Source organism: Schistocerca piceifrons, chromosome 1 (assembly GCF_021461385.2).
Source record: "Schistocerca piceifrons isolate TAMUIC-IGC-003096 chromosome 1, iqSchPice1.1, whole genome shotgun sequence".
NCBI classification, from domain to species: domain Eukaryota; kingdom Metazoa; phylum Arthropoda; class Insecta; order Orthoptera; family Acrididae; genus Schistocerca; species Schistocerca piceifrons.
This window is the reverse complement of record NC_060138.1, coordinates 336922782-336994870: the sequence shown is the minus strand read 5'-3', so window position 1 is coordinate 336994870 and position 72089 is coordinate 336922782. Positions and strand designations below refer to the sequence as shown.

Genomic DNA, 72089 nt, shown 5'->3' with positions numbered 1-72089 from the left:
TGGGAGCTGTATGTTCTGTAAACTTTCACATTAATATTTTGTGACAGGAATGGTTGTGTGTGCCACTGGAGTGACATAGTGCATACCGTTGCTGGCTGGCAAACTTACATAGACACCAGTGCTCTGGACTGAGCTGCAGATTCGTAGCCTCATTACGCCAACAGCACCATTCTCTATTAGACAGAGCTCTATTCGCCAACCATTTGTGGATTATGTTGGGAGGATGTGCCACGTCCTAGTGTCTGATACTGGTGACAGCTTTTTATATTGAAATGCCATAGATAAGAGGGGTACTAGCCATTATCTCATAAGATGTTTCTGTTCTTTTATCATCTATATTTAGTGTGCTATTGGCAGTTACAATTCAAGTTGTAAATAAGTATAAACATGTCTGATTCTCAAATGTGCTCGATATATTGATGTTACATATAACAATGGCGAGTTAATAACAGAAATTGGGTGGTGGACTGTAACCATAGCTTCCATTATAGCTCTCGCCTTCCTACACATAATTTTTTTGTGGTGAGTTTTACAAGTACAGCATATGAACAAATTTTTGCAGCTTCAAAGCCATTTGCACTAGTTCTCTGAGAGGGCAAGTGTGCACCACTTGATTGTTTGAAGTTACTTGTAGTGTGTGTGAGTGTATGTGCAGCATTAGCCCCTTTTAAATTTAGGTGTAACTTTGAATTACACTGGCATCTGTTGCTGCAGCGCTATCGCTAACAGCATTCTTCTGTCAGAAATCAGAACTTTGCCTCCACTTCGCCTAAGACAACATGTTCAGAGGGCTTTTTCCCCTCTGTGTGGTGATAAAGATTCTCAGTGGAAAGATCCAAACGTGGAGGAATTGTAGTTAGGAGAAGCAGTATGCAGGAACCTCTGTATTAACAGTAGCTTTGGAAAACATGTTAAGTTGGTCAGCAGCGTGGCATATTTTGTCTCATAGGCCTGGAGCTGTAAGGGAAACAAACAAACACCATTTGTCCTAGACCTAGGACAGAGTGGAGGGCTCTGACCTTGCCCTTGATCCAGAACCACAGCCTTGGAAGAAACATTCTTTGTCATAGGGGGAGAACACAGCAAATCTGATGTCACAGAGATTGTCCTAGTATTCCAGATCAGCTATCTCAGAAATATTAATATTATTTAATGTAAAGTGATTAAGTTCTGCAATATTTTACAAATAACTCGTTTTTGTACACCTTAAATTTGACTTGAAGTGCATTCAGCCCTACAGGCGCAACAACACACATGGGTATTCTGTCCATATATTCCACTTCTATGGATTTTATTCTAATGGAGTTAACAAGTGCTTTGACATTGGTTGACAACACTATGCTCATGTAAATAGCCTATACAGTCAGAGAATGGTACTCTGACATACAAGTACCAGCGACCCTATTTGTCTGTCACTTTTGCTAAGCCACAGCATAGTTCATACAAATTCATGACACAAATACTTAATGCAAATGCATGTGCCTCCAGAGGTTAATTCCAGCATTCTTTCTCCATACATATCAATTGATACCCTCCATCTAAATATATGGACATTAATAAGAGTACGGGATGGATCACTGTCAGTCATCATTTTTCTCTCAATGTAGCCCATCATAGTGCACAGGAAGTCCCACTCATACCATGTATACTGCATACTAGTACCAAGGCATCTCTACTTCAGTTATTACCTCAGAATCACTATCACGTGCCAGGACTACATTCACACATTTAGATCCACTAGCATTATAGGTATTGGTAAACAGCAGCATACTTCTAACACTTAAATGAGTCTCAGCTGGTTAAGGAAGCCCTGATGGCTGTTACTGTGGCAGTACAGAATATTCCAATGGTGGGTCAAATATATCTGGAAGGCTGACTGGGTTATTGTTGCTGTGGTGGCACATACAACCGAGCTGAATACATGCATATCTTGGTTCAACGTTTCTCTAGTACTGAATCAGGGGGCCATTGCACTAGAGGAAAATAAATAACAAAACGTAAGTATAAATATTGTTGTTGTTGTTGTCGTCTTCAGTCCTGAGACTGGTTTGATGCAGCTATCCATGCTACTCTATCCTGTGCAAGCTTCTTCATCTCCCAGTACCTACTGCAACCTACATCCTTCTGAATCTGCTTAGTGTATTCATCTCTTGGTCTCCCTCTACGATTTTTACCCTCCACGCTGCCCTCCAATACTAAATTGGTGATCCCTTGATGCCTCAGAACATGCCCTACCAACCAATCCCTTCTTTTAGTCAAGTTGTGCCACAAACTTCTCTTCTCCCCAATCCTATTCAATACCTCCTCATTAGTTATGTGATCTACCCATCTAATCTTCAGCATTCTTCTGTAGCACCACATTTCGAAAGCTTCTATTCTCTTCTTGTCCAAACTATTTATCGTCCATGTTTCACTTCCATACAAATACTTTCAGAAACGACTTCCTGACACTTAAATCTATACTCGATCTTAACAAATTTTTCTTCTTCAAAAACGCTTTCCTTGCCATTGCCAGTCTACATTTTATATCCTCTCCACTTCAACCATCATCAGTTATTTTGCTCCCCAAATAGCAAAACTCCTTTACTGCTTTAAGTGTCTCATTTCCTAATCTAATTCCCTCAGCATCACCCAGCTTAATTCGACTACATTCCATTATCCTCGTTTTGCTTTTGTTGATGTTCATCTTATACCCTCCTTTCATGACTCTGTCCATTCCGTTCAACTGCTCTTCCAAGTCCTTTGCTGTCTCTGACAGAATTACAATGTCATCGACGAACCTCAAAGTTTTTATTTCTTCTCCATGGATTTTAATACCTACTCCGAATTTTTCTTTTGTTTCCTTTATTGCTTGCTCAATATACAGATTGAATAGCATCGGGGAGAGGCTGCAACCCTGTCCCACTCCCTTCCCAACCACTGCTTCCCTTTCATGTCCCTCAACTCTTATAACAGCCATCTGGTTTCTGTACAAATTGTAAATAGCCTTTCGCTCCCTGCATTTTACACCTGCCACCTTCAGAATTTGAAAGAGAGTATTCCAGTTAACATTGTCAAAAGCTTTCTCTAAGTCTACAAATGCTAGAAATGTAGGTTTCGCTTTCCTTAATATTTCTTCTAAGATAAATCTTAAGGTCAATATTGCCTCACGTGTTCCAATATTTCTACGGAATCCAAACTGATCTTGCCCGAGGTCGGCTTCTACCAGTTTTTCCATTCGTCTGTAAAGCATTTGCGTTAGTATTTTGCAGCTGTGACTTATTAAACTGATAGTTCGGTAACTTTCACATCTGTCAACACCTGCTTTCTTTGGGATTGGAATTATTATATTCTTTTTGAGGTCTGACGGTATTTCGCCTGTCTCATATATCTTGCTCAGCAGGTGGTCGAGTTTTGTCAGGACTGGCTCTCCCAAGGCTGTCAGTAGTTCCAATGGAATGTTGTCTACTCCCGGGGCCTTGTTTCGACTTAGGTCTTTCAGTGCTCTGTCAAACTCTTCACGCAGTATCATATCTCCCATTTCATCTTCATCTACATCCTCTTCCATTTCCATAATATTGTCCTCAAGTACCTCGGCCTTGTATAGGCCCTCTATATACTCCTTCCACCTTTCTGCTTTCCCTTCTTTGCTTGGAACTGAGTTTCCATCTGAGCTCTTGATATTCACACAACTGGTTCTCTTTTCTCCAAAGGCATCTTTAATTTTCCTGTAGGCAGTATCAGTCTTACCCCTAGTGAGATAAGCCTCTACATCCTTACATTTGTCTTCTAGCCATGTCTGCTTAGCCATTTTTCACTTCCTGTCGATCCCATTTTTGAGACGTTTGTGTTCCTTTTTGCCTGCTTCATTTACTGCATTTTTATATTTTCTCCTTTCATCAATTAAATTCAATATTCCTTCTGTCACCCAAGGGGAACACCACTTAACAAATGGCGATGGCTAAAGACAGTGTCCAATATGCAACATAGTTAAAATGACCATTTTGCGCTAAGAGAACAGAGAGGAGGTCGTCAAAACCACTGAAAGTGGCTTTATAACCCGGAGCTTGTTCCCATGAACAGAGGACCAGTGGTAATGCCAAAGTGACACCACCTGCTCTGTCGGCAACACAGAGAGCACAGGAGGGAATGTACGAACTAGTGGGCTGAGGTACGAGGACTGCAACGTTGGCAGCAGTATCAGTGGCCTTGTTTCCTGTCAGACCAACGTGACCAGGAACTCACATGAACATCAAAGTAGTTCCATCAAGAGTGAGCAAGTGAAAACTTTCCTGGACCCATTGCACTGAGGGATGGATGGTGTACAGCACACTGAGTCTTTCAAGGGCACTGAGAGAGTCTGAGCATGTGATGCAGAAGTCTGTCACCAGATGTACTGCATGGACTGATACAGGGAGAAGAGCTCTGCCATAAATACTGACCAGTGTTCTGGCAGTCGATACTGAAAAACGTCGGCGCCAATGACAAGGCACACTTGATATCACGCTCAGTCCAAGAGCTATCAGTGTACACAAAAATACTATTGTGAAGTTCCATGCGGAGGTCATGTATGTCCATAGGAAGCGAATGAAGGGGCAGCTGAACATGGGGTGCCACATGAAGCTATGCTGGTGAAAAATTTTCACCCACAGGGGAAGTTACAGGTAGTGTGAAGAGCTGAGTGCTGAGAGTCAACACCATGAGGTAACAGAGAAGAGCAACGTGCACCATACTGGTGATCAAAGGAGTCATTGAAGAAGGAGGCATAGGATGGGTGGCCATGGATGGCAGAGAAATGGCATGCATACCTGCTGAAGAGAAAGTCATGGTGGTACGACAGTGGCAGTTCGGCACCTTCTGCAAACAGACTCCCAACCGGGCTAGTGTAAAAGGCACCAGTGGCCAAACGGATGTCACAATGGTGGGTAGTATTGAGATGGTGTACGAGGGATGTGCAGATGCAGTCTAGTTACGAACAGACAAGGGAATGATGCAAACAGAGGAGGGTGGTTCGATCTGCTCCACAGGATGTACCCATGAGGACAAGTAGAACATTGAGGGATTACGTACAGCGGGCTGTCAGTAAGACACATGGGAGAACCAAGAGTGTTTCCTATCGAGAATGAGCCCCAGAAATTTCGTAGTTTCAACGAACGGAAGAGCAACAGGCACGCGATGTGAAGATGGTGGGAGAAATCAATTGTGCCGCCAGAGTTTCATACAAACGTTTCTGTCAGTGGAAAAACGAAAGCCATTGTCGATCCTCCGTCAGTAAAGACGATTGAGACATTGCTGAAGACGTCGCACAATGAGACAGGTCCAGGGAGAGCTGCAATAGATGGCAAAACCGTCAACGAAAAGGGAGCCAGAGATACACACTGGGAGACAGGCCATTATAGGGTTAATAGCAATAGCAAAGAGGACGACGCTCAGGACAGAACCTTGAGGCACACCGTTTTCGTGGATTAAGATATCCGACAAGACACAACCCACACGCGTTTTGAAAACTTGGTCTTTTAAAAATTCCTCAACGAAATGGGCGAGGTAGCCAAGAAAGCCCAATGTGTAGAGAGTACGGAGGATACCAGTTCTACAGCAAGTGGGTAGGCCTTCTTCAGATCGAAAAACAGGGCCACAGATTCCCATAGAAAACCATTCATCACATGGGTATACAAAGTGACGAGACGGTCATCTGCAGAAAGGTGCACTCAAAATTCACACTGTGCAGCGTGAAATTGCGAGACTCGAGCCACTATACCGGCTGGACATGAATCATACGTTCCATCACCTTAGAAACACAGCTAGTGAGAGAAATGGGGCAGTAGCTAGAAGGATGGTGTTTGTCCTTACCAGGCTTAGGTATGGGTATGACAGTGGCTTCACGCCAGCATCTGGGAAACATGTCCTCTGTCCAGAAGCGGTTGTACATATGAAGCAGAAAGTGCTTGCCCACAAGAAAAAGGTGCTGCAACATCTGAATGTGAACATTGTCTGGCCCTGGGGCGGAGGATCTGGACGAAGCGAGAGCGTGATCTGTCTCTCTCAGAGAAAAGGTGACATGATAGTACTCACGATTTTGAGAAGAGAAGGGCGTCATCTGAGCCTCCTCCGCTCGTTTCCAGTGGAGGAAGGCAGGGTGATAGTGGGAGGAGCTCGAAATCTCCGCAAAATGGCGGCCCAATGTGTTGGAGATAGCAATAGTATCCATCATGACATCGTCTACTACTGCCAGGCTCGAAATTGGGGAATGGGTCTTGCTCCGAGAGAGCTGCCGGAGGTTATCCCACACAATAGAGGAATGGTTGGAACTGTTAAAAGAACTAGTGAATGAAATCCAGCTAGATTCTTTACTATCTCAAAGAATCCAACAACACTCAGCACGCATCTGTTTGTTATGAATGCAGTTTGCAGTTTGTTATGAATGCAGTTTGTTATGAATGCAGGATGATGGTTAAAAACGCCGAGAGCACAGCTCCAATTGTGAATTGCATCACAGCATGCCTCAGTCCACCAAGGGACTGTATTTTCACCTGGTCTTCACAACTCCAGAAATCTTGTTCTTCAAAGATCGCCAGGGAGGAGTTAAAAGCTGCCAGTCACCTTTAGTAAGCTGCCATTTGGGTGAGCACACAGGTGGAGTAGAAGTCAGCAAACCATACGACATAAGCAAATGAAAATAAGCAAAGTAGACTAATTTTCGTGTCGAACCATCACTTACTTCAGATACCGTTCAAATAGCAAAAATGGCAGCATTAGTCCTTGAACAAGATCCTGAACGTGGGGTTTCCACGACGTTTTATTATCTATCTGAACACCCAGAGATTTGAACTGATCAGTTTCACTAACCATATGCCCCTTCTGTGAAATTAACGTTAATTTTCTACAGGCCATAAACTTATGTCATGAAATGCACTATTTGAAACTGAGGCAGTGTTGCACACAGCATCCTTTCATCAGCAAACAGAAATATTTTAGAGTTACCTGTAATATTAGACTGCGTATGATTTATATAAATAAGGAACAGGAGTGGCCTCAACACTGATCCTTGGGAAACCACCCATTTGACCGTACCCCACGTCACAGCCATTCTCAACACTGTGAATAATGACCTTTTGCTGTATGTTGTTAAAGTAAGAGGTGAACCAATTGTGAGCTACTCCCTGTATTCTGTAATGGTCCAACCTCTGGAGCTATATTTTGTGATCAACACAATCTAACACCTTAGTTAAATCAAAGAATATGCCTGGCATTCAAAATCTTTTGTTTAACCCATCCAGTACCTCACAGAGAAAATAGAATATAGCATTTTCAGTCAAACTACTTCTAAAGCCGAACAGTACATTTGATAGCAAATTATGTGATATAAAATGATCAGTTATCCTTACATACACAGCCTTTTCAATAACTTTAGCAAACGCTGATGGCATAGAAATACGTCTAAAATTGTCTACATTATCCCTTTTTATTAAGCGACTTTACTACAGTGTACTTCAATCGTTCAGGAAACTGACCATTCCTAAAGGAAAAATTACAAAAATGGCTAAGTACATGGTTAACATGTGCAGCACAGTACTTTAATATTCTGCTAGGCACTCCGTCATATCCATGAGAGTCCTTAGTCTTCAGTGATTCAATTGTTGACTCAGTCTCCCCCTTGTGTGTATCAGAGAGGAGTATTTCAGACATCAATCTCGAAAAGGCATTTGCCAAGAGTGTTTCACGATTTCCTATAGAAACTAAATTTTTATTTAGTTCAGAAAATGATTCCTAAATACTGTACATATATCTGATTTATCAGTAACGGAAATATTTTTACTATGAACTGACTTTATATCATCGACCTTGTGTTGCCGAGTAGACAACACACGTCCTTCACAACTGACGAATGGTTTTAATTTCATCCTGTGAATTAGCTATTCTATTTACATACCACATACTTTTTGCCTTCCTAATACCATTTTAAGTACCTTACAATACTGTTTGTAATGGGTACTGTAGCTTGATTGTGATTACTTCTAACATTTTGAAATAATTCCCGCTTTTTCTACACAATATCTTATCCCACTAGTCAGCCACCTAGGCTGCCTTTTACCTTATTTAGAAAGTTGTTCCTTGACGAGGTTTAAAAAAACTCCATTGCCATTGGATTAGCTTTCCTACGTAGTTTGTAATTATATGTGACATTTGTTTCAGTACAAAAGGCTTTTAATGTTAAAATTTGTTCATCGTGGTCTGAGAAGCCTTTTACTAACAGAATGCCCATCTCGTAATGAAGAAATTATCATCATAAATTTACATTCGGCTGGTTGGGACACAGACTAAGATAGAAGCGACAATGGTATTACGATGCATACTTTGGAACAAAGTAATGTAATAATATTTTAGCTTTCCCCAGCGTGTTGTATGCTCCAATAACTAGCAAGAATGCAGTCAGATAAACCTGTGAAAAACTTAAGATATTTCCACATGTCATTTTCAAGGCATGAATTGGAAAATGGCTTAAATTGACAGGAAGGGTTGTGTGTCGAGATTGGTGGTTTTAGTGTTGTTGGTCAGCATTCCCTCAAGTTATTCACAATAAGTGGCTAATTGTTTGCTTGTTCAATGGATTATACATGCTGTCACTATAGTATCAAATGAGTTAGTTTACACTCATAATGCCCTCTGACCACAAAAATGTAACAACATACTGACCATTTCTGCAAATCCCTTTCGCATTAGTCCTTTCCACTGGTAATTCTGTCTTATGCACTGTGATTAGACTTAACTACAGTCAAACGCGCCAATATACACGCATTATACACACTGTTGAAAATTCTACGGTGTAGGAGCAGATATAATGACTTGGTTTGTGATTGACATTAATTTTGTTGTGTGATACATTTTTGCTTATAGTACAGTCAAAATCACAATAAATTAAAATTAGTGCAATCAGTTTCAATGATCTTGTCTTTACGTAGAATTTTTTTTAAAAATGATAACTGCCAAATGTCTTCACAAAGCAGTGTTAGCTGTTCTCACCTTCCGACATCACGCGGACTAAAGCTGTGGAGCAGTGGACACAATGTTGTCAAAACGTGAAGACGTTTCTCATGACGATTGACTGAAATCAATTTTCAAATTTATCATACTTTTCATGGGTCTGTTCATATAATATGATTTACTGTAGGCAAACAAATGTGACTTGTCCACTGCAACTCCGTTCGGCAACGTGGACTTTGGTTGCCAACTTTCCGCCAGCGTGCATGTGCATACGGGTGGGGACCGAAAAAAATTCACATTTTGCAATACATGTGAATTCTGCCTCAAAATACGAAAACGCAAAATTACTAAATAGACGGTATTTCATGGCGAACTGTATACAGGCGGAATATTTATTAGAGATAGTTTGAAATAGCTTTATTTGCCGTAATATTTATATCGAAAACGCAAGCAGTTACTGGCGAAGCTCAATTTGGAAAGATAATGTGTATAAGAACCTACTTGAAAAAAAAAAACAAAGTGTACGAACTTAACCATGTATCAATGCGGCATGCCAATTATGGACAGTTGAATGGTCTTAAGATACACGTTCAGTAATGCAACGTAATACTCAGCCATAGGACCTAACTTCTTATGGGAAAGAAACACATAGGTTTCTTTGTTAGCAAAAGCTCAAAAGATAGAATAATGCGGATAGTTTTAACGTGGCAAACTAGGCGACCGATGTCTTGAATTGCAGTTGCATTGAATACCATAGAGGTCGGACCTGAAATATGTCGTTGACAATACTCTGCTAACTTCAACAAGCACGAATGCTTTGTGTTGTGCATTGCTCAGTTTTATTTTCTTCTTTTGAAATAATGAAGCGACTAATCTTGGTTCATCACGGATTTCGATTACGACCCTTACAACACCAGAAGTTATCGGCGATCCCTGTGTCAATTCTGCTGCAGGCAGCTGCCAACCGAAATGGAGGCACGGTTTTTTTCTCTGCACAGCTCATTCCTCTGTGACGGTCAAAATTCTAGTCTGTTTACGGTCGCGGCCTATATAGCACCAGCTCTCTGCACTATAGCGATTGAAAAAAAAAAAATCTAACCTTTTTCGACGTCGTTGAAATTCTTCCCCTAACGTTAAAACCTTGTTGCCGTACTTTCGCTTCTACTTCTATGCTAAATACCTTGTGGGTTCTACCTGTACCGCTGTTAATCATGGCTCGTAGGGTTATGAATGCCCACAGAAGGTCAAAATTAGTAGTCTGCAGATTTATCAATCTTCAAAGTGGGCGGGAAAAGACAACTAATGCCCAGAAACATCTTATATCGTACACGCGTTCACTTAAGTGGAGGGAAAATGCTGCTGCTTTTCAAAATAACACTCAATTTTGAAAGCAAATACAGCCACTTCGGAAGAAAAAGGTGTTGAAGTTTTTGCAAACGCAAACATTCCAGTCAAAAAGTTTCCAATCAGCACTTTTTTTACAAGTCAGTTTTGTCTCTTCACTCATGTAGCGTGACAACGTTTTAAATTTGTGTGTGTATTTACGAACAAAAAAAATAGATGCGAATTTCGACAAAAAAGATAGGATTTTGCAAGAAATAGGTGCAAGTTTTGCCAAAAGTAGATGCTACGTTATCCGGTCACTACGCATCCTTTCCCACGCGTCCCTACCGCCTCGCCCCTAGGCGCAGAAGTGCCTTCAAACTTGCTGCAGGCTATAATTTTCGAGCAAAACTCATCACCTTGCAGGAGCACTGATCTAAATCTATGTTCCGCTCCAAAGAGTAAATGGAAACAAGAAGGAGGCAGCACTACTGGGCACGATAACAGTGACTTTCAAGCACCAAGTCAAAAATGACACTGGTTTTTCATGTTTCGTTGCACTGTTTGACCCAAAATATTCAATACCAAACAGAAAAAATGGTGTTTCTTTAACGACCAATATTTGGACCTCGCTGAATTGTGAGGTTATAACTGGTGATTTCATTAACAGCAACAGGTGCCGGAAAGTTAAGCCTCTCAAGACATTCCCTTTTCCAGAAGTACTAAAAATCAGCGATGCTTTAGACAAAGGGTTTCAAAGTAGATCATAGAAAAACAATAAAAATAAAAAAGTGGCAAGCATCATAACCGACAATGCCAGTAACATGACAGCAGCTGTACAGCTTATTCTCAGCAGCAGCACAGATAAGCAACACGTGTCTTATTTAGCACACACCGTCAACTCTGTTATGAAAAGTTCTTTGAACAGTAACAGTAAGCTCTGCATTATGTGGGAAACGGCCAGACAAATTGTCAGTTATTTTAAAACAAGTTGCAGCACCAATGGAACACCAACACACTATGAGAGCCAGGATCTAATGAAAAAGTCTGTAAACAATTCAGGAAACTGAAACGTGATGTAACACTGTCTTTTATATACTAAAATACATAGTGGAGCAAAAGGAATACATTGCAGCCTGTTGTATTCCGTGTTCAAACCCTCGATACTAACTAGTGGCTAATTTTTAACGAATGTTTAAGTTTGCTGGAGGCCTTTTGAACTGGTAACAAGTGAAATCTCAAATGAAAATTATGCCATTCTTTTGAAAGCTATTCCAGTAATCAGACAGCTAATCCTAACAGTATGCAAAGGAACATGAGCTACTACAACAACGTAAGAATTAACAGCAACAACTGCACAACTCACTAATAGCTTGGATAGGAACAATAGAAACAGAGAATATGCAGTTGCTGCTGTGTTCAACCTAAGATTCAAAACATTGCCATTTATGGATCCCATTTGTCCACACAGCGCCGCTGCAAGGCCTAATTGCACAGTGGACACAAGTGATGAAGACATCAATATCTACTCATTCACCCACTAACAACGCTAGCCACGAGTACCATTTCAAACAAAACGCCTAAGTTCCCTATGTATATAATAGAGGGAAACATTCCACGTGGGAAAAATATATCTAAAAACAAAGATGATGTAACTCACCAAACGAAAGCATTGGTATGTTGATGGAGACACAAACAAACACAAAATTCAAGCCTTCGCAACCCACAGTTGCTTCATCAGGAAAGACGAAAGGATGTGGGTTTCAAGGGAGAGGGTAAGGAGTCATTCCAATCCCGGGAGCGGAAAGACTTACCTTAGAGGGAAAAAAGGACAGGTATACAGCACACATTTGTAAGGGCAAAGAGGTTGGGCAGAGATGTCAGTCGAGGCGGAAGTACAGAGGCAAAGATGTTGTTGAATGACAGATGAGGTATGAGCGGCGGGAACTTCCCGTTACCCACCAGGACTCAACCCCCGCTAATTTCAAGTTGCCACCGCTCATACCTCACCTGTCATTCAACAACATCTTTGCCTCTGTACTTCCGCCTCAACTGACATTTCTGCCCAAACTGTTTGCCTTTACAAATGTCTGCTTGTGTCTGTATATGTGCAGGTGTGTGTGTGTGTGTGTGTGTGTGTGTGTACTTACCCTAAGGTAAGTCTTTCCACTCCCAGGATTGGAATGACTCCTTACCCTCTCCCTTAAAACCCATATCCTTTCGTCTTTCCCTCTTTCCTGATGAAGCAACCGTGGGTTGCGAAAGCTTGAATTTTGTGTGTGTTTTTGTGTTTATTTGTGTGTCTATCAACATACCAATGCTTTCGTTTGTTAAGTTACATCATCTTTGTTTTTAGATAAAAGTTCCTTATGTGTTTCTTTCAATGAATAAGTTTCCAACAACAATCTAATGAAAAGTGGCCATGACAACTTACACCTCGAGATTCAATAATACAAGGTCCGGCAGAAAAACCTCCCCTTTAAGGAAAGCTAATAAAAACAAAACCAAATAAGGTAGAACAATTTTATTTATACTAAATAAAAGTACATATTATGCCATTTTAGAAAATACTCTTATGGTCTTACTTTTTAAATAAAACATCCCTTAAATGGCTTCCTGCACTGTCGACACACTGTTTGAGTCTTTCCCTGAAGTTATTCATTACTCTTTGAGTCATTTCAGGTGGAATAGCTTCAACCTCTTGTGTAATTGCTTCTTTCAGGGCTTGTAAAGATTGTGGACGTTGTGCATAAACTTTTGCTTTTAAATAGCCCCAAAGAAAGAAATCACAGGGCGTTAAGTCCGGCGATCGTGGGGGCCAGCCAATGTCTCCACGCAACGAGATCACATTTCCTTCACCAATGCCAGTGACTGCCGCGCTGTGTGGGCTGTAGCACCATCTTGCTGGAACCACACGTTCTCTATTTCACCAAAAAGCTCCCTTAGTTGCGGTTGGAGAAAGTCACGGAGCATGGCACAATAGCGTTCTGTTGACGGTTAAATTCCTGTCATTTTCTTCGAAAAAGTAAGGACCGATCACTCCGGAATTGTAAACAGCACACCATACTGTTACTTTAGGGCTATGAAGTGGTCGTTGATGAAGTTCTTGGGGATTGTGTTCACACCAGTACCTGCAATTTTGGCTGTTCACTGTTCCGGCAAGGTGAAAGTGTGCTTCATCAGAAAAAATCACAATATCGTTGGGACGAATGTTCCGAAGAGGGTCTTGGCACAAACTTACACGGACACCACAGTCTCGTTCACTCAGTTCCTGCGTAGTTACAATTTTGTAAGGATGCATTTTAAGATCTCGATGCAAGATTCTTCTCACACTTCGATCAGATATCCGTAATGCTGCCGCATGCTTTTTAGCGGATCGTCGAGGAGATTGTTGAACTGAAGCTCTAACTGCATCAACATTTCCGGGGCCTGTTGCAGTCCGTGGTCGTCCAGGTGGTTTCCTTTTTAATGCGGAACCTGTCTCACGAAAGTTAGCAACCCAAGAATAAATTGTTTTCTTATCGGGAACAGGGTCCCGTCGTCCGAGCGCAAAGCGAACGCGAAAAGCACATTGAGTATTAATAGGCGATTCGCCATTTTGAATAAAATCTTCCACTACGAAGGCACGATGTTCACCAGACCACGCTATGGCGTACACTGAAAACGGCACGTAGGCAGCTACTTAACGACGCGCCCCCCACCACTCTGCTCCTTCTACTGTCCGCTGCACGTTACTTTGTAATCGGGGAGTTTTTTATGCCGGACCCTGTATTTGAAAGGACCATACTTACAACACATGGAGAATACTATACAGGTTTGGAAGGAAAATGGGGACAGTTACTGGGTCTAGCTGTCGTGGGGGCACAAAAAAAAAAAAAAACTAGCAATACCTGCAACTTCTGTTCCCAAAGCAGGCAAGTTATAAACAAAGAAGCACACTCAAAGGTTATCTGATTAATAAAGTCAAATTTTGACGAGATGCTATACAAAATTTTTCGGAATGGTGCTGCCATCTGTTGACAATCTTACCTTTGGACTAATGGTCACTATCACCCTCAAAGTAGTTCTCATCCGCATATACACACTGGTCCCAGTGCTTCTGCTATTGGTCAAACGTTTTCTGGAAGTCCCGTTCTTTGAGGGTCTTTATCACTGCCAGCGATTCTTCTTGAATCCTCTCTAGAGTGTTGAACAGACGACCTTTCAATTTAAGTTTCAGCTTTGGGAATAGCGCATAGTCACAAGGTGCCAAATCTGGCGAGTACGGTGGGTGGGGTACAACCGCCATGTTGTTTTGTGCCAAAAAGGACCTGACGAGCAAGGATGTGTGACAGGGCACATTGTCGTGAAGCAGCAGCCAGTCCCTTGACGCCAAAGTTCGGGCCGTCGTCGCCGCACGTTTCCACGGAGCCGTCTCAAAACATCACAGTAGTACGCGGAATTCACCGTTTGGTTGAGTGGGATGAATTCTTTGTGCGGAACTCCCTTGGTATCAAAGGAAACAATGATCAAGCTCTTCACTTTGCTCTTCTCCTGTCTCGCTTTTTTGGGTCCTGGAGAGCCCAGGCTCTTCCACTGAGATGATTGTTGCTTTGTCTCTGGGTCATAACCGTAAATCGAATTGAATCATTGCAAGAGTCTCCATAGCACTTTTCCCAAGATTTGCACAAAATTTAATACACATGCACTGTTCTGTTCGCAGATCCATTGTAAAATCGCCACACGCCAAACACAGAGTATTACGGAAATCACTGTGGACATGCAACACGTCCTCCCAGCTGAATGCCACTCTGCACACTGACTTGTCAGATAAGTAGCTCTTGCCATCTAGCGGTGCAAAGGTCTATTACTCCTACTTCCCAGATGGCAGCATCAGTCCCGAAAATTTTGGATTCCACCTCGTAGCAATAGTTTTTTTTTTCTTTTCTACAATAAGTAAAAGTATGTAAGCAGTTTATAGGTTTAATAGGCCATAGCATGTCTCTTATTTGAGTACACATAAATGCGGAGTAAGGGTTTTCTGAGAAAACACTACTACTTCAATACAAGTTAATTAAGGTAGTACACTTAATACCTATCAGTCTGGCAGTGATCAATGTAAAAATTAGTGACATCTTGACATATGGCATAAAGTTTCTCTCTTTTTCCAGCTAATAGTTACAAATGAAAAAATTCATAATCTGGAGGGCGTCACTTCGGCACTCCTAGCATAAATTTCTGTCATAATTTTTTTCTTATTAAATAATTATTGTGTGGTCAACTTTATTGAAGATATTGAAATATCTCGAAAACTACGAATTGGATCAGAGAAAGTGAGCCCCACTCTAACTGGGAATGAGACTGAAGCGAAATATGTCGCCCCCCCCCCCCCAACTCCCCACTCCATAGAATGGAATGGGGGTGGGCAACTTTAAAATATTAAATTCTACTTTTTCTTTGTTGCAAACTCGGATTCCACAGGAAAACTATATAGTACTGACCAATGATTGATGTTACTTTTTTGTGTGTGTTCCCAATACGTTGTCAGACAAAGCATGGCCAAAAGCAGTTAAACATTTAGATATGCTCGTCACAGCTCTGCTTCATACTTTGATCCCTACTGATCTTTCTAATATGGATTAACTTAGAAAACATCAGAGAAAATTACAGATACATCTACCAGTAGGTTATGGGTAAGTATGCTCATCTATCCTGTAACATTCATCCATCTCTTCATAAGATTACGAAGAGAAGGAGACTAATTGTTAGAAAAAAATTGCTTAAAATATATGCTTCCATACTTTTTTTGCAGCTGGCCACTGGAATTATTCACTATATACAATTCACCTACTAGAAGTGGAAAATAGTGTCAGAAAGTATCACAATTATTCTAAGAAATGAGCACACGTATGTTGACACGTACTCGGGTTTTGGAATTCTGCACCTCTTGACCAGTTTGGTGAACACATTTAAAATATATTATGGGAAAGTGGAAGGGGTCATGTAGGGACGACACTGTCTCCTGATCAAATAGATGGAGGCACATATGAAATAAAGTATCTGTGTCAATGGACCTAATGTTTGAAACATCAAGAGGAAGAGTAGCCACTTGTCACACAGAGACGGGTGTTTTTCGACAAATGTTAGATGCCCATGACAACAAGAAAATACAATTTGCTCTCTCACAACATATGTATCCTTTGCTAGTTAACAAAATATTACAGTCAACTTTGTCACTGGCCAGTAAGCTGATAAAAGAATAAATGTTCACAGTGCGTTAACTGTCGGTGACTGCTTTCAAAAACGAATTACCTACTTACTGACTTTTTCGTAAAGAAGTAGCAACCATTGCTATAACGAAGAAACACATTACAGTTGGGGAAAAAAAAGTTATGGTTCAGGAAAGATATACACTCACTTATTTGTTATGTCTCAACGAAAGAATATGAATTTATTAGACGTTCTTAAATATGGACTACCGGCATTTCCACCGTCATTATTTGATGATGAATATGGTAATAAGCAGAAAGGAAGCAAACCAGTTCTGCTAAAGAAACTTGCTGCCACTTCTTCAGTAGATAACTTTCCAGATGATCACCTCATTGATGGCAATGCTTTGGTGTATCATACGAAATGGACAACTGGTTCTAATGCTTCCATCCTCCGGTCCACCGTGATAAATGCTGTGAAAGGAGAGTATGAAACATACATGGTTTTTGGTAATTATGAGACTCCATCATTAAAAACCATGAATCAGGAAGATGACAGTCTGCTGGTGCTGTTAAACAATACTCCTGGCATTGACAACAGCACTTCCTACCCAAAATATTATTGCTTTAATCAACTCTCAAAATAAGGGATAGCTTATTGATTTGCTATGCTCCATCGAATATGAGGTAATCAACTACATTTGTCGACAGGAGTAATTATTCACTCATGAGGAAGCTGATGTTACACTATGCTCTACACACGGTTATCCAATGTGGCGAGAAGAAGATATACAGGGTGAGCACAAAGTCTTGCACTGATTATAAAAATTTATAACAGAATAACTGTTTGACATAAGTTACATTTGATGCCATTACATAGGTTAGTGTTACTAGTTTTTTTTTTTTTTTTTTAAAGACCACTTAACGTTAGTAAAACCTCAACGTGTGCTCCCTTGGTAGCACGGAGAATGCCGAGGCGGTATTCCAGATCCTGCCAGGTGTTTCATAACATGTGTTCTGTCACAGTACCCACAGCAGCTTGTATCCCAGGCTACAGTTCATCAACGTCAGCAACTGGTGTGACGACGACTCTATCCTTGATATAGCCCCAGAAAAAAAGTCAAGGGGCATAATGTCTGGAGAGCGGGTGGCCACGGTGTTGGACCGTTCCTTCAAATCCACCGATCCAGACATTTCTCCCCTCTCCAGACATTACGCCCCTTGACCTTTTTTTCTGGGGCTATATCAAGGACAGAGTCTTCGTCACACCAGTTGCTGATGATGACGAACTGAAGGCTAGGATACAAGCTGCTGTGGGAACTGCAACAAAACACACGTTACGAAACACCTGGCAGAAACTGGAATACTGTTTCGATATTCTCCGAGCTACCAAGGGAGAACATGTTGAGGTTTACTAATGTGAGTGGTCTCAAAAAAAAAACTAGCAACACTAACCTATGTAATGGAATCAAATGTAAATTATTATGTCAAAAGGTTATTCCATAATAAATTGTTATAATCAGGGCACGACTTTGTGCTGACCCTCTAAATTGTTAGGAACCATATAGGTGTGTGTGTTTTAATACCATACTTTTATTGGAAGCAAACACTTTTCGTAGTTTTTACTATACAGCGATTTAATGGGCAGACAGCTGACATTAAAGAAAGTGTTAATAATCTCGGTGACAAGTGTATGAATATGCTTGAAGTAATGCTTTAACTAGATGAGATGTTGTCTATTACTCGTTCCAGAAAGACAAGGCTGGTGCATGCACCATGTAGCACAGAGGTGAATATCTTGGCTTGGATTTACTAGGCAACATGAACATCCATTATTACCAAATAATGAAAGCTGAGTATCAACTTTTTCCCCCACTTCTCTATAAGGACAGACCTTCTGAATCAACGACTCAATTACGAGACCAACTGTTTACAACCAAAAGAGAAATATCTTCTAATTTGAAGTTACTTCCACCAACAAATGAAGTCCTGCAAAAAAACCACATAAAACATGCCCAAGTGCAAGTCATTTACTGGAAATCAGCAGAGCAGTTGTCGTCTCGTACATTGTCACAGTGACTGGTTGAAAAGTGGAAAATAATTCGTACGCACTCTTAACTGGAACAGGCTTTGTAGGCCCTCTTGAATTGGTGGAATTAGTAGCAAGTAGATGTACGAAATGTGAGCGAAGTAACTGTTGTTGCAAATCGTATAATCTATCTTGCACAACATATTGTAAATGTGGATCGTCAGAGACATATGAATATTGTTGCAACCATTAGAAGTAGCATGGACTGCATTAGTAGTAATGAAACTGATGTTGAAAACGACATTCTACACACCAGATGAAAATTCTGACTGAATCCTTAACATATGAGCAAAAAATGTAACGTTAAACAAAACAGTGTTGATGCTATAACATAACATGCAAAAGAGGAACATTAAACAAAACACAATGAAGGCAGTATTTTAACACATTATTTTATCTTTGACAAAGTTTCTCATGTCAGACACTGTAATGTTCTGGTGTTCAAAAATGGAATGTAGTCAGACATCTGTAACTTTTCAAAGAAACCAATATTCTTTAACGCCTTGTAAACATATATTCACATCAGAATTGAAGACTTGTTATATACTTTGGACAAAAAAAAAAAAAAAAAAAAAAAAAAAAAAAAAAAAATTATAAGCTACGAACTACAGGAATTGCCAAATTTCCTGTACCATTAATGCTTTGCCAGTTAAACTGACCACTGACAATAACCTTCATGTCAGTAACAGCAACGTCACTTAAAAGATTATGATTTGTTATACTGAGATGGAAAATTATCAGATCTAGGACAAGAAAGTAGTAATTGAAAGTAACATGTCAGTAAAATTGCTCATGATGGGAACCATATAATTCAACTTCTTGCATCTGAAAATCCCACTTCAAGTGTCGTTCCTTCACCGACAGAGACTATTTAAAACTTTTCACAAATCCATAATGTGAATAAAATTTTCTTATTGATGATTGATGGTGAAAAGTGACAAAATATGAGGGTCACTCCAAAAGAAATGACTCCTATTTCCAGTCATGGAAACTACAGAAGATACATAAATCACAACAGAACAGATAAATAGAGCAATATTTCAGTTACAAACTGTCATTTTTCCACAGTCACCACCATTCATTATGCACTTTGTCTGCCCTGATAGCTGAGTGGTCAGCGTGACGGATAGCTGTCCTACGGACCTAGGTTCGATTCCTGGCTGGGTCGGGGATTTTCTCCGCTCAGGGACTGGGTGTTGTGCTGTCTTCATCATCATTTCATCCCCATCCGATGCACAGGTCTCCCAATGTGGCGTCGAATGTAATAAGACCTGCACCAAGGCAGCTGGACCTGCCTCCCAGCCAATGACGCCAAATGCTCATTTCCATTTCCATTACGCACTTGTAAAAATTGGAACCAGCTGAGGCTAACCACTTCCTTACAGCTTTGACAACAGCAAAAGTCTTGAAAAATGTCCAACACGTATTCCATCTTTCGGGGGCACAAAGAGACAGAAGTCTGAAGGTGTTAAATCAGGATCGTACAGTGGATGTGGTAAGACAGTCCAGTCGAACTTTGCAGCGAGTTGTGTGGTCGCGAAACTGGTGTAGGGCAAGGCATTATCATCTTGCAGGTTAAAGTTGGTCTTCTTCTCTGGCCTTACCCTGGAAATTCGTGCTTTCAGCTTAGGCACTGTCATCTTGTAGCATACTGAATTGATATTTCTCCAGGCTCCAGGACATCCAAAAGAACCACACCCTGGCTATCCCAGAAGACAGCAATTTCTTCTTTGACGAAGAATTCGCATATCACCATTTCATAACTGTCTTCTGGATTCCAGCTTGTAGTGAGACACCACGTCTCATCTACTGTGACAATGCTATTCAGAAAATTGTCATCTTCAGCTTCATAATGGTTCAGCAGGTCCCAACAAATTTCCATTAAATGAGTTTTTCTTCTTCTGTAAGCATATGCAGGACCCATCTCACACAGACTTTGCGATAACCAAGAAGTTCCAACATTGTTTCCAAGGCATTACAGTCGACATTCAGCTTTGCACATATTTCTCTGTTCACTATCCGGCAATCAGCACGGATGAATTGATCAAGACGCTCTTCATCGCAAGGGATGACAGCTGCGCAGGGTCAACCGGCCATGGATTGTCATGCACACACCCTTTTCACCACTTTGGAAGTGCCGTAACCATCACCAAACATTATTCACCTCTATTGCACCGTCTCCATACACTTTTATCAAGTGTTTATGGATTTCAATCAGTGCAATTTCTTCGGCAGCGAGGAATTAAATCACACATCACTGTTTTATATGCATGTCCACATCAGACTCCATTTTGGAATGCTCCTCTGCTGGTGTCAAATACTACAGAACAACAAAATCACCTGCAAATCAAAGAGGAAGGTTCAAGTGTTAACACAATACCATTGACATCTGGTGCGGACATAAAAAGGCCAACACGAAAAAATAGGAGGCATTACATTTGGAATGACCCTCTTAACTTTTGTGTGAGGAAGCTGCTTCTTGTCACGAGTTTGGGTTGTTTTTTGTCTACTATTGTTTGTGTTGCAGCAACATTCATTACATTTAATAACCCCCAAACTAGAGCCATTAACAGGCCCATACTGCCAAGAGCTAGGTCACAGCTGAGAGAAAATGCTGCAACTTTATAAACTATTCTTTAGTAGAGATAAACAACATTTAGAACAACACCTCTGTTAAAGTGAAAGCTTTAGTTCCCCCATGTCGCTGGGGGTAATCGTGGAATACTGTTCTTATATTGCGGAATAACTGACAGTGCCCTCATCATGAAAAAATTCTGATGGTTATATAATGTGATATTATAAAATCAATTTATAGATCCTTGAAAAATTGCCACCCATTAAACTGCATGGCGGGACAGACACGAAAACATTTTTTCAAAAATGTAGTTGTGCGTATACAGTACAGTAGGATAAATGCATGATTAAATTTGTGGGTGATTTGTGTGTATATCATGTGAACTGCCACCTTTCACAGTACCAATGGCTCTATATGGTGCAACATTAAATCAAACTGAGCTTGGATGATAGAAACTAGTACGTCATTCCACACAGCTTCAACTCTAAGCCAAAGTTCATCAATCATGATGGCTAACAAGTATTGGCATACCAGTTAGGGCAGCATGGATAACACACAGACTTATAAGATTTGTGCACACATGGAAGCAGATGCCACAAAATTCAATGAAATTACTGAAATCTCTGCCTCCTAATTACATCTTCACAGACAGTTTACAGTGTGTGGGCAGAACACCACAAATCTAGCATGCAAAACCTGTCTGCTGTTTGTTTCGTCTAGTGCTTCTCATCTTTGTGAAAATTCTAAAAAGGCTAATATATATTGGTACTTTATAATTTCTGACTTTTTGCAATATATAGAAGTCAATTATGTCTGTGGACAGCAGCTACTTATTCTTTAATTCAGAAAATGAGATTAGTTCACCCTTGGTCGAAGAGGGAAAACAGCAATAAAGACAAGTTTTTTGCCATCTCTTTATTGGAAAATTTAAGTAAAGTAAATAAATCTATTCAATGTAGGAAACCTTACCTGCATCCTTCAGAAGGGTATAGGCCTACATAGTTTTGCAGGTGTTTGGTATGCTTTCACTCAGTGATTGCATAGACAGTACAAGAGAAAAATTCAAGCTATTTAACTTCTTCCTGTTGCGTGAAATCATGACACTGCTGTCAGCCTCTGATGAACTACAACTTCCTTCATCATAAAGTATTGTTTTACACTGAAGCACCAAAGAAACTGGTATGGAGAGACGTATTCAAATACAGATATATGTAAACGGGCAGAATACAGTGCTGTGGTCAGCAATGCCTACATAAGACAACGAGTGTCTGGCGCAGTTGATACATTGGTTACTGCTATTACAATGACAGGTTATCCAGATTTAAGGGAGTCTGAACGCGGTATTATAGTTGACACACTGGCATTGGGACATAGCATCTCTGAGATAGCGATGAAGTGGGGTTTTACCATACGACCATGTCACGGGTGTACCGAAAATATCAGGAATCTGGTAAGACACCAAATCTCCGACATCGCTGGGGCCGGAAAAAGATCCTGCAAGAATGGGACCAACAATGGCTGAAGGAATCATTCAGTGTGACAGAATGTGCAACCCTTCCGCAAATTGCTGCAGATTTCAATGCTGACCCTTCAACAAATGTCAGCATGTGAACTATTCAATGAAAAATCGTCGATTTGGGCTTTCGGAGCCAAAGGCCCACTCGTGTACCCCTGATGATCCCACGACACAATGATTTATGTCTCGCCTGGGACCATCAACACCAAAATTGGACTGTTGATGATTGTAAACATGTTGCCTGGGTTCAAGTAGTATCGAGAGGATGAACATCTATGAGTGTGGAGACAACCTCATGAATCCATGGACCTTGCATGTCAGCAGGGGAATTTTCAAGCTGGCGGAGGCTGTGTAGAGGTGCAGGGCATCTGCAGTTGGACTGCTGTGGGCCCCCTGATATGTCTAGATACGACTGACAGGTACTTAAGCATCCTGTCTGATCACCTGCAACCATTCATGTCCATTGTGCATTACGACAGACTTGGGCAATTCCAGCAAAAAAAATGTGACACTCCACATGCCCAAAATGACTACGGAGTGGACCCAGGAACACTCTTCTGAGTTTAAATTCTTCTGCTGGCCACCAAACTCCCCTGACATTAACATTATTGCGCATATCTGGGATGCCTTGCAACATGCTGTTCAGAAGAGATCTTCACCCCATCATATTCTTACGGATTTATGGACAGCCTTGCAGAATACATTGTATCAATTCCCTCCACCACTACTTCAGACATTAGTCAAGTCCATGCCAAATCATGTTGTGGCACTTCTGCATGCTCACAGGGGGCTTACACAATATTAGGCAGGTGTACCAGTTTCTTTGGCTCTTCAGTATTATTAGCTTGGGCACTACTAGAACCTAAAGTGAGAAAAATACTCACCAAATATTAACAAAAAATCAGTATTAAATGAAAAAAAAAATGTATATCTTAAGATATGCTCAGAATTTTAGAAACTACAAGTCGGAGGAAAGCTCACTTCGAATGGAATCCGAAAACAGTTAAAAATCCAGCACGGAGTGAATATGAGAGCTACGACAATGTCGAAAAGGTTGGGGGTTGGGTTGTTTGGGGAAGGAGACCAGACAGCGAGGTCATCGGTCTCATCGGATTAGAGAAGGACTGGGAAGGAAGTCGGCCGTGCCCTTTCAAAGGAACCATCCCGGCATTTGCCTGGAGCGATTTAGGGAAATCACGGAAAACCTAAATCAGGATGGCCGGATGCAGGATTGAACCGTCGTCCTCCCGAATGCGAGTCCAGTGTTTAACCACTGCGCCACCTCGCTCGGTCGATGTCGAAAAGGAAATGATATTTCAGCACAAAGCGATTACATAGCTGGGCAATTGAATATACAGCTGCCAGTGACAGTCCAAACTTGTGACTTAATTTTTCTGTAACCATAGAATTAAAGTGATTGATAATTAAATTACATATTAATATGAAAAACTTGTTATGATTTTTTCTCAAGGTTCTCAGAAAAAATCTACACTGCAGACTTAAGCAGCACACACAGGTTTTTCTTCCTTTCTCTCTCTGTTTTGCAGGAAGTTGCAATTGCTCACCACAGAAGAAATTCCACCGTTACGAATTCTATTACCTAAGCTGAGTTTAAAGCATTCTCTGAGAGAGTGTATCCGTTTGCTGCCCAAAGTTTTTTCCTAAATCGAAATATAGTGAGCCAGCAGTAGATTGAAACTGTGTAGGTTTTTATTGCATGCACATGTCTGCGAAAACAAGGTGCAGCATATTGACAGCCTTTAGTCACACCAGCACTAATAACCTGCTGTATGGAAATATTTTGTAACTCTTCAAATGGTTGCATTTCAGCTTTTGCAATTAAAATACCAAGAACAAATATGAATATGCACTTTATTTTCAGGAACATCAGCAAAGTAGTACCTTGATTTCCTGTATATTACCATCAATAGGCATTGCAATTTTTGCACTGAGCACAGCTCTTTGCTACTCACACTAAATGAGTTACAGATCAAACAAGTTGACAATTTTCCTCATGTGTTTGGTGTTTCAGGCCTACCAGATGGCATGTATGCTATTTGTTGTCAGGAGAGGGCTACCCCATCTTTGTTTATAATTCAGGCTCATCTGAGCTTGTTGTCAGAGTACCACTGAATCTTGATGCCAGAAGCATGATTATATTCATTATAGTCTAATGAAGTATGCTTTAGGGTAAGTTCTCACACCAGGCATTCTTATTTGCCCTCTCCTCCAGTTAGTACATATTGAAGGTCAAATGGGTACAGTGTTTGAAAGAAGTGTGACACACACACACACACACACACACACACACACACAATGTTCATGTATTACTGAGGATTTTAGTAGTTTCTTCTTTAGATGGAATCAACACACTTCAAGCAGACAGACAACAACAATCATTTAGGTATTGGCAGCAATGAGCAGTTTGTCAGTGCATGTGCATGCTCAGTGTTGAAATTTGTTGGCAGATTAAATCCATGTAGGACCTTTTCCTCTTGCACGCAAGTGCAAGCTATTCAAGCACTATTCACAGCTCACCCTCAAAGTTTTACTTCTGACATTACCTCTTCTCCTATCTTCAAAATTTCACAGAATTTCTCCTGTGTACATTGTGGGCTAGTAGTCTTGGAAGAAGGGATACTATGGAGAAATGGCCTAGCCACAGCATATAGGATTGTTTACAGAATGAATTTTTACTCTGCAGCATTGTGCAAGTTGATATGGAACTTCCTGGTGGAATGAAACTGTGTGCCAGACTGTTAGATTATGTGATACTGCATGTATCCCTATGTTACTCTTCTCTAGAGGCCGGCTGTGAGACATAGCCAGGGTATATAAAATAGTGTAAACTGATAAGGATGAAAGTATAAGAGCAAAAAAATTCCAGTACACATGGGTTCACAAACAATCCATTTGCAAGATAACTGCGAAATGTAGTTAGGACCTGTCACTTACTTTATGTGAAATATTGCCCTAGTTAGGATAAATGTATCTGAAATGAAAAAATTTTTTAGTCCCCATCTAACTGGGTTCAAATCTCAACCATGTCTACTGTAAGAAGAATTGAGTAATACTTCAGCATGTTATTTGTTACAATTTACTATACGCTCCCATCTGTTAAAGTCTTCCACATGATGTTCTCACATTTAGATGCAATACTGCACTTGTCTTTGCAGTGAGGTACGACTTCTTTCAAACACTGGCAGATCAATCTGTAAATCTTGACAAAACCGCACAATTTCCTCCTCCATTTCTTCAACCCTATTAACAGGAGAGCAGTCAATCCACTTTTGTAATGATGTGAGGTAGAAAAAACAAGAGGATTGAGGTAAGGTATCTTTGAGGTTGAGATACAAATCCTCCTCAAGCAATCTATCTTTGACCATATTGGTGCTTTAGAGGACATCTTACATCAGCAGCAAAATGTGTGCCATTATGAATTTACCATATACCTCAACTGTGGGCCATATGTGAAATTTGAACACCATTACACATGGACTTAATCAAAGAGTTTACTTTTAAATACATTTGTACTAAGCCTGTACTTCAGTATTAAGTCAGTGACAGCTAATAACACACAATTATCTTGCAAATGGCTGGATTCTGACCCATGTTTACAAGAATGTAAGGCTAGCAACCTGCTTCCCTGGTACTTTAAATATGATGCTGGCAACAATCAGAGCAAAATGCCTCGGACCTTTGGAGGTGACGGAGTCCCACCTCTAACTGACAAACCAGGGACTCCTAAGATACGACTTGGCAAACAAATGGTAATGAGATGGGGAGCTATTAATATCAATGGGGGCTACTCTTGGAAGAAGGTAGAGCTGGCAGAGGCTGCAAGTAATATGGGGCTGGACGTTTTAGCTGTTAGTGACATTCGGGTAAGGGGTGAGAAAGAAGAAGTGGGAGAATACAAGGTCTACTTGTCAGGAGTCAAAGCAGGAATAGCACAATGGGGTGTAGGGCTTTACATCAGGAAAGAAATGGAACCCAGCGTAGTTGCAATAAGGTATGTAAATGAACGACTGATGTGGATAGATTTGACAGTGTCTAGCAAGAAAATTAGGATTGTGTCAGTATATTCGCATTGTGAAGGGACTGATCAAGATAAGATGGATAGTTTTTATGAGGCACTCAGTGATGTAGTTGTTAGAGTAAAGGACAAAGACAGTGTTCTGCTCATGGGTGATTTTAACGCCAGGATTGGAAATCGAACAGAAGGGTATGAAAAGGTTATGGGTAAATTTGGAGAGGATATGGAGGCCAACAGGAACGGGCAGCAACTCTTGGATTTCTGTGCCAGTATGGGCTTAGTAATCACAAACTCCTTTTTTAAACATAAGAACATTCACCGGTATACTTGGGAAAGCAGGGGAACCAGATCTGTCATTGACTATATAATAACAGATCGGGAATTCAGGAAGGCTGTGAGGGACACACGTGTATTCAGGGGATTCTTTGATGACACTGATCATTATTTAATCTGCAGTGAAATTGGGATTGCGAGGCCGAAAGTGCAGGAGGTCAGGTCCATATGTAGGAGGATAAGAGTGGAGAAACTTCAGGATAAGGAAATCAGGCACAAGTACATAACAGCGATCTCAGAAAGGTACCAGTTAGTTGAATGTAGTCAATTACAGTCATTGGAAAAGGAATGGACAAGGTACAGGGACACAGTACTAGAAGTGGCTAAAGAATGTCTTGGAACAGTAGTGTGTAAAAGTAGGAGGAAGCAAACAGCTTGGTGGAATGACACAGTCAAGGCAGCCTGTAAAAGGAAAAAGAAGGCGTATAAAAAATGGCTACATACTAGAACTCAGGTAGACAGAGAAAGTTATGTTGAAGAAAGAAACAAAGCCAAACAGATAATTGCAGCATCCAAGAAGAAATCTTGGGAAGACTTTGGAAACAGATTGGAGACATTGGGTCAAGCTGCTGGAAAACCATTCTGGAGTGTAATTAGCAGTCTTCGAAGGGGAGGTGAGAAGGAAATGACAAGTATTTTGGACAGGTCAGGAAAACTGCTGGTGAATCCTGTGGATGCCTTGGGCAGATGGAGGGAATATTTTGAAGAGTTGCTCAATGTAGGTGAAAATACGATCAGTAATGTTTCAGATTTCGAGGTAGAATGGGATAGGAATGATGATGGAAATATGATAACATTTGAGGAAGTGGAGAAAATGGTCAATAGATTGCAGTGCAATAAAGCAGCTGGGGTGGATGAAATTAAGTCGGAACTCATCAAGTGCAGTGGAATGTCAGGTCTTAAATGGCTACACAGGATAATTGAAATGGCCTGGGAGTCGGGACAGGTTCCATCAGACTGGACAAAAGCAGTAATCACACCAATCTTTAAACATGGAAACAGAAAAGATTGTAACAACTACAGAGGTATCTCTTTAATCAGCGTTGTGGGTAAAATCTTCTCAGGTATTGTTGAAAGGAAAGTGCGAGTATTAGTTGAGGAGCAATTGGATGAAAATCAGTGTGGGTTTAGGCCTCTTAGAGGTTGTCAGGACCAGATCTTTAGCTTACGACAAATAATGGAGAAGTGTTATGAATGGAACAGGGAATTGTATCTATGATTTATAGATCTAGAAAAGGCATATGACCGGGTTCCTAAGAGGAAGTTATTGTCTGTTCTACGAGATTATGGAATAGGAGGCAAACTTTTGCAAGCAATTAAAGGTCTTTACATGGATAGTCAGGCAGCAGTTAGAGTTGACGGTAAACTGAGTTCATGGTTCAGAGTAGTTTCAGGTGTAAGACAAGGCTGCAACCTGTCTCCAGTGTTGTTCATATTATTTATGGATCATATGTTGAAAACAATAGACTGGCTGGGTGAGATTAAGATATGTGAACACAAAATAAGCAGTCTTGCATATGCGGATGACTTAGTTGTGATGATAGATTCGATTGAAAGTTTGCAGAGTAATATTTCAGAGCTAGATCAGAAATGTAAGGACTATGGTATGAAGATTAGCATCTCCAAAACGAAAGTAATGTCAGTGGGAAAGAAATATAAACGGATTGAGTGCCAAATAGGAGGAACAAAGTTAGAACAGGTGGACGGTTTCAAGTACTTAGGATGCATATTCTCACAGGATGGCAACATAGTGAAAGAACTGGAAGCGAGGTGTAGCAAGGCCAATGCAGTGAGCGCTCAGCTACGATCTACTCTCTTCTGCAAGAAGGAAGTCAGTACCAAGACTAAGTTATCTGTGCACCGTTCAATCTTTCGACCAACTTTGTTGTATGCGAGCGAAAGCTGGGTGGATTCAGGTTACCTTATCAACAAGGTTGAGGTTACGGATATGAAAGTAGCTAGGATGATTGCAGGTACTAGTAGATGGGAACAATGGCAGGAGGGTGTCCACAATGAGGAAATCAAAGAAAAACTGGGAATGAACTCTATAGATGTAGCAGTCGGGGCGAACAGGCTTAGATGGTGGGGTCATGTTACACGCATGGGAGAAGCAAGGTTACCCAAGAGACTCATGGGTTCAGCAGTAGAGGGTAGGAGGAGTCGGGGCAGACCAAGGAGAAGGTACCTGGATTCGGTTAAGAATGATTTTGAAGTAATAGGTTTAACATCAGAAGAGGCACCAATGTTAGCACTGAATAGGGGATCATGGAGGAATTTTATAAGGGGGGCTATGCTCCAGACTGAACGCTGAAAGGCATAATCAGTCTTAAATGATGATGATGATGATGATGAATATTTTCACCTTTACCAGGTTCCACTAATAATTATGTTACGTTACGGTCCATGAGGGTACAAGTGCTCTCTCAACTGGCCTGTTTTACCCAGTATTTTATAACAAAATTATTACAGACAGTCCACATGAATTGGTACTGATAACTGCCCACAACTACAATACCCAATATTCTATTTTGTTACAAAACGCTTTAGTGATTTGATTATGCATTTCTCCAGTTTGCTTGTATACATCTATTCAATCTCAACATAAGTACTTTTCAACTATAGAAAAAAAGAAGGTTCTCTAACACATACTTGACCTGTGTGTCTCCACTAGTCTGGTCTTTTATGTCTCTTCCATTATCTTCCACATACTTCCTTCCGTTCCAAATTACATTCAGCATTATCATTCTGAAATGAATCTGGCTCTATTGTTCCTTTCCCATCTTCTTTTCTCATACTGCCACAATGCATCTCATCTGAAAGCACTTCACTGATATATTTGAATCTCTCTCTCTCTCTCTCTCTCTCTCTCTCTCTCTCTCTCTCTCTCTCTCTCGTCTGCAGTTTCTTATACTAAGGGAGTTCATCACTAACTGATATGAAATTAGTGTCAGTTACGTGTTGCTATATGATAATGTCCTGGCAAATGTGCAGTCCCTCCTACTTCAGTGAAGTGCCTTCTAAAGGCACCAACGGAGTTACCTTAGTGACACGTTATAACTGAGGTAACTAGTCAGTAATTAAAACTTCCGGGCTAAGAGGCCGTGGTCCAATAGTAGAAATACTTCTCCAAGACGTTTCGTTGCCAGCTGCGGGCAACATCATCTGAGGTGAGCCTACGACTCAGTCGTAGACTCACCTCAGATGATGTTGCAACGAAACGTCAGGGAGAAGTATTTCTACTATTGGACCACGGCCTCTTAGCCCGGAAGTTTTAATTACTGAAGACGCCAGCCGTGAAAGCCTACACGCTATGATGAGGTAACTAGTGTTCCGAAACTTTTGAAGCTATAAAATCCCAGCTTCAGCTCTCCGGTGTAGTTTACTACTAATTTATTTTTTTGCATGAGATTTGTATTTTAGAACGCAGAACTGCAGTATTTTATTTGTGCATAAGAAATCCAATAGGTATTCAGTGGGGATGTAATTTGCTTAGCAATTTTAAATAGCTCGTACATTGATACACTTTGACGTGTCCAGTTCCCATCTAAACTGTCATACATCAAATGTGCATTCCTTATTATCCAGCACATTCATACAACATGGGCATATTCATACAACATGGCTAACCAGAATCCTTGCAGGCTATTGCACAATAACTTGGCCATGTTTAATTGTGAATTACATTTGTTTACTGGATTTTACTGGCAAGTGATGATTCAAAATTATCATGAGAGGATTTCAAACAGTTAAGTTACACACTATCAATGCAGGCCAAATAAATTTTACTGAATTGCATCTCACTACATAAATGACACTATTTAGCAACATAGTCACCCAGCCTCTGCAAATGGTCAGAATGTTCTCTCTATCATTCAATAACTTGATGACAGAAATCCACTCCTGCGTCAAGGTTTTATATATATCCCCGGTTTTATATATATCCCCCTGCCCTGCCCTGACCATCCCATAACTTCTTTTTTAGTTCACTGAAAAAATGAAAACTGCCTTGTGCAAGATCAGGACTGTATGGCGAATCAACATCACCTAGATCTGTGTGGGCTTGGTCAAATTGTTGCCACTGTTTCATTATGAATAGATGCAACAATGCATTTGGTTCATACACAGCCAGCATTTAACAGTGAATTTGTGTGCAATTTAGATGTTTTGTCACAAGAATCATATTGTTAAATTATGGACTATATTGCTTCCAACAATACATACTACATAATAGTTTTAGTGTGGGACGACATGCAATTTACTTTCTGAATTCCATATTGATTTAGAGATGAACTGTTTGCTTAAATTTTGTAAGTATGTTGGTAAATGAAAGCCTTCAGCCGTTTTGCGTTTACTTGGAGTGATTTAAGACATAAACAATGTACATCACCACTTTACTGCTGTGCTTCCTCACTCAATACAAAAAGTTCAAGGTATTTACATTACTTGGAATACACCTCCTCCCCTCTCCCTGCACATTATGGGCTCTGTCTTTGACATATTCCAGTAGTCTTCATCAGAAGCTTTCCCAATTTAAAACTTCACTGCAAACAACAATTAATAGTGAAGTTTATTCTCAGGACACATAAAAATTGGTGCTATTCCATTTTCTCTCTCACAACATACATCAACTTCTCAATGAACAGAATAAATACTGACAACATTTTGGGGTGGTTGTTGTTAAGTGTCAAATTTCCTTTAGGAATCTACTACTATAACTCACAGAATACAATACAAAGTTTTGCCAATAGTCTTCGGCTCAAGGGATTCATTTCATAAAATAATACACTCTTTACTAATTTAAAAAATTCACACATTTCAAAATTTTTCCAAAATGGGACACTCGAGCACCAAGAATAGGTACCAGGTTAAAAATTAAAAGTCCAATGTCTTATAAATAAATTCATTTATATCAAAGCCAAAATATTAATAACTGTACAATTCAATGTCTACAAAGCTAGATCATCATATTTCTATAACGTATTTGTACTCTATACTTCTTATGAAGTTGCAACAAAAGTCACACAATGGATTAGAAAAAATCTGAATACTTGTATACATAGAAAATTATCACACTTTTCAGTTCATTCAGTCAGAAGATAGTGTCTTTGATGAAAGTGAAGATAAATAATCAATATTGTGTGTGTGTGTGTGTGTGTGTGTGTGTGTGTGTGTGTGTGTGTGTGTGTGTAAGGGGGGTGTATATGTTTATTTGAATCATCTTCATATAGTTAAAGGAGCCTAGCATTTTTGCACAGTTTTACTTTTATTATTCACACAACAAATTTCAATGCTACTCACTTCCTGGGCAGACTAAATTCTCAGTAAAGATGTAAACCACCCAATTTGCATGAATGCCTTTTCCAGATGAAGGAAGATTTTGAGGACTGTAAGTTGTGTTCTTCCTCAGAGTGACACAGGTGCAAAGTATCGTTACCTACAGTTGAATAATAATTTATGTTTCAAAATCTTAAGCAACTGTTCAACATCTACATTGTCCATCACAATATTATTTTACAGCACGAGTAGAGGAGAAGGACATTACTAATGTGATGCTTTAAGGAATTGCAACACTGTTTCACTTACTTCAACAATACCAAACATTTGCAATACAGCTTGCTCTTGTCAATTGAGGTCAATAATTGTTCCCTAATTTAATCCCATTTTATTTTCTGTGTGCATTATAAGAAGTGGAGCATCTACACAAAATAACAATGTGAAGATTGTCCTTATTTTTTCCCCTCACAATTAAAGAATGTTATCTGTTCATACAAAATTTATCAAAGACTTTCTTTTCCTTTAGATTTGTTTCCTAGACAGAGACTGAATGGTGGCATGTAATTTAGCATATCTCTCTGGCCCACAAAATAATGTCTGTACACACTAAAGTAATCATTTAAAATGGAGAAAATATCCAAACAAATGTATTACAAAAATAAATGAAAGTAACACATCAGTAAGGCTCCTCATGGTAGGAACCACATTATTAAACCTCTCACCATGTAAAAACCCATTACTAATGTCATTCCATCTCTGGCAAGCATTATATTAAACGTTTCATACACTTCATATTCGACTAATATTTTTTCTCATTAATGATGAAAAATGACAAAATAATTATGACATACGGACTCTTCTTTTTGTCACAGATATGGACATTTTCTTCTCTTGTTATTGTTTGTGCAGCAACAATTCACTGAATGTAATAAGACCTATAATGGGGTCAAAAGATTAAAACTCTTCATAACTTGGTTGCAACTGACAGAAAAAAAAGTACGGCAATTGCTGTTATTGGGATTTATTTAGCTCTCAACACTAGTCTACTCCATGCAAGCCTCTGTCTCTACATAACCACTGCAACCTACAACCATTTGAACCTGTTTATTGTAGCCAAACCTTTGTCTCCTTCCACTACCTCCACTATCCCCCCCATCCCACCCAACTTCCCTCCAGTACCAAACTGATAAATCCTTGATGCCTAAGGACGTGTCCAATCAAGTTGTTCCATAAATTTCATTTTCACTCACATTTGATTCAATACCACACTGCCAGTATTCTATGCTACTCTTCTTGTCTCCAGCATTCTTTTCAGTATCTCGAGATCATCTTTTCTCCTTTTCTCATAACTGTTTATTGTCCATGTTTCACTTCTGTACGAGGCTAACCCCCTGACAAAAATCTTCATGAAAGACTAACTCTTAAATTTATTTTTGATGTCAATCTCTTTCATATAAACTATTCTTTGGGGAAACAAATGAAAGTAAGATGTTGACAACATAATTTAAAAGCTTCCCTTAAATAACACTTAGAAAAACCATGTCTGTAGGAGTGAAAGGACATAATTATTTATGTTAATACTGATCTTGAACTATATACTAATATAATAAAGTGTGCCGTTCTTGTGAAATAATTCTGACAGTTACACATCAGGAAATTATAAATACAATTTACATGTCCTTCAAAAATTGAAGGACATTAAGTAATATATTAATATATGTAATTTCTTTTTGTACAATGCTGTTGCACTAAAAATGATAACTTCTTAACCAACATTTAACTTATGAGTTTTGCAAACTTAATTTGTGCATGCATCTCTGTGGCTTGGTGGTAAAATGCCAGGCTACAGATATAATGGCCATGGGTTGAACCCTCTCTCAGTCCTAGAATTTTTATCTGTAAATTATCATGTCTATCACATCTGGCAATGTTTATCAATGTGAGAAATACCAAGATGCACTGCAGTTCACAGTCTACATTAAAATGTAGGTCTCCCTATAACTGGCTGGTTACATCAATTGAAAGGCCAATGATTCAACAGGAACATGTCTAGCAAACAACTGTGTTGTTCCAAGCAACACGAGGATTGATGACTTTATTTTTTTTATAATGTAGTAAATGCAAATGTGTCCTGTGTATTACCATCTATTGAGGCTACAGCTATTGTCTGAGAATTGTGTGGGTGAGTCGTGTATGTTGGATGTGCTGGAGCTAGCTGATACGATGTAAATGTCCCAGAACTGTTTATTGACACTGGTGTTCCATCCAGAGATGCATGTAAAATAGGTTTTACAATAAAAGCTTGCTCTTGAGAAACATTTGCAGGGAGTGTTGTTTCTGACTGAGAAGCAGGTTGTGAGAATATGATGGGAATAGCAGTTAACTGGCCATGACGGAGTATAGATGTAGCTTGCGTTTCTTGACAATTTTCAGGCACCTGTGCAGTAAGAGACTCACTTGGCAATTTTATACATTGCTGTGGAAGTGTGTCCACAACCTGAACAGAGTTGCTTCCATTACATTTCTGTGTCTGATTGTTTACTGCTGTTCTGTTACAACTGCTTTCAGTTTTGCAAAATTTCACATGTGGAAACTGTTCCTTCATAAAATGCCTAAATGTAGAATAACCCATTACTTTTATTGATGGATCATAATTTTCACAATATTGACAATATGCATTATGAATAGTCTTTCTTGTAATTTCTGAGGGCAAGTATAAAGGCGTTGTTTTCCCTACAGGCTTTGACTTACTCTTCATCCCGGAACCTGGTGATGACCCATTAACAGTGGCTGCTGAGCTTTGAGTGTGTTTCTCAATAAAACGTTGAAGGAAAGATGTCGCATGACGGTAACTGTCAAGAGGAAACGTGTTGTGGGGCTTCTTTCCACAGTTTCCATGAACACGTGGTGATACACCATGTACCATAACATGTTTCCGGATTCTCTTCAACTGGTAATGAGTACAGTTTTCCAGATATAAGAAAGCGGCCAAGCAAACTCGGCGGCCCTGAAATGCATACTGGGCACGCAATCGTTGTCTCTCTTTGTGTCTAACAGTCTCTTCCGGATTAGTAAGCACAGCCATTGTAACACCCATAAGGTACATGTCATGTTCACCTTTGGTTAGCTCTGCTATATTCAGCCTGTGTCGATATACATACTCAGGACTAAGTCCTTTGAAACAGTTTTCTTCTTGGCACTCACAGCCTTTCTCAAATCTTTCTTTCACTTGTTGTGCATTTTCCTCCAACTGAGTTGGGTCCATATCACTTGAGTCTCTGACTTTTTGTTTAGATTTCTGAGGTGTTTTTGACTTAGTATTTGTCCTCGAATCTGCTGTCTTCATTAAAGTCATTTTTTTCTTCACTTTTAGTGCTGCTTCAGGCCTTTCTGAGGTGGCACTGGTAAAAGTTTCTTGTTCTGCCACATTTGATGTTTCAACATTAGGTATACAAATTGCTGTTGTTTGGTGGGAACCTTGCCACAACTGTATACCATCTGTCTGCCACAGCACTTGTTCACTATTTACGTTGCTACCAAACTGTTGGTTGTTATCCACAATACTTGCAAAGACAGCATGTTGTCCAGTCACTGGTGTATGCCACTGAACCATTCCACCAGTAATTTGGTTGTTTTGGTTTTGAGGAGATGATGTTTCAGTCTGCACAGAAGATGTAGAGTCACTGGCCGAAATAATGATCACCTGCAAAGAGTAATCATGATTACTACAGCTATTCTCTTTAAAACGTAGCTATATCAATAAATGTAGGATAATAACATTAAAGTTTTCTATATATATCTCTATTAGAATTTTGCAGACATTTTGGCCAGTTACAAATTAATTCATTTACAATATTTCATAATTATATCAAATACTATTCCCTAAAACCTACTTCCAAATGTAAAACTTAACTGACTAATCTACTAAAACTTGATTAACTTCAGAATTAAGCAGAATGTTTTCAGATGCTAATAAAACAAATTATTTTGGGTTATTAGGCACTTGAAAGTCAAAACTGCCATCATCTTTCAAAGATTAGAAACTTTAAACCATATTTAAGGGTTGAAGTGGTAGTCACTTCCCCTTCATTGTACTATATTGAGCAGTGGGTTTTCTTTTTAGTACCTTTTACATAATGAGATAATCTTGATAGTGACCAAGGATAGAGAAGCTGTGTGGCAAACTACACTCTCCTGGAGCACAGGGGCCAAAAAGCACGAGTGAGTGATTGGAGGATGATGTATACGCTTTCTAAGGCACTTAACAAAGAAGTCCCTTTATTTTATGATCAATGAGTCAGTAGTAAAGTTTTGTAAGAGATGTAGGATAGCTTTGGGCCAAAAGCTGTGACATGGTCGCAAGAAATTACTTAAAGAGAATGGAGAACAGAGTTTCAGTAAAAGGAGCTGTAGGACATGCACGAGTCTTTCCTTGAATACAAACTGTGGCCGAAGAAGTAACCCCCAGCTCCCCAGAGAGAAAGAGAGAGAGAGAGAGAGAGAGAGAGAAATTACACAGTGACAACAATCGGTATTCCACTAGGAGACAGAGAACTCGAGTTCCCATTCAGGCCACCACTTTGGCTTTTCCAGAGTAGTAACACAAACTGACTGTGGATGTGGGTATGTCCCTCAAGAAACTGGGGAGAGAAGACATGGAATCCTAAATTAAATTGTGAAATGTAGCAGACATGGTTTAATTTTATGAGAATTAATAGTGGAGTATCGTTGGCCAATGGTGATACAGAATAAATTGGAAATACATATGAAAGTTAAAACAGCAGACGTGTCAGTGTTGGAACAGAGTCCAGCAGAGAGAAGGTAGCACGAAAAATTAACAGTACTTTTAAAAATTGGAAATGTGTAAACAGTTAATACACAGAAGAGGAAACAAGCAGACCTTCCCAATAACACATTCTTTTCCCTGAAACCAGAGTAAGCTCAAATTCAGCAAAATAATGAGTCTTACAACAATTTTACAGGAGGAACAGAATATAACAAATATAAAAATAATTCTGCTCTACAACATCTTACGGTAAACTCAGCTGCCTCAGTGTCTACTGTATTCTGCATTTTTAAACTGGGTTTAGATTACAGCTTTATGAACTGAAGATGTTTATGAACAATCATATTAAAGTTTCAAACATTGGTTATTTCCACTGATTTCATCTCAACTATTCTTCAAACTGTGTAATGAAAGATCATTCACTTAAGACTTAAAAAGATTCACATTTCGTAAGAAAGATAGGAATATCATTTTGGAAAGCCATCTATCATCATCATCGTTGTTGTCATCATCATCAGTAGAGTGGTATACTACATTAATAAGTCCAGATGTGATGACAACTGATTGCATTTTCTGGAACCTTCCCTACACAGCCTCACGAAAGCACAGCAACACTATCCTGAGTCTCATGCCTTCCTTGTTTTAAAATGGTTCACATTTTTTTCCATTTATATATATGTTTGGAATCTCTCCAGGAAGATTTTCTTCTAAGGCAATGTCATTCTCAAGTGAATTTGATTGTGATTTGTCACACTGACCCTTACGTAAAGATGATTCTAGTTTCCATAGTAAAGAATGGGAAGTGCGTGTATTATCATCATAGAGATCAAGTTACAATTGCCTTTCACACCAATTTGGTATCGAGGAAGTTAGATACGAGGTGGTTCAGTATCAGTGCAGCATCAACAGATAAGGTTCTATCTTTGTTTAAAATCCTCCTGACCCAGAATTTAGTGTATGCGACTCATTGTTTTGCTGAAATCCAGATCTTGTGATATGATTTCAATATGCCTTATTTAATCAAAGATTGTGTTTTTCTATTTGAATTCTTTTTACAACTGCTGGTTTACCACTTATTTTATAAACCTTTGAATGTATATGAAAATAAAATTTCAAGATATCAAGTCTGTCCTGTTAATGTTGTTTTACACGATTCCCAATGCTCTCTGACTAAGCTGAAAATTGGGAACTTTTTGCAGGAGATATTGCCTGTGTATGCGATGTAACATTTCTGCACTTATTACAAAGAATGTAATTGTTATTTATATTCATCCTCACACAGCATATTGAGGATGATGATGATAATTTGGGTTGAGGTGGGCGCTCGACATCACGGCCATCAGTGCCCTGAAGAAAAGTCAGCATGCAAATCTCTTGGGTGGGGATGAAGGCTGTCCCCACATGCAGAGCAGTTTATTATGAGTTAAAGTCTGCTGTCCTTTCCCACCAATTTAGGGACGAGGCCTGAGAGTTCACAAAATTTCACTACGCTTGTAACACTGGAATCGGCATCTGTGAGGATGGTGGGCAGATCTCCAGAAAGACTGAGGGCTGCCCTAATATCAGTATACAGGACACACATAGCCACAATATGCTGAACTGAAAGTGGCATGTCACAAACTTCACAGAGTTCTGGTTACTCCTGCCAGAGGAGGAAGCCATGTGTTAAAGGGTTATGCCCAATGCACAATCTGGTAAGCAGAACCTCCTTCCAGCAATGAGGCTTACATGAAGTCCGCCATGTCTTTGTGGTTGATTTGAGTGACTGCAGTTTGTTGGCTGGCAGAAGATGAAATGATGGTGCGTAACGGGATGGGACACTGATGGACAGCATTATCCCAACATGGTTTCTTGGCAGCTTTGTCTGCCATGTTGTTGCCCTGTATACCAATGTGGCCTGGTACCCACCAGAAGATCACCTCTTTGCTATGGTGTTGGAGCCACTGCAAGGAGTCATGATGAGCAGAATCAGCGGATCCACTGGTTACATTTGGTGAAGTGCTTGCAGTACACTAAGAGAGTCAGAACAGATAAGAAACCTTGTACGGGGATGTCTGTGAACCCTCTCCAGTGTCATCAGAATGCCATATAATTCCGCATCACAATTTGTAAATTGTTCTGGAAGACTCACTTTAAAGACCCTATCAGGAAAAACAGCAGAACAACTGAGGGCATTCTCTTGCTGGGATCCATCTGCATAAACCATGATAAAACTTAATACGTACTTAAAGTGGATGAAAACAAAGTTGTAAAAACAAAATCTGGAGTACAAATTTTCTTGAACTGTATCAAACTTAAAATCACTTTGGGCCTCTCAGGATGGCAATGTGGCAATGCTTTCATCCCTGGCAGTGTATTTTGATGCCTGACAGATCCAGATATTTGAGACAGTCTGTAGCACACACACCAAATGGCTTGGTTGCATTGGGCTGATTCCTCAAAATTCATTCAAAGGTGGGTTGGACCACTGAACTAAATGTCAACAACTGAGGTGATGCTGAGATTTTCAGTGCCTGTGGAGTCAAAAGGATATAGTGCCGAATCCAGAGTGGTGGTTCACCAGCCTCTCAGACAGACTTGAAACTGGGGTGGTCCGAAAGGCTCCAGTCAATATCGGAAAGCCCTCATGGTGGACAGCAGATAACATCCTGAAGTAGGAAGGATGGGTCAATCCGTAGACCACACTGCCATATCTAAACATGACTGAACAAATGCCCTATAAAACTGCAGGAGGTAGGACCTGTCAGCTCCCCATGTTTTTCTGCTACGGCATTTCAAAATATTCAATGACTGGAAGCCCTTTGTTCATAGGTCTCTCAGGTGTGGGAGCCCAGTTAATTTCAAGTCAAATAATAAACCCAAAAAGCGCACAGTTTCTTGACAGCTTAAAATATTGTCTCCCACTGTGAGCACTGGTCGGTTAAAATTCAGACAAGCACGGTTAAACTGACACATGTAGTTTTCTCTGGTGAGAACCAAAAACCAGTTGTTCAGGCCCAGATTTCCAGCCTCCTAATGGTCAGCTGTAGCTGCCTCGTCATCATCTTAAGATCAGAGGAAGAGTAGAAGATTGCAGAGTCATCCAAAAACAAAGAGCATTTGACAGGGCTCCTGACGAGGGAGGAATTGCCACTGATAGTGATGGCAAACAATGTGGCACTGAGGACAATGCCCCGGGGCACCCCTTTCTGCTGAACATAGTAGTAAGACATGGCATCACCGACGCGATAGCGAAAATGCCGGTCCTCAACAAAGGATTGAATGGGAAGCGGAAGGTGTCCACATAGGCCCCATTCATGAAGTTGATGAAGTACGCTGTACCGCCAAGTAGTGTCATATGCTTTTTTTTGGGGGGGGGGGGGGGGGGGAAACCACACAAACCAAATGGTTTCGGTGGAAGAAGGACTGTTGTATCACTGTCTCCAGTAGAATTAAGTTGTCAAGGGTGAAAATGTAGTGCCTGAAACCGCACTGGGAGTGGCTCAGGTGATCTCGAGATTCGAGCAGCCAGATGAGGCGGCAGTTGACCAAGCGTTCTAGAGTCTTACCCATACACATGGCAAGGGCGATGATACTCCAGTAACTGTTAAGGGCTCTATGATCCTTGCCTGGTTTCCAGAATGGAATTAATATTGCCTCCTTCCAAGTCTTGGGGTATTTCCCATCAAACCAGATCTCATTGGAACAAGAGGGGAGCTGTCTTTTGATTCAGGGCACAGATGACAAAGTATGACCAGCATATTCTCTCTATGCTGTTCTGCAAACAGATTATGGGTACAGAATGGTACATCTGTGCAGCGATCTATGTATGTCGTACTGGTATAAATATAAATAACTGAACAAGTGTATTACGTTATGTGAGCATGTTGTATGTGATACATGTTATGGTTTGTGTAAACTAATTTGCATCTGAACTCTTTGATTTTTTGGATGAAACCAGTGCTGTAACTTAGTGGCTACGAATTTGAGTTCCTAAAACCATCTCCATATTTAAGTTTGATGATAACTGCTATTCTAGAGGTAGTCAAACTAACAAGCATGGATGATTGTAACACATGTAAGTTTGTTATGAAACTCATTCTAATGCATGAAAAATTATGGGACTTATGCCATTGGTGCAAGTGCTGCTGCAAATTCAGAGATGGAAAACAGACGTGTGGACACTTATTCTCTTGCGTGAGGATAAATCTCTGAACACACACGTAGAAAACACCAAAAAGGCGGAGGTAGCCGGGGGTGCTTGCTGGTAAGGACAGAACTAGGTGGACGGATCTCTGGGATACATTGTTAGACACTCCAAATGTGGAGGAAATGTTCAGAATTACATCAGTCTTATTCCAGATGTAGCCAACGAGCTCCAAAGCATGGGAAAGCCAGTTGATAATTGATTAATTGTACTCATTATGCTGAGTTTACCAAGAGTTTGTCTGCTTTACTGGAGGGGTACAGAGTCCTGTGCAACAGGTGAAAATTCCACATCAGAAAATATCAAAGCAAAGTTACTAAACAGAAATGTGGAAGAATATTTCAAGTTGGACAAAGGTGGCAATGATAAGTGCTTTATTCAAAAAGCATTGTAAGAAAATGCAGCAGGGTTTCTCCAACGGAAAAAAAAGTTGGAAGTATTATCACTTCAAGTATGACTGTCCCCAGAATCTAGAATCATTAAAGGAAGATTCCAAAGGAGCAGACAAGTTGTGGTGTCGAATATAAACCAGAATGAGTGGGTCAATGCTTTCCGAAATTTGTTGAACACAATGTCAAGAGGCTTCAAGATTTTAATTGTGAAGAATGCTGACAATGTGAAATTAGTCTGAAGAAAAAGGAGATGTTCTTGTCAGTTCACCAGAAATATTTTCAATCAGGAATGTTATTCTTGTCCCTGGCTTGGTCACCAATTTGTTGTCAGTTTCTGTTTTGGTTAAGAAAGGCATAAAAGTTTTTAACAAAAACAGATGTAAAGTGTACAAAAAGCGTGAACTACTTTGTTCTGGATTGAAGTCGCATGGCATTTATAAACCAAAAAATGCTGAACATGTGTTGTCAGACAAGCATGCACTGGCTATTAGAAAATTTAGTAGCCTGGAAAACTTATGTCACCATAGATTTGGTCATGTTAAATTTCACACTGGACTTGAGTTACATTTACTGAGTGAAGGCACAAAGAGCACTGGGACTCTGAACATGTTTACAAGTGTAAATCACATATGCTTGGTAAGATGTCTAAATTCAATCTCTTAAGGCTGGAGAACAACATATATCTGAGTTGCCAGGCTAGGTGCATATGGATTTATGCGGGACCCTGGAGCAAAAGTCACACGTTATGGCAAAGTACATGTATTTACCTGTGAGTGATTATTCCAGGACATTCTGGGATTTTCTCAAGAGACAGTCAAACATTTGATTCTTTCTGCGAGTTTAAAACTTGAGTGAAAAATAAGATTGGCCCAAAAATCAAGTGATAGATCAGATAACAACAGTGAGTTTGTGAGCTATAACTGTAACCCATTTCTCAGAAAAAAATGGCGTTGAGCATCAGATTAGAGTACCCAACAGTCCAGAATAGAATGGTGTAGTGGAAAGTACTAACAGATCAATTTGTGAGATGGTGTGGTGTTTTTTTTTTATTTGGATCTGGTCTTTCTAAGCAATACTGGACAGAGGCATATAATACAGCTGTTTACATAAAGAACTATGTACCTCAAAGAGCACTTAATGGCAAGATTCCACATGAGTTGTGGAAGAGTAAAGTATTCTTTGAACAGTTTAAAAGTATTTGGTTGTTGAGCCCTACTCCATATACCATGTAAAAATAAAAGTTTTATGCAAAAGCTAAGAAATTTGTTTTTGTAGGTTAAACTGAAATGATTGAAGGTTCGAGAGTAAATGAAACACAGAAACCCAAGAAAACTGTGAAAGGCAGGAGTGATGCATTCCTGGAGAATGAGTGCAGGACTGTCAGTACCAGGACATCAGCTGTAAATGAATATTACTGCGTGTTCTGGCTGAGTGAACAGTATGCTGCATGAGGCGTGGCAGAGGAAGTAGTGGAAGTCAGCAGTGCAGAGAGTGATGTGCCAACACAGATCAAGACCCAGATTACATACCGGATGCTCAGTTAGCGGGAGGCAGAGACAAGATGGAGATGCTACATACTGATCCTGATGCTCCTGAAGAGGCCCAGTCAGTCAAAAGATAACCCTGTGTACCCAATCCCACAGAGTATCCAGAGTATGTCATCTATATGGCAAGCGATTTTTCAGTTTGGAATGGAAGGAAGGAAGGAAGAAAGGAAGGAAGATTAGGGTTTAATGTCCTCTTAACATCAAGATCATTAGAGATGGAGCACAAGTTCAGAATGTTTTAAGGATGGGGAAGAAAATCAGCTGTGCCCCTTCAAAGGAACCAGCCCGTCATTTAACCCGGAGGAATTTAGAGAAATCACAGTAAATCTAAATCTTTTTGGCCTGAAGCAGGTTTGAACTGTCATGCTCCCAAATGTGAGGCAAGTATGCTCACCACTTCCAATTTGAGAGAAGATCCCATGAATCTGAAGGATGCCATGCCAACAAGTGACAGAGAAGACTTGATAACGGCTTCGAAAGAGAAAATAAAATGTTTCCAGAACAATGGTGTTTGGGAACTAGCGGAACTAATAGAGAGCAAAATTACTTTAGGTAACATGTGCATATTTAAGCTGTAAAGTTGATTGGTTGACTTGGGTGAGGGGACCAAAAAGCAAAGTCATCGATCCCATTGGATTAGGGAAGGAAATTGGCGTGCCCTTTCAAAGGTACCATACCGGCATTTGCCTGAAGCGATTTAGGGAAATAATGGAAAACCTAAATAAGGATGGCTGGACACGAATTTGACCACCCTCCGCCTGAATGTGAGTTCAGTGTGCTAACCACTGCATCACCTCACTCAGTAACCTGTTAAGTAATGCAGATGACACACTGCTCTATCATGATAGACTTGTTGCTATGGGAATTACTCAAAACTTTGGAACAAATTATAATGGAACTTTTTCACTCTATATAGGGACTGGGAAGAAACTATTCTCATGAGGTAACCAGATAGCAAAGTCCAGTCTAGGCATGTGTATAAGTAGAGACTGGTAGGAAGATAATTAAAAACTTGAGCAGAAGGGTTATACTGCATATGTACTGGAACACTAACATGTTTGATTGTACTGCCAATGGACCACCAATAGAGACTGGATTAAAGCTTTGGGATACACAGGTGACAAGATTCAAGTGCCCCATCAAGAACTTATGGGATGTCTGCTCTACATCAGTACTGATACAAGACTTGACATGCCTTATGCAGTTAGTATTTTAAGCCAATATAATATACGTTTACTAGTGTGCATAACAAGGCAGGAAAACGGCTCCTTTGTTTTGTCATTGATACTATAAACTACAGCACTTTGTTTCATAAAGACGATTTTAAAGATTTGTGTGTAACTGGTTTTGCTGACTCAAATTTTTTATGCTTTAGCTACTAGGTTGTCAAAATATGAGTGTGCTTTTCTGTTGGAGAAAAGTATAATTTCCTGGGATAGCAAGAAACTGAAGGATGTTGCAGACTCAACCAATGGAGCATAATAAGCAGCTTTCAATTCTGCAGCCGAAGAAGCAGTGTATTTGAGACAGCTGGCAGGAGAATTATTAAACAATAAGCATAAAATTTCTTTTTTTTCTCATGACAACCAGCGTTCTATTAAGATTGTCAGATAGCAGTGGCTCGCACACAATTACAATTTTACCAATGTGCTACAATGTGGTGGCCGATACGCTTCTGACTCATGAGGGTAGTGATTGTAATAAATAGAATACATTAATTTTACGTATATAAATTGAATTGTTTCAATACATTTAGATCTTATAAGTAATCTTTTAACATTGCAAAAAATAAAATAAAATGAAAGGAGAAAATGACTGAACCAGCTGGAGTCGAACCGCAGCTGCTGAATTGCGAGTCTGTGCTTAACCACTAGGCTACCACACTGTTTCCAGATCTATTGTTTGAAACTCTCTCGTACTCTACACGTAAATCTTTAGACAATGTTTCACCTTTTCCTACAGCCCATTCAGGTGGAATATTCTAGGAAGCTGAAAGGGCATCTACCTACTTCTATTAACATAATTTGCGCCAAGTAAGTGAACCTCATCCCATACCCTCTTGCTGTTGGACATACATTTGGAGTAAATCAACCTTATGCCTTCAATCTCACTTTTTCCTCCTAAGATTTATAGGAAAAGTGTGTCTTTAGCATGTCATCTATATAAACGTTCATACTAACAGAAGATCGCTTTCTCCACTTTCAGTGTATTAATTTTATTTGCCCCTGGGTGGTTTCAGCCTTCTGAACCATTCTCAAGCCATCTTGTGGTTCTGCAATAGGAAGCTATGCCTTACATACTCAAATTTTAACATCTTTAAATATGTGTTTTCTATTCATTTTGGTTCACAAATGCTTTCTTGGTCTGACAACTCAACATTTACAAAGGCAAGCTATCAAATCAACAAGATAGCATTCATGAACAAAAACGACCAGGAAAAACAAATTTGAAGACAGTGACTTTTCAACAAGTTTTATGCATAAAACTTCCTGGCAGATTAAAACTGTGTGCCGCACCGAGACTCGAACTCGGGACCTTTGCCTTTCGCAGGCAAGTGCTCTACCAACTGAGCTACCCAAGCACGGCTCATGCCCCATCCTCACAGCTTTACTTCCGCCAGCACCTCGCCTCCTACCTTCTAAACTGTGAGGATGGGGCGTGAGTCGTGCTTGGGTAGCTTAGTTGGTAGAGCACTTGCCCATGAAAGGCAAAGGTCCCGAGTTCGAGTCTCGGTCCGGCACACAGTTTTAATCTGCCATGAAATTTCATATCAGCGCACGCTCCGCTGGAGAGTGAAAATCTCATTCAAGTTAGGCATAGTTTTCTACTGCAGAACCACAAAATCACTTGAGAATAGATAAAATTAATATGGCAAAAATGGAAAATGCCACCTTCTTTTGATAAATTCACTGCTGTGGTACCTCCTATGAAAGAAAGTACTAAATTTGCTCATATACTCTCATTTTTACAACCATCTACAGCCTTTTGACGTACAAGGGTAGTAACCCCATCAAAATTGAATGTATTAATTTTATGTATATTAACTGAATTGTTTAAATATATTTAAATGTTATAATTAATTGTTCAACATTGTGAGGAATAAAAAATAGTAGCTAGCGGCAAGAGTCAGACCCAGGTTAACTAATTCCCAGCCAGTGCAGCTAACCACTGGCATATCTAGCTGTTTCTAGGACCGGCCTTCAAAAGCTTCTCATACTCTACGCCTGCGCAATACATTACACACAGTTTCTAAGAAAAATATTGACCTGGTGCTGCGAGCAATGTAGCACTCATAGTACCAGAAGATACAGAAATGGAAATGTCGTGTGACTGGGGCCTACCATCAGGTAGACTGGTCACCTAGTGCAAGTCTTTTTTAGTTGATGCCACTTCAGCGACTTGGGTGACAATGGGGATGAGATGATGATGATGATGATGATGATGATGATGATGATGATGAAGACAACACAACACCCAGTCCACGAGCAGAGAAAATGCCCGACCCAGCTGGGAATCGAACCCTGACACCTTGGCATGGCAGTCTGCCGTGCTGACCACTCAGCTATCGAGGCGGACAGCAGAAGGTATGAGGAATAGTGTAACTGCAGTGCAAATTTGGCTTGCTTTCAAAGAAAAATGAATTTTAGTGTAATTTCTTGTCTTCTGAATGAAATGGCACAATTTTAGCGCAATATTTGCAGTTTGCTGCAGCACATTTGCAGATGATAACTGGCCACCACTGCTGTCAGAAAATTCTTTGTTGTATACTATACTAAACATGTTTGTGCTAAGTAACATTTTAAGACAATGTGTAAAAAGAAGTCAGACTGTCATTAAGTAATGGCAAACAAAGGAAATGCCTGCTGTTGTATTCACGAAATAACTTGCCAGTGAGCAAAACACGTATCTCATTCATAAGTTAAAATTGTCACCAATTTAAGTGGTAGTGTACTTATGTTAGTAATCTGGCTCCCTGTTAATTTTTTCATTGCTATCTATGATGTGTTGACTATCTTTGTGTTGATTTTCCTTTTGTCTGAGCATGAAATTTAACATTTCTGTGATTACACATATTATCAACAACATATTCATTTGCATTGATTGAACACTCCACGGTTGTACTACTGCGACATATACCCCCCTCTGCAAGCTGTTCTGTATGCAGTCAGCACCCAAGGCACACATCAGTGACTGAGGAGACAATTATGTCAGTGTCTCCAGCTGCCAACTTCCGGCAGGGCATCCTGGTTGCAGCAGTGTGGGTGTAGTTACTCTGTCTGCCATGGTGGCCAGAACATCAGATCCAGAGCTGATTCCTAAGCCTCGCTGAGATTACAGCCACAATCCCAGTTGATGATCTTGTCTTTGGTGCATATTTTGATGGCCTCTATGACGACGCTGTTCCAATATTTGGAAATTTTTCCTGAAATCCTGGTATGTTCGTATTTTATTGCATGATCTTGGACATCAGTCAAGTGTGCAGTAGGTGTTCTCGGCAGTGATCTTTGATGGTGCATACTGCTTGTCCAATACATGTTTTGCCTTACTGGTGTGGAAGCTGGTGTCAACTGGCTTTCCACAAACTGAGGTCATCTTTGACGCTTCCCAATAATACCCATGTTTTATTGGATGGGCAAAAGACACTTCTTACTTGATGCTTTTTCAGTAGGGGCCGATTTCTCCCAATAGTGTGCTGGTGTACGGTGGAATGGCAGTGGCTAATTCTTTCTCTGTGACTTCATCCCTCACCACAGGTTGTCCTGCAATGGAGAGGTGCTGGGTATGCCTAATCTGCCATTCTGAATAACCGTTTTTTCGGAACACAGTTGTAAGGTGTTTGAATTCCTGGGGAAGCCTCACTAAATCTGAGATGGTGCACGCTCTGTGTACTAACATTTTTAGTACCCCCAATCCTCTGTGCATGATGGCAGTAGCTGTCTGTGTGCAAGTACAGGTCAGAGCACATTTTCTTCTGATACACACTGTGACCCAGGGTGCCATCAGCTCGTCTCTTGACTCTGCCATCAAGGAATTACAGTCTTCCTTTGACCTTGGTCTCAATAAGGAATCTGATGTTGGAATTAATGGAATTCAACTGCGCGAGCAAGTAATGGAGTTTATCCTTTCCATGGTGCCAGATGACGAACATGTAGTCCACATAATGGAAAAAGAAAGTAGTTTTACATTTGGATGACTTCAGGATGTCTATCACAAAATGAGAGCCTCTAGAACAACTCCAATGAATTGTTTAAACTACATTTATCTGGCGGGTAGCAGATCCTGCACATAGGAAAGCTACAGGAAGTGAAACAAATGTTTTATGTCTCGCTGACAAACCGTTGCTGGAGGCCCCCTGTATGACTGTCATCTACGAGGTATGTCCACAAAGTAAATTCCATTTGGTTATATAAAACAAACGTGTACAGATTAAAAAAAAATTTATTGTACAAATATCTACAACTGTTAAACTACTGTTCTACATAGCTTCCGAAATTTTGTAGGCACTTGTCATAGCACGGCACACATTTTTCTATGCCTTCTTCATAGAAGGTTGCTGCCTGTGTATTCAACCATGTGGTAACATGATCTTTCAGCTCGTCATTATCGTTGAAGTGTTGACCACCATGGACAGATTTTAGGTGTAAAAAAGAGATGAAAGTTGCTAGTAGTGCGCTCCAGACTTTACGGAGGATAATCAAACGCGTCGCAGTGAAATTCCTGTAAGAGTTGTTTGGTCACACACGCCATGTGAGGTCGGGCATTATCGTGGGGGGAGGGGGGGGGGGAGGGGAGGGGATAAAATAAAAAAAAATTCGAAATTTCAGTTTTTCAGTAACAATTTCATGAATTGGTGATTGTGAGATCTGCGGAACTTCCATAGTAAGGGCTTGGTGTAAACTTACGGTTGTGCTTAATCTCCTCTTCAATTGTGTGAACCAGTCCATCAGTAACCACAGACGGGCGTCCACTTCGTTCTTCATCGTGCACTTGATCACGTCCTTCACTGAACAGTCTGACCCATCTTCTAACCATTGAATCACTCATAGCATTTTGTCGTAAAACTTGCAGATTTGCTGATGAACTTCCTTTGGTTTAACTTTCTTTGCATTTAGAAAACAAATCACAGATCTGATTTCACACATGGCGGCATTTTCAATTACGGCTGACATTACAAAAAAGCACTACAAAGCACACGTTGGCAGCAGCGATCTGAAAATGGCGTACATGTCTTCTCCTTGAGCAGAGTAACTGCCGTGCATGCTCAGAACTGTGATCGTAGCGCTGCCGCGGATAGAAATAGAAACAGAACTTACTTTGTGGATGACCCTCGTATCTGACTGACATGTAGCTGAGTGCTGATTTGATTTCAGTTCTGGAGAGAGAACTTCTCAACCCTAAGATTATATCAGGCACGGACATCGTCAGCACAGTTGAGAAGGTCACGGTGCAATTCTATGGATTTTGTGACATGCCTCAACAAAATCAGGCTGAAATGAATCATATCCTGATAAGTTTTACAACATCTCACAAGTCACTAAGGTGCTTCTATAAAGTCACTTTAGCTTACCAGCTGGACGTTTGACAGGAAGACCTCTGAACTTTTCCAGCATTTTTTACTTAATGGAGGATACTATGAATGGAAAGAGTCATAATAGGTAGCCCACTCTTGCCTGTGGTTGTGAATTTGGGTATGGAGCACTTCGAGGAAGCAACCACGTGGAAACTAACTTGCCTTTTTTTTTCTGTGGACGACATGTCATCTGGCCCCAAGGAAGTGACAAACTCAACTTCCTCTCACATCTAAACTTCATTCATCCCAATATCAAGTACACTATGGAGACAGGCAAAACGAACATTACCATTCCTTGACACCGTGGTCAACAGAAGAGTTGACGACATCTTGGGCCACAATGTGTATTGGGAGGAAATGCACACAGACCCGTATCTGCACAGACAGTTGCCACCACCCTGCACAGTGGAATGGGGTAGTAAAAGCACTAGAACACAGAATGTGCACCATTCAGATTTAGAGAATTTTCAACAACTAGAACACCTCAGAACTGTGTTCCAAAACAACAGTTGCTCAGAGTGGCAGATTAGGTGTGTTCTCCACTACAGTGCAACCTGTAGTGATGAACATATTCACGGGGACAAGGGTAAGGACTGCCTTATGGTGCATTAAAGTGTTATCAGGAAAAAGTCTACCACATACTTGAAAGCACCAAGTCAAAACTGTCTTTTGCCTGCCCTATAACATAAAATACTAGCATTATTGCGGAGCACCAAAGACAACCTCAGTCTGTGGAAGGCCGGTGTATAAGATTCCGTACCAATGTGGCAAGACGTACAATGGACAAACAGTTGGCACCATTTTATTTGACTGAAATATCCTAATAAGTTTGCAGTCGCAGAGCACTGCTTGTCCGAGACTCATGCAATGGAATACAAAAAAACCAGAATTTTAGCACAAACTTCTAAATACTGAGACGATGTCATTAGAAAGGCCATCAAAATACACATCAGGGACAACCTCATCAACTGCAGCTATGATCTCAGCAAAGCTTGGGAACCAGAAATGGGTCTAATTAACAAGACACCCAGTAGACAACATTCCGACGATAAGGTTTTACTACGAGAAGAATTTTACAAGGCACTGAAAGACACAAGTTAAAATGCTGCCACTTGGAACAACCAAACATGACAAAACTGTTCCAATTGGTATGGTGGATATATGGGACAGGCTAAAGAAATTAACACTTCAAGAAGAAGGTAACAATCTCAGTTCCAAAGAATGTAAGTGTGCATAGCAAAGAGCAGTCAGTTTAATAAGGCATGGTTGCAGAAGACCAATACAACTTATCCACAAAAGAATGGAACTACTGGTAGAAGCAGATCTGAGGATAGGTCCATCTCAATTCTGGAGAATCTAAGAAGACAGATTGAAAAATGGTTAACCCATACTCAGATGTTTCGTATATTTATAAAAACCACTGAATTACACTGTTTCAAGCCTTGAGGCTACCACAGATAAGCCACAGGGGGAGAAAGGTTATTAACAACTAGTACACAAAGTAGACGGCAGTGTCACAAGTCAAAGATAATGAAAAGAAGACAGTAGTTGAGAAGGAGGTTGTGGTATAGTGCCGTAGCCTTTCCTTATTATGCAATTTGTACACAGAGCAAGCTGCAAAGAAAATCAGGCTGTAATTTGAAATAGGAATTAAAATTCAAGGAGAAATAAAAACATCGAGTTTTGCCAACAGCACTGTAATTCTATCAGAGATGGCAAAAGACTTAGAAAATCAGTTGGAGAGTCGAAGTGTCTCAATAGAAGTTACAAGACAATTTTAAAACAAGGCAAACACTGTTAGTCGGATTAGATCAGTGATGCTAAGGAAATTAAGAGTAGAACACAAAATGCGAAAAGTAATAGACTACTTTAACATTTGGGCAGGAAAGTTCGTCAGTGATGAAAGTAGATAGGGTATAAAGTGCAGGCAGTCAGTACCAAGGAAAGAACTAACAACAATGAGAAATTTATCTATGGCGAACGCAAATGTAAATGTTAGAATCTCTTTTCTGAAAGTATTTGTCTCATGTTAAATTTGAATGGAAGTGAAATGTTGAAATGTTTGTCATAAACAGTTCAGACAAGAAGAAAATACAAGTTTTTGAAATGTGTTGCTACAGAAGAATGTCTACAATTAGGTGGGCAAACTGGATAACTAATGGAGAGTACTAAATCAAATTAGGGAGAAAATAAATGTACAGTACAACTTTACTACAAGAACTGATAGGTCATCCTGAGGCATCAAAGAGCAGTTAAGTTGATAGTGGAACAAATTACGGTACGTAATCATTGTAGATGGGAAATAGGCTTCACTACAGCAAACAGATTTAAGTGGTTGTAGACAGCAGTAGTCATGGAGAGAAGAAGAGACTTGCAAAGGATACACTAATGTGGACAACTGTATTTCAGTCTTCTGATTGAAAGACAGTAACAGATACAGGGCCATGTTTAATAGGTACTGCTACAGGCTAATAATAATGAATATGCAAGAACTCTTAACAAACTCTGAAGACCCTTCCAGATGAAGACTATGATGATTTGAGGTGACGAACACTCAACATCAAGGTCATCAGCACCCCAACGAAAAGTTAGCATGCCAATCTCCTTGGTGGGGACAAAGGCTGCCCCCCCCCCACCTCCCCATGCGGAGCAGATTATAATGTATTAAAGTCCACCTCCCATCCCCAATAATTTAGGGATGAAGCATTTCAGTTTGCAAAACTTCACCACTCTTGTAACACTGGATTCATTACCTGCGAGGATGGTGGGCAGATCTCCATCGAGCCTGAAGGCTGCCCCAGTATCAGTTGTCTTGTGACAGCCAGAGCGAGAGCACCAGCAGCAGCGAGTACTGTTTGTATAAAGCGTTTATTTTGCATTTTGTTTACGACCTTCCACTAAGGAAGGGATTCTATTTGTGTTTATCTGCTCTGCATAGTAACTAACAGTTCTTGATAAAACTTTACGTAGTTTTCGTGTTAGATTTCTTAGTGTTTTCTTGATCGTTTAGAACAGAAAGTGCCCTAAAACCGTCTTTTGTTTGTTTCGCGGCCATTAGCCCCTAGTCACTTGAAACAGCAGTTGTCTTGTGACAGCCAGAGCGAGAGCACCAGCAGCAGCGAGTACTGTTTGTATAAAGCGTTTTTGTACTTATTTGCTGCGCTTAGCTTTTAAATAGTTTTTCTGGGAAAACCTAGCGTAGTTTTCGCGTCTCGTATTTCAGTGAGTGTTTCTTGATTATCAGAGTAGCTCATCAGAAGATTATCTTGGGAATTTTTCACCGTATAGAGTAGGGTAAACATAGTCATGTGTAGGGACTGTGGTTGTTGTGAGCGGACGCAAGGAGAATTGGCCACTCTTCGGGGGCAGGTGGAGGCTTTGTCTGTTAGGCTCATCGAGCTCGAGGCGCAGGCGTCGGCTCGTAGTGGCGTTGGGGCAACTGTGGTGAGACCTATGCCTACTTCGGTGGCCTTGGAACCACATGGAACCCCTGATGTCGCTGCGTCTTCCGGCAGTGAGCATCTTACCGGTCAGCCATCACTCCAGGGTGAATGGCGGACAGTGGTGGGCTCGCGCGTGCCTGGCCGAAAGGCGAAGGTGGGATCTGGCCGCGTGGCAGCTGCCTTACCCCTTTCCAACAGGTACGGGGTGCTTCCTAGTGGTGATGACATCGTTTCCGAGCCACCACAGGATGCCTCGCCTGTTGGGCCAGTGGCCGATTCTCCGGCAAGGTCCCGACAGTCACAGAGGGCAGGCCTATTAGTTATAGGGAGCTCCAACGTTAGGCGGGTTATGGAGCCCCTCAGGAAAATAGCGGGTAGGTCGGGGAAGAATGCCAGTGTGCACTCGGTGTGCTTGCCGGGGGGTCTCGTCCGTAATGTGGAGGAGGCCCTTCCGGCAGCTATTGAACGCACTGGGTGTGACCGGCTGCAGATAGTAGCACATGTCGGAACGAATGACGCCTGCCGCTTGGGTTCTGAGGCCATCCTTGGTTCCTTCCGGCGGCTGGCTGATTTGGTGAAGACAACCAGCATCGCACGCGGAGTGCAATCTGAGCTTAATATCTGCAGCATAGTGCCCAGAGTCGATCGCGGTCCTCTGGTTTGGAGCCGTGTGGAGGGTCTAAACCAGAGGCTCAGACGACTCTGCGACTATAATGGTTGCAAATTCATCGACCTCCGTTATTGGGTGGAGAACTGTAGGGCCCCCCTAGACAGGTCAGGCGTGCACTACACACCGGAAGCAGCTACTAGGGTAGCAGAGTACGTGTGGCGTGCACACGGGGGTTTTTTAGGTTAGAGGGACCCCCCCTTGGGCGAAACGATAAAATACCTGACGGCTTACCAGAGAGGACATTATCATCGTTGATAAAGAACGTCCGTCCTCAGAGACCAAAAACAGGAAAAGTTAACGTAATATTGGTAAACTGCAGGAGTATCCAGGGCAAGGTTCCTGAATTAGTATCTCTTATTGAAGGAAATAGTGCGCATATAGTATTAGGAACGGAAAGTTGGTTAAAACCGGAAGTGAACAGTAACGAAATCCTAGACACAGAATTGAATATATACCGCAAGGATAGGATAAACGCCAATGGTGGAGGAGTATTTATAGCAGTAAAGAATTCAATAATATCCAGTGAAGTTATTAGCGAATGCGAATGTGAAATAATCTGGGTTAAGTTAAGTATCAAAGGTGGGTCAGATATGATAGTCGGATGCTTCTATAGACCACCTGCATCAGCAACCGTAGTAGTTGAGCGCCTCAGAGAGAACCTGCAGAATGCCGTGAAGAAGTTTCGTGATCATACTATTGTAATAGGGGGAGACTTCAATCTACCAGGTATAGAATGGGATAGTCACACAATCAGAACTGGAGCCAGGGACAGAGACTCTTGTGACATTATCCTGACTGCCTCGTCCGAGAATTACTTCGAGCAGATAGTTAGAGAACCAACTCGTGAAGCTAACGTTTTAGACCTCATAGCAACAAATAGACCGGAACTTTTCGACTCCGTGAATGTAGAATAGGGTATCAGTGATCATAAGTCAGTGGTTGCATCAATGACTACAAGTGTAATAAGAAATGCCAAGTAAGGAAGGAAAATATATTTGCTTAACAAGAGTGATAGGGCACAAATCGCAGAATATCTGAGTGACCACCATCAAATGTTCATTTCTGAGGAAGAGGATGTGGAACAAAAATGGAAAAAATTCAGAAACATCGTCCAGTACGCCTTAGATAAGTTCGTACCGACTAAGGTCCAAAGCGAGGGGAAAGATCCACCGTGGTATAACAATCATGTACGAAAGGTACTACGGAAACAAAGAAAGCTTCATCATAGGTTTAAGAGTAGTCGAATCATAGCTGATAAGGAAAAGCTGAACGAAGCGAAAAAGAGCGTAAAGAGAGCAATGAGAGAAGCATTCAACGAATTCGAACATAAAACATTGGCAAACAATCTAAACAAGAACCCTAAAAAGTTTTGGTCATATGTAAAATCGGTAAGCGGATCTAAATCCCCTATTCAGTCACTCGTTGACCACGATGGCACCGAAACAGAGGACGACCGAAGAAAGGCAGAAATACTGAATTCAGTGTTCCGAAACTGTTTCACTGCGGAAAATCGTAACACGGTCCCTGACTTCAGCCGTCGCACAGACGCCAAAATGGAAAATATTGAAATAAACGATATCGGAATTGAAAAACAACTGCTATCACTTAGTAGCGGAAAAGCATCCGGACCAGACGAGATACCCTTAAGATTCTACAGTGATTATGCTAAAGAACTTGCCCCCTTTCTATCAGCAATTTATCGTAGATCGCTGGAAGAACGTAAAGTACCTAGCAACTGGAACAAAGCGCAGGTCGTTCCCATTTTCAAGAAGGGTCATAAATCAGATGCGAATAATTATAGGCCTATTTCGCTTACGTCAATCTGTTGTAGAATAATGGAACATGTTTTGTGTTCTCGTATTATGACGTTCTTAGATAATACAAATCTCCTTCATCATAACCAACACGGATTCCGCAACCAGAGATCATGTGAAACCCAGCTCGCCCTATTTGCCCAAGAAATTCACAGTGCCGTAGACACTGGCGAGCAGATTGATGCCGTATTCCTGGACTTCAGGAAGGCATTTGATACGGTTCCGCACTTACGTTTAGTGAAAAAAATACGAGCTTACGGAATATCGGACCAGGTTTGTGATTGGATTCAGGATTTCCTAGAAGAAAGAACACAACATGTCATTCTTAACGGTTCAAAATCTGCAGATGTAGAGGTAATTTCGGGAGTACCGCAGGGAAGCGTGATAGGACCTTTATTGTTTACAATATACATAAATGACTTAGTTGACAACATCGGTAGCTCCGTGAGGCTATTTGCAGATGACACGGTTGTCTGCAAGAAAGTAGCAACATCAGAAGACTCGTACGTACTCCAGGAGGACCTGCAGAGGATTAATGCATGGTGCGACAGCTGGCAGCTTTCCCTAAACGTAGATAAATGTAATATAATGCGCATACATAGGGGCAGAAATCCATTCTAGTACGATTATGCCATAGGTGGTAAATCATTGGAAGCGGTAACGACCGTAAAATACTTAGGAGTTACTATCCGGAGCGATCTGAAGTGGAATGATCACATAAAACAAATAGTGGGAAAAGCAGGCGCCAGGTTGAGATTCATAGGAAGAATTCTAAGAAAATGTGACTCATCGACGAAAGAAGTAGCTTACAAAACGCTTGTTCGTCCGATTCTTGAGTACTGCTCATCAGTATGGGACCCTTACCAGGTTGGATTAATAGAAGAGATAGACATGATCCAGCGAAAAGCAGCGCGATTCGTCATGGGGACATTTAGTCAGCGCGAGAGCGTTACGGAGATGCTGAACAAGCTCCAGTGGCGGACACTTCAAGAAAGGCGTTACGCAATACGGAGAGGTTTATTATCGAAATTACGAGAGAGCACATTCCGGGAAGAGATGGGCAACATATTACTACCACCCACATATATCTCGCGTAATGATCACAACGAAAAGATCCGAGAAATTAGAGCAAATACGGAGACTTACAAGCAGTCATTCTTCCCACGCACAATTCGTGAATGGAACAGGGAAGGGGGGATCAGATAGTGGTACAATAAGTACCCTCCGCCACACACCGTAAGGTGGCTCGCGGAGTATAGATGTAGATGTAGATGTAGATATAGAGCACACATTCCCAAAATAAGCTGAACTGAAAGTGGTACACCACAAACTTCACGAAGTGGTGGATCCTCCCACTGGAGGAGGAAGCCATGTGTTAAAGGGCTATGTCCAATAAGTAGAACCTCCTTCCAGCCGTGAGTCTGCCATACCTTTGTGGTTGATTTGAGTGCCCGCAGCTTCCTTTCTGTCACCTGCAACCATTCAGTCTCCCACTGACACATGATGCATCTGCCACAAAATGAGATGATGGCATGCAATGGGATGGGATATTTACTGGTGGCACCATCAGGATACCCTTCCTTGGAGGCTTTGTCGGCCATGTCGTTTCCCTGTATCCCAATGTCACCAGGTACCCAGAAAAAGATCACTTTCTTGCCACGGTGTTGGAGCCACTGTAAGGAGTAAGGGATGAGCTGAATCAGCTGGTCTACTGGATACATTTGGTGAAGTGCTCGCAGTGCACTAAGCAAGTCGGGACAGACAAGGAATCTCTTATGATGATGTCTGTGAATCCTCTCCAGTGCGATCAGAATGCTATATAATTCAGCATCATAATTTGTAAACTGTTTGGGAAGATGCACTTTAAAAACCCTATCAGGGAAAACAGCAGAACAACCAAAGACATTTTCTTGCTGGGATCTGTCTGTAAAAACAATGTTGAAGCTGTGGTACATGCTTACAACAAAGTTCTAAAAACGTAATCTGGAGGACAAGTTTTCTTGTGCTGTGTCAAGCTTAAAATCACTTTGGGCCTCTGAAGACATCAGGACAGCAATGCATTCCATCGCTGGCTGTGTATTTTGATGCCTGACAGATCCAGATCCTTGAGACAGTCTGTAGGATATATACCAAATGGTTTGGTCGCATGGGGCGGATTCCTGAACAGCTGTTCAAAGGTGGGTTGGGCCACTACACTAAATGTCAACAACTGAGGAGATGCTCGCAATTTTCAGCGCCTGTGGAGCCTAAAGGATACAGTGCCAAATCCAGAGTGGTGGTTCACCAGCCTCTCACACGGACTCTGAACTGGGCTGCTCCGAAAGGCTCCAGTTGATATCCAAATGCCCTCATGATGGTCAGCGTCTAACATCTTGAGGTAGAAAGTATGGGCTGATCTATAGACCACACTGTCATAATTTGTGATTGAACAAATGCCCTATAAAACTGCAGGAGGCGGGACCTACAACCTCCCCATGTTTTTCCACTAAGGCATTTCAAAACATTCAGTGGCTGGCAGCCCTTTGTTCATAGGTCTTTCAAGTGTGGGAGCCAAATTAATTTTGAGTCAAACAATAAACCCAAAAAGCACATAGTTTCTTGAAAATGTAAAATATTATCTCCCATTGAGAGCACTGGTTGGTTAAACCTTTGACAAGCACCGTTAAAATTGACACATGTAATCTTCTCGGGTGAGAACCAAAAACCAGTTGTACTGACCCAGGCTTCCAGCTTCCTAATGGTCAGCTGTAGCTGCCTTGCCATCACTATAAGATCGGAGGAAGAGTAGAGGACTGCAAAGTCATCCACAAACAAAGAGCATTTGACAGGGCTCCTGACTGCGGGGAAATTGCCACTGATTGCGATGGCAAACAATGTGACAATGAGGGCACCGCCTTAGGGAACCCCATTCTCTTGACATAGCAGTCAGACAAGGTATCACCAATACAATATCAAAAACATTGGTCCTCAAGAAAGGATTGGATAAGAAGTGGCAGGTGTTCACATAGTCCCCATTCATGAAGCTGGCAAAGGCTGTTGTACATCCAAGTAGAGTCATATTCTTTTCTGAGGTCACGTATCAACGTCTCCAGTAGAATTAAATTGCCAAGGGTGAAACAGTAGCTCCTGAAACTGCACTGGGTGCGGCTCAGCTGACCTTTGGATTCGATCAGTCAGACGAGATGGCAGTTGACCATGTGTTCAAGAGTCTTACCCATACAACTGGTAAGGGCAACAGTCTGATAACTGTTACGGGCGCTACGGTCCTTGCTTGGTTTCCAGAATGGAATTAATATTGCCTCCTTCCAAGTTGTGGGGTACTGTCCATCAAGCCAGATCTAACTGAAACAGGAGACGAGATGTCCTTTCACTTCAGAGCACAGATGACGAAGCATGTCATAATGGATCTCATCAGGTCCTGGAGTAGTATCTGGCTGCACACAAAGCTGATTCCAGTTCCCACATGGAGAATGGAAAGTTTTATACTTCCTCATTATGCGAGAAGAAATTGAGCTTCCTCATCTCTGCAGTCCTACAGAACACCTGACAAGCAGGTGCTTGTCTGGGTGACATAATGACAGTAAAGAAGTGTTCAGCTAAAACCTGAGCCATGTCTTCTGGCGTGTCCATGAAGACCCCATTACTTGACAAGGCTGTAAGGAGATGCGTACTGCCCTTGCCTGAAATCCAACTTATTGAGTTCCAAACTTGGGCAGTGGAAGTGGACCAATTAACAGAAGTCATGAATTCCCTCCAGGAAGTCATGAATTCCCTCCTGTTCTTCTATCACTTGCCTCGTATGTGCTCTCGTAGCTCTTAAGGCACGAAGGTTTTCTGTAGTTCGACAGTGTTTGAATGTCCGCAGAGTAGTTCCCATGAGCTGGACTCTGCGGCAAGCTGCTGGGTCTCATAAGTGATATGGACCACCATCTCCAGTGAACAATCCTTTTGTTCAAAAGTAGCCTGCCAACTGTACTGCAACCAATTTGCCCTTTGTATCATCCATCTGCATGGTCTCCTGTCAGCCACTGTCCTAGTCAGCAGACAGATCCACATTGGGAAGTGGTCACTAGAATGTAAATGTGGAGCCACTTCCCAATCAAAAGAGTCTGCAATAGCTAGGGAACAAAAACTAAGGTCAACAACTGAAAAACACTTTGTAGCTGTGGGAAAGTGTCATCTGACCTGTGTTCAGAAGACAGGTATTCTAAGAATAGAAGAGTCACTCAAGCATCAAACCCCTGCAGCAAGGGGTATCTGGGACCCACAGCACACTATGTGCACTGAAGTCACCCACGACAAGGAATGGGCGTGGGAGTGCCTGGGAGATTTCTGTCAGTGTGTCTGCAGCCAAAGCATCATTAGGTGGAAGATACAAAAAATACACTGCGATATTAAAGGGTGCTTGTATGGTCATGATACGACCGGACAGGAGCGGCACCTGTCATCAATTGAAACAGCCACTCCACCTTAAGCCCTGTCTCCAGTAACATCGTCCTTACTGTATGGGTGGTAACCCCGTAATGCACGTGTGTTGGTGACTTTAAGATGTGTTTCTTGTAGGTAGATGAATAACGGTTTCTCTTGGACCAGGAGCTGTAATTCTTCCAAATGTGAGTGCTATTCATTTTAAATTCTACTGTGGCACAAAAGCGTCTGTGGAAGTCATTGTTAAGCGAAGGGTATTCATGTCTTTCTCCCTTGGAGACGGTGACCTACTGGGAAGGTCAGGGGCAGCATTAGCCAGTTCCCAGCTCTCTGGTTCCTCCAATTTACTTACTTATTTATTTATTTACTTATATGTACATCAAGTTCCTTAGGACAAAATTGAGGAGCAAATCTCCAAGGTCATGGTACGTGTTAATGCATGAAATTACAACGTAAAAGTAGTAACAGATAAAAATAAAGTGTTTATGAACCCGAAGAAAGCCAAGCCATAAGTTTAAGTAAACACAATAACAATGCAATAAGAATCAGCTTAATTTTTCAAGGAACTCCTCGACAGACTAGGACTGACTCATGAAGAAACTCTTCAGTTTTGATTTGAAAGCACGTGAATTACTATTATGATTTTTGAATTCTTGTGGTAGCTTATTGAAAATGAATGCAGTAGTATACTGCACATCTTTCTGCACAAGAGTTAAGGAAGTTCGATCCAAATGCAAGTTGGATTTCTGCCGAGTATTAACTGAGTAAAAGCTTGGGAATAAGCTGATATTGTTAAAAAGAAACACTGATTGCATAGAAATAGGTCTAAAATTGTCTACATTATCTCTTCCTCCCTTTTTAAAAAGCGGGTTTACTACCGACACTTTAATCGTTCAGGAAAGTGACCATTCCTAAAGGAAAAATTACAAATATGGCTAAACACAGGGCTAACATGTGCAGCACTGCACTTCAACATCCAGCTAGGCACCCCATCATATCCATGAGAGTCATTAGTCTTCAGTGATTTAATTATTGACTCAATCTCCCCCCTGTCTATATCACAGATGAGTATTTCAGACATCAATCTCAGAAAGGAATTTGCCAAGATTCCCTGTAGAAACTAAATTTTTATTTAATTCACCAGCAGTGCTCAGAAAAGATTGTTAAATACTGTACATATATCTGATTTAACAGTAACAGAAATACTTTTACTGCGAACTGACTTTATATTGTCGACTTTGTGTTGCTGACGAGGCACTTTCTTCACAACTGACCATATGGTTTTAATTTTATCCTGTGAATTAGCTATTCTATTTGCATACCACAGACTTTTTGCCTTCCTAACAACATATTTAAGCATTTAAAGTTAAGGGTGTTATGCCACTCAGCCTCATCTGGGTAGTCACCTACAGCCTTACATCCCAGAGGCTTAGATATTTGGATTGAATTAGCAGTTTCAACTACTGAGTGTTCCATTAAGAAGTCTTTAGAGACCCAGCAATGCCTTCCAATGCCTTGATTGTGAATATAGTAAATATAAAAAGGAGAGACCTTCTCAAAGGTTGATTACAATCAAAGTGTTATGGCACACTGATGCCTTGTTACTATGTTTCTCAGACTTCTTTTCAAGAGGACTGACCAACTGAGCTCTCTTTGATGAGTGGGTGTAGGTACTACCTGGCAGGTCACCCATCCCATCAGGAGTAGTAGTTTGACAAGACTGTTCCATAGGGATCCCACAAGATGCTGGGGAAACAACTGTCGAACCAGGGAGAGCCCTGCATGCCTGAAGAAGCCTTATACAACTGGACGGTGGCAGATACCCCAGAGGTTTCCTGCTAGAGACTGTTTTACCTCAACAGCACATAGCAAACCTTGAGGTTGAGGATTTTTTATAGAGGTGTGTACCTTCCTCATGGTCCACGCCGTGAAGCCAAGGCTTCTCCAAAACACACAAAATTACACCACTGTGCCGCACAGTGGTCGCTGAAGCATGCCCAGAGCTTACGGTGATAGCGGACTGGTGTCGCTTACCAGTCCCCAGCTGAGGAATCCCAGAGTAGTCAAGCCCACACTCAGCACAGGAATGCTGAGCTCCTGGGGCCAAATCCTTCTAGAGCTGCACCCCATTATTGGGGCACCTCAATGTAAGTATCTGGAACTTATTTTCTAGTGTCAATCCTCCAATTTATCATACTGTATAGCCTTTAGATGACACTCTTAAGTCACAGGAATGATGACATATACAGCGTGTTGGAAAGAAAATGTCACCCCTAGAGATCCTTAAATTCTGCAGATACGTACAAAGCATAGAAACAGTTCTAATACTCCGAGAAATTTTAGTTTGTGCAGTTTGTTCTATTCTCTTGTCTATAGGCTTTGAGGTAATTCAGCACATTTTCTATCTTCCTTGTATTTAGCCAAGGTATGTTCATTTCAACTTCTTTACGCATTTTTAATAGTCATTAACAACTTCACAAATGTTTTATTTTCGAGTGTAGCTACTTTAAGTCGAAGCAGCTATCCTAGAATAAGCAAGATCTCTTCTTTTTTTGGGGGGGGGAGGGGAGATTTCTGTACCAGAGCTAAATTTTATTTCATTTTCCCAATACTATTAGCCGCCCCCCCCCCCCTCCCCCCAACCGCATGTGTGCACATACGACCAAGGAATCCAACTGTTTAAATTGTGAGAAACTTCATAAGATACAACGGGAATGCTGTCTCTCATTCTTTCTGAAGACAACACATGAGGTTCACTAGCATCTGACCTGGTGAGAGCGGGGGAGGGGGGGTTGGGGGGGGGGGGGGGGGGGGGAAGAAGAAGAGAGAGAAGGAAATTCTACATCTTCTCTCATACAGACTTATAGGAAATGTTCTCTTTTAGTTTCATAACGAGCCTATCAATAATGGAATTCAATTCATGCACTAGAACTACACATGTCAAATATGGTGATATTTTATTTCAAATGATACAGATCCTAGCCTGTGCATGAAACAAATCAAATATCTTCAAAATGATTATTCCAGCATCCTATACAAAGAAACCAGCAGGAAAAGTGTGAAATTATTTACTTGGCATATGGTGTGTGTGTGTGTGTGTGTGTGTGTGTGTGTGTGTGTGTGTGTGTGTGTGTGTGTGTCCACCACCTCCTCCTCCTCCTCCTCGTATACTGGATGGGTTATGACCAAATTTGATACACATACTTTTTGCTATATGGGAATTAGCAGAGTGGAGGTTAGAAGCTCCTATCTCCAAATAGAGAGAGTTCAAAGAGAGGAGTGGACGAGACAGACCAAAAGGGGGTGGACAATAAGACAGACAGAGAAGGCTAAGAATGAGATATTCATGAAGAGGGAAAGGATGAGATGGACAAAGACGGAGGAGATGGCCACAGAGATGAGGAGGAGGACACAATACAGAGAGACTGCGGAGGGTGAGATAGCCAGACAGACGGGGGTGAAGGAGATGGACAGACACACAGTACAGGTTTTAAATGGATCATAGACACATATACCATGGTAAAAATACATCCCAATATTCCTCACAGCGTAAGGAAAGTTCTAACAGTTCAGAACGCTTCGGACAGCATTCAACTGATAAGTGCTATTGCCTACAAAATCAAAATGATACCTGTCAACATAGTACTGATGTGTTTTCATAGAGACATCACAAAATTAGCCTCACCTGACTTTGTGAGGCAGCAGCTCCTGCACACTGCATCTGCCGCAATATTAGGATTAGATCTAAAGCAATAACAAGTGGATAACTTTTGCTTATTTGTTGTAAAATAGCATGCCTACACCAATACAAATGTTGTCCACTGCTCAAGGATCACAGCTGTGCGTTATGAGGACACTGGCAATTTGATTGAGGCCATCGTCTTAACAGAAATGGGATAGGATAAAACAGTATACATCCCACAAACACCACTTATTTGAAGAGAGTTTCCCTTTGCAGAATTTCTACAATGCAGTCTCGATTACATGGGAATGACATTTTCTTAATACGGCACTGCAAAGACAATTCACATTATTTCATTAACAATTATAGATTGTAACACATAAACACTCAATATGTCCTGCACATAGAGACAGAGGGAGAACGAGGTGGACAAAGAAGGGAGAGGAAGGGAGGCAAGAGGAGATGACTGCAATGTGTGTGTAACTCATAAGCAGGCGAAGTTGGAGGGAAGAGGGAGGGGCGGGGGGGGGGGGGGGGGGGGGGGGCACAAAATATATGGAAACAGAACTAAAGTCAAATACTGGTATTGCCGACATATTCTACTGCCTTTTTTGTAGCACGGAGGAATTGCGCAATCACCAGTGAAGGCTGTCAATGAGAAATCTTCAAATATATGTTTTGCCTAGCAATTGCACAATCACACTTGGAAAATAATCGGAACTAGTGTAGCAGGGGATACAACCCGTCGGCTTTGGACATTGACGTCACAAGTCGCCAATCGAGAAGCGATCCTTCTTAGTGTTGTAGCTCCCTTCAGTGGCTGATAAGTGTTTTTTGGCTTAAAAAAAAAAAAAAAAAAAAAAAAAAAAAATCTCACGAGATAGAATAAACAGATCCACTTTATTAAACAATCAGTAAAAAAACGAAACTGAAACATAACAGCAAAAGCGAAAATGGTAAACTGCTATCTGGCGACTTGTGACGTCATTGTCCAAAGCCGACGGGTTGTATCCCCTGCTGCACTAGACCCAAATAATCTATGACGATATTCGCACAACTCAAAAAAGTATGGCACTGTTTCATACACCTAAACATCTAATAAAAAACAGGTTGATGTACAAACGACATGTGTAAAAGGGTTGAGGAAACAGAGAAATGCATTCAGCAGTATTTCGTGAAGCAAGTGACTATAAACCTCTTACAAAAATATAACTCAATACAGGATTATTATTATTATTATTATTGTCATCATCAGTGATCAAAAGAGCATTTGAGCCACTGATAGGCTATTCATAAAAAAAAGAACGTTAAGAAAAACTCTTTAATTTCCAAGTTTTGCAGTAAGAAACATTCACACAATTCACTAATAACTGCTTGGGTAGCAAGAAATATGCATTCTTATTGGTGATGGGGGTGGGGTGGAGGGAGAGATACTTAAAAGGCACAAAGACAGAAAAAAACTGGCTTTACTATAGAAACAAATAGTTGGGCAGTTTATACATTGTATTTTGTCAAAGTCATTTTTAGAGACAGAAGTACAAATAATGAAACTAATGTTGATCTTAAGGAATAGCAGACAGCGTAACACAAATTTTCCAGGTTATTGATTTATTGTAAACTATTTCAGCTACAGTAGCAAGTCTACTGTTCCAAAATTAAAACCACTTTATGATATTTTTGGGTGAATCCGAAATAAACTTCAGTCAAATCAGGTAAAGAACTGGAAATATGTGAAATAACGCACAGTTGGAATTAACATGAACAAAACCATCGAAGTGTCCCCGAGATATTCCACAAGAAGTGTACATGACTGGTATGTGTGAAGCAATAATCTGAGTTAAAACTACAAAAGCTACATCTTCAAAAATGAAGGAACTCAAAAAATATTAGCACTGTACCTGATTTCCATCTTCCGTTGTGGGTGGCTGTTTCTCTATTCGTTCAACGGAGAGAAGTGAATGTAGAACTTCGCTAGCTTCTTTTTCTGCTTCGTCTACTTCTTCCATTATTCTGCTGCACAATCTGCGCAGGTACTAACACCTGTTTAATACAAAATGACACAAAAGACCTTGTCATTTCAATAGAATTATACTGTTCTTGAAAGGTACTCTGATAATTCATTCGAAGTTTTACAGTAATTTTATTGACACGGCGACGACGGTCGCACTTACTAAGCATTATATTTAATAAACGAAATCTCAAATGCCTCACGCCTGCGAATTATTAAATATCCGCCACACCGTTCAATAATGACCCTTACTGTCACACACAATGGTCCAAAATGGCAAGACAAACAACTGTGGCACACAAATTTGATCTTTATGTCATTTCATAAACAAACGAATTATTTACCTCGTGGGGAGGTATGTTGCGATGGTAGAGTATTTAGATCTCTGCCTGCGAAAGAAATTCACTTTTCAATCACTGCTGTGAAGTCAAAAATTCTCTTCAACAGAAATACTAAACGACGCCAGCAAATTAACGCTCGTACGGCAACATGGCGATAATGAGGAGAACTGTGCGGCATCTCCCCCACTCCACGGCAGCGCGACTTGCCCGTTTACGATAAGTTCTTGTATCAAAACCGTCCTAAACGAACTTTGAAGGTCTATAATAGAATGCAGAAAATTGCATAGGTTTATTTTCTAATCAGTAAGCATTCCACTAACGATGCATGAATAAATATCAATAAATGCATGTAAAATAAAAATACTCTAGCGGCGTTATATGTAGCAAAACGTTGACTACATATGGTACGAAGTTGTCATACGTTCAATTCGTAGGCTGCGTTTAATAGAACTCAACATAAGATTAACCTTTCAAAGGCTCTTCCCGTTACTTTCAGTACATGACTTCATAAGCCGCTATATAGTACATTTAACAAGCTTGGTGACCCAGTTTCAACCATTGTGTTTATTGCGCAGCCGTTCTTGCGTTAAAGCTAAACTAACGTCTTCTTCTCCTTTCTTTGTTGTATGTAAACAAAGCTTCGATTCACGCGAGATTATACTTTCTCACCACTATTATATTGGCCAGCCTGTCCAGAAACGTCAATATTACAGTCGGAGGTCATTGACTCTTCAGCGCGTATCCTATCACAGTTTTCTGACCAATGCAGAATATGCTCAATACACTAGACTTACAAATGACGTTTGACAACATTTAAAACCACTTGTCCGTAATAAGTTTGGAATATCGTTATATCATTTCGTTGGCTCACCTATTTCGACCGATGGAATGTGGCAAATAATGGTAGCATAGGCGAAGGTCTCACGTTAGTTCCCATAAACATGCCCTAAAAGTTTGTGGACAAAATGTGTCCAGTTTCTGGATTGTAGGTTGTCAACGTAGCTGTAACCTCAACCCAGGCTGATCCCTGAAGCGCAGATGAAGATGAAAATTCTTCTAGCCTGTTAGGTGAAAAGTAACATATTGTGATGTACTGATGCTTTAAGAAGCATTGATTCCGTAGTCGACGACAGAATCGGTCCAGCGCGTAATTACTGTGCCACTTATCCAGCTTTTACCTTGCGAACCGGAGATGATTTTTTTTCCTGTCCGTTTTAGAGAAGAGGCTACTGATTTCGATTAACCAAATATATTATTTTCAATATATATTTCAATATCCTTATTTTCAAGGAACTAATATTCCTCTTCTCTAGAAACAAAAGACCTTTTACGAGTTGATACGGATTCGTGATCCCAGCCTACAATTATCTGCATTTTATTAGTGGCATTTCTTACACCAGGAGCGACAGAGGTTTTTAGAGAAAACTTTAGATAAGTAAATCATTTAAGAAAGACTTGGATTATGTTTTTGAAGCATTTAAAACCCTCTGAGTGGAAGGTGTAGATCAAGCCATAGGTGGTTGCTAGGTGTGATCTTCGCACCATGATGAGGCCCACTCATTCTGGTTACAGTTTTTCATTGTTAAGCAAACCTTATGAAAAGTTGCAACGGAACAGTTGGCGCAGTGCGTAAAGCAGCTATTGCTATTTTTTCAGAATATCGAAAATTTCGTGACAAACGTCCTGATACTTTAGAAAAAGGCAACAGCGTAACATTAAGAATTGCACCGTATTAAAATAGTTGGGCTATTCTTCCTTCTACAAAGCTATTGTATGGTTGTGGTTTGTGCACTCGTACTGCCAAACGGCTCATATTCCAAAGCAACGCACCGCCATAATAGTGGACAGCAAGAAACAGATCTCTTTAGCATGTGAGCTGCACAAGCTGTTCCAAGTGAGACAAAATCAATAATGTGTGTATCATTTCACAAACACGGGATAGGTCGCTTTCTGACGCAGTGATTCTATATTCGTATTCTCTGCTAGGAAGGTGTCTAACTGCTATTTGAAAACTGGGGACAATATGTGCAATAAAATATATTATGGAGATTCTATAATGTCACCTAAGTAAATCCTTCCATGTCGCGTTGTATTATGTTAATGGCTATACTAACATTATTTATGGATTACCTCTTGACACTCACCGATAATTTCGAATTTACGGTTCTGTCGACGTAATTCCTAACGAATTTAACCATATGACTATTTTCGATTGCAACAAACGTAACGAATTTTTAAGGAATTTCACCCTGAAATTACACTGAAGGCAAAACAACTAACAAATTTATAAAATATCAGACACTGTTTTCATAGTATATATTTTTTCTAGTTTCTTTTTAACGAACTACTCGCAGTGAAATTAAACTGAGCCGCGTTCATGGTATTATAAGGTATGCACAATTCAATACTTTTCAGTTACATCTTTCACAGAATGTTCTTTTCAGTACCGGCATAGCGACTGAGAGCCGCTGCCCGAATGACCGCACTGACGAGCAGCAGGTGCCAAACGGGAACGATTATATACCCGAAAAATTTTACTGGTACAACCAGCAGCTGTTCTCGTTCTGATCTCGAATCCTTCCGACATAAGGCGATCCAAAGGCGGGGGGGGGGGGGGGGGGGAGAGGGGAATATGACGTATTGTTCTTGGTTATGCTGTTCAAACACCCGGAATCGGTAATCGACAATACCTTGGAATCGAAAACTTCTTGTTTGGTCCGATAGTTAAGGATGATAATCATCGACTGTGGAATCGAAAAATGTTCACATTCCATTTATCGATTAGATAGTTGATTAGTTGGCAATGAATAAGAGTCTGGAGACGACACATTCAGTAACTTGTGACGTTTACAGGCAAAGTTTTCTATAATTTCGATGTTTTGAAGTGTACTAGGCGACGAAGTATCTTCTTAGCCCTATGAATACAGCATGGAAACGTTGAGAAATTCTTAGTGCGGACCATCATCGAGGACTGTGATCAGTGGCATCAAGGTATAATAGGTGCCTACTGAGGGGTTGTAGTGTTACTGATTCATTTATCATGGTCATATCTTTTGAGAAGTGGACAGTATGTGCAACATTCTTTATAGGGTGCAACCTTGCCCCGCCGACGAGTACATACTCCTGTTGACACCGCCTTGTGTCAAAGTGGTACAAGTGTCTCAACAGACAGGGTCAATACTCCTAACATACAGGTACTGGTTTCTGTAATTATGCTTCCGGCTTGTTTCTTTTTGAACACCTCTTATAGTTAAATTTCCGTCTCCATGGCCCTATTAAAATTCCGTCGTCCGAGGTGAATCGTTTGCCCTCAGAGCCGTTTGAAGGGGACCATTTTTGGCGTACTCACAGGGAGAGAGGTCCGGACTGTGTAGTATGTGGCCGAGAACCTCCCATTTGAATTTCTGTAGGCGTGCCGCGACTGTGTTGGCCGTGGGCTTTTCATTGTCGTGGAGCAGAATGACTCCACTGGTGAGATTGCCTCGTCGTTTTGATTTGATCGCTGGGCGAAGGGTACTCAAGGTTTATGAGTAAAGCTGGGCATTCACTGTCGTCCCGTGCTGCAGGAAGTGCATCAGATGGGGGCCATCTTGGTCAAAAAAGAACGTCAGCATAACCTTTCCGATTCACCTCGGACGACGACGTCCAGCTGTACGTGCAGAACTGGTTAACATCGCAGCCCCGGGAATTTTATGAGACAGCCGTTCACCGCCTTGTGTCACAGTGGTACAAGTGTCTCAACAGACAAGGTCAATACTCCTAACATACAGGTACTGGATTCTGTAATTATGCTTCCAGCTCGTTTCTTTTTGAACACCCCTTATAGTTAAATTTCCGTCTCCACGGCCCAATTAAAATTCATATGGCATGCAATCGAGGTAGTCGTGGATTAACTGAAAATCAGTGTAACGTGAGCCAACGGCCTTGCCGCAGTGGTGACACCGGTTCCCGTCAGATCACTGAAGTTACGCGCTGTCGGGCTGGTCCAGCGCTTGGATGGGTGACAATCCGGTCCGCCGAGTTCTGTTGGCATGCGGGGTGCACTTAGCCTTTAGTGAGGCAAACTGAGGAGCTACGTAATTGAGAAGTAACGGCTCCGGTCCCTTAAACTGACATACGACTGGGAGAGCGGTGTCCTGACCACATGCCCCTCCATATCCGCATCCAGTAACGCCTGTGCGGTACTAATAGGCCTTCCAAGGCCTGTTCGGACAGAGAGAGAGAGAGTATAACGTTAAATGCGTTGGATTTTAATGTCTTTTCTCTCTCTCTCTCTCTCTATAGGCTCCGTTAATGTATTACGGTCTTATGAAGCCACTGTTCGTCCCAAAGGAAATATACATTTGTACATGGGAATTACACATTGCATTCCGTAACGTAGAACTTCTTCAACACCGCTTAATGATAATCCAAACAGTGGTTTTTCTCCTCCTTTTTAGGTCTCCTGTTTCCTGAACATACATCAGGGTATACAAAAGACTGTAAGGTGGTTCGAGCTAGCTCAACTTGAGTTTTAGCCCATTATGTGTATCTCGACGAAAGTAAAATACTTATAAATGTTATGGCACTTAATGGAATACTGGGCTGATACTGAAATCGAGGAAGTACGAAGAAGACCTGTGTGAATGGTAAAATATTTGACAGATAGGCAAGATTTTGTAACTGAAATATCTCAACCTGAATAAATTCAAAGAAAGTGGGCTAAGATCTCGCGAATACCTTCTTCGAAATTGTCAAACGCCTAGTTCCAGTAAGACCATGCATACGGGCTAATAACAAATCATACAGCAGCACATTAGCAAGCATTCTTCTCATGTTACACTTGTCAATGGAACCTGGAGAAATGTTTACATGTAGTACAATATAACTGTCTCTGCTACCCACTTTACAATGATCACCCGAGCACAGGTGTACTTAGTGACATAGGCTGCAACATAACTCTCTCGTTACAAGCAATTGACACATCTGTAGCAGTGCGAGTTCCGTCCACGCAGCTGATTATCTTACTTTATTATTCGGGAATCTGTAATATATTCAACTTTTATGCAAATCGCGAGAGTGATTTCCCGATGGATTTCATTTACACATATACACGATTGTCCTTTAATGGTGCTTGTTGCAAGTGTGTTTCGAGTGTCGGGTTTGTTATAAGGAAGAAAGTTGAGTTTTAACATCCTGACGGGGACATTAGAAACGTAGCACAAGTTCGGTAGAACAATGATTTGGAAGTAAATCAGCTGTGTCTTTTCAAAGGAACCATACCGGCATTCGCCTTGATCGTTAAAAAGAAACCACTAAAATCTATATTAGAAGGGCTAGACAGGGTTTTGAACCCTGCTCCTATCGGAAGTGGCACACACAGTGAGGCCTACGGGAAGAGACAGTTTTACATGGGAGATTTTTCGTAAGTGATTATGTAAATCAAATAGATCTTAACCAAACTGTCCGTTTCCCGTCGGTATATCGTGATGGCATTATAAAAGAGACAGCACGGATAGGTCGATACGTGGTGCAATACATAAACATCCTAATGGCTCAACGATTGGCTGTTAACACATCTATAAACGATATGGCGGCCAAATTTCTCGATAAAAGCGAACAGATAGAAATGAGAAGTTTACATATTCTTAATAGTTTTTAAAGAAATTAGTTTCCTCTGCAGTCTGTTTTTATATCCATCTTTGTTTTTTATACTACAATGGTTCAGTTTGGGATGTGTAGTCATTTTCAAGCAAAATGTTTAACCCGTTATACATTTTGGGGGGGGGGGGTCGAGAGGGGGGGGGGGGGGGAAGAGGGAGTTGGACTGGCTTGAGAGCTATAGCCATGGTAGCCGGTTCTACACAAACGGTAACACACTGTCAAGTCATTTACGAGTGTACATTAACACTGATATACGTGTAGTGACACTTAGCGACAAACAAGT

At 40.9% G+C, this 72089-nt stretch overlaps 1 protein-coding gene across 2 annotated transcripts; it reads right to left on the bottom strand.

Moving 5' to 3' along the window:
- Nucleotides 1–31959: 31959 nt before the first annotated feature.
- On the bottom strand, nucleotides 31960–66311 carry LOC124787668. 2 transcript variants are annotated; one of them, XM_047254492.1, is made up of 4 exons: nucleotides 66167–66311; nucleotides 65713–65854; nucleotides 35047–35998; nucleotides 31960–32455 (listed from the first exon to the last, which is right to left on the bottom strand). In XM_047254492.1, the coding sequence occupies exons 2-4, from the start codon at nucleotides 65818–65820 to the stop codon at nucleotides 32340–32342; spliced, it is 1176 nt and encodes a 391-aa protein (XP_047110448.1). In that variant the 5' UTR covers nucleotides 65821–65854; nucleotides 66167–66311; the 3' UTR covers nucleotides 31960–32339. The 2 variants fall into 2 exon arrangements, with proteins under 2 accessions (XP_047110448.1, XP_047110440.1); XM_047254484.1 differs by having other exon boundaries at nucleotides 31960–35998.
- Between the last annotated feature and the right edge of the window lie 5778 nt (nucleotides 66312–72089).

What these genes read in the sequence shown, in the direction of transcription:
- LOC124787668 (XM_047254484.1), bottom strand. Translation starts at nt 65,820, where the DNA reads ATGGAAGAAGTAGACGAAGCAGAAAAAGAAGCTAGCGAAGTTCTACAT. An exon ending in CAACGGAAGATGGAAATCAG is followed by an intron (nt 35,999 to 65,712) that starts GTACAGTGCTAA and finishes TACTCTTTGCAG; the next exon opens with GTGATCATTATTTCGGCCAG.